At 45.0% G+C, this 57756-nt stretch overlaps 1 protein-coding gene across 2 annotated transcripts; it reads right to left on the bottom strand.

The window, feature by feature from the left end:
- Window positions 1–16915: 16915 nt before the first annotated feature.
- SORD (sorbitol dehydrogenase) lies at window positions 16916–43155 on the bottom strand. Of its 2 annotated transcripts, XM_083712845.1 has the most exons (10): window positions 42859–43153; window positions 37941–37974; window positions 35971–36103; window positions 35037–35201; window positions 32764–32923; window positions 31050–31168; window positions 29552–29617; window positions 27863–28038; window positions 21717–21838; window positions 16916–19023 (listed from the first exon to the last, which is right to left on the bottom strand). In XM_083712845.1, exons 4-10 carry the CDS (start codon window positions 35185–35187, stop codon window positions 18858–18860), a joined length of 960 nt encoding a protein of 319 aa, XP_083568971.1. In that variant the 5' UTR covers window positions 35188–35201; window positions 35971–36103; window positions 37941–37974; window positions 42859–43153; the 3' UTR covers window positions 16916–18857. The 2 variants fall into 2 exon arrangements, with proteins under 2 accessions (XP_083568971.1, XP_083568970.1); XM_083712844.1 differs by lacking the exon at window positions 35971–36103 and having other exon boundaries at window positions 42859–43155.
- Between the last annotated feature and the right edge of the window lie 14601 nt (window positions 43156–57756).

Genomic DNA, 57756 nt, shown 5'->3' with positions numbered 1-57756 from the left:
CAGGAACATCCTGCAGAAGCCACGCTTTGGTTTTTGAAAGTTTTGGAGGTCAAATGGACTTCTGGAACGGATTCTGTTTGACTGCCAAGGTATGACTATACTTGAGTTCACTAGGCTCCTTTGGGAGAAAAGATAGGATACAAATGTAATAAATAAATGTGAGGAAGACCATAATAATATATTCTCATAAGATAGAAAAAGAAATATAGCCTATTTATTATTCCAAGATTAAGATCCATTCATTTTGATGAGTCTACTCTCAGTAACAGTTAGCTGAATACAACCCCATACAGTCGAAGTATGACTCCTGAAGAATCCTTGGGACAGAAGTTTGTTAAGGCTGCTGAGAATTGTGGCTCTATGAAGGGCAAACTTTTTGGGTGGGTGGGTAAATACAGTGGTACCTCGGGTTACAGACGCTTCAGGTTACAGACGCTTCAGGTTACAGACTCCGCTAACCCAGAAATAGTACCTCGGGTTAAGAACTTTGCTTCAGGATGAGAACAGAAATCATGCTCTGGCGGAGCGGCAGCAGCAGGAGGCCCCATTAGCTGAAGTGGTGCTTCAGGTTAAAAACAGTTTCAGGTTAAGAATGGATCTCCAGAATGAATTAAGTTTTTAACCCGAAGTACCACTGTATGCTCTAACTATATGGTGTGTATGGAAACCCAGCCAGATGGGCGGGGGTATAAATAAAAAATTATTATTAATATTATTATTATTATTATTATTATTATTATTATTATAGCCGAGGGTTGGCGTAGAAGCTACCATATGAATATAGTTGGGCTTGTGTTCCTGACACACTCCACTTCCTCTGTCTTGCCAACACCTAGCTCTGATGACCCTGTACCACTTATAGCAGGGGTCAACAAAATTTTTTTTAGCAGCGAACCAGTCCACTGTCCCTCAGACCTTGTGGCAGGACAGAGAAGCGGCACCGGGGGGGGGCAGGAGCTGGAAAAAGAGGTGAGGGGGCAAGTAGTCCTCCTCTCCAGCCCCAGCCGCTGCGCTTACCTTCCCAGGGGCTGCCGCTGCCGCTGCCACCATCACCACTGCTGCTACTGCTTCTCATGGGTAGGCAGAGTGAGCTCGTCCGCTCTGCTCTCTGGCCCACAGGAGCACCAGGGCGGCGACAGCGATCGGAGGAAGAGGCTGCGCCGCAAAGCTGGAAGCCACCGCAAAGCCAAGACTCCCAGCGATGGCGATGGCAATGGGAGGAAGAGGCCAAACGGCGGCGGCTCTGCCAATCAAAAGCTGTGCCTGGTTTACCTCAGCGCAACGCGGGGGCATCTCTGCCAATCAAACGCCACTGAGGTAAACCAGGCGTTTGAGTAGCAGAGCCACCACCGCTTAGCCTCACCATCTCTGGGAGTCTCAGCTTCGTGGCGGGTTCCGGCTTTGCAATGTGACACGGGCCAGATTTACGAGCCTGGGGGGCCGCATTCGGTCCCTAGGCCTTAGTTTGCTGACCCTTGACTTATGGGGTTTGCTAGCAAATGTAAATGTGCCATCGAATCCAAGCACACCTTAATTTTCACAAAGTAATTTGGCCAAAAAAGAGGTGAGCATTAGATTCAAGTAAATACCGTATTTAGCAAATCAGTGCTAAATATAGAATCATGGCTGGGGAGAATTAATGAGCCCCACCAAGATCACAGATTTTACCCCATCTTACTCAATTCCACAAGGGGTGGAATTCCCCAGGCACATTTTATAGCCCTCTTCCCGCTTGATTGTGGACGGAAAGGAAACACAGAGGTCATTGCTTTACAAGAAATCATCTGTGTCTAAGACTGAAGCAGCGCTGAGTCTTGCATACATTGGGTGTGTCCCTTCCCAGGGTGAACGCTGTGCTGCGGTGCCCGCGGCAAGAGGAAAGGTTCCTGCGGGGCTAGATTTTGAAGGAGAAATGCCCTTGGAAGGGAGGCAGCAAAGCACTTTCAGCGAAAGAGACTGGCGTTTAACTCCTGCTCTTGTTTTCACCTGCAGAGCTCAGTCTGGGACCATGCAAGACTCAGCGCTGCTTCAGTCTTAGACACAGATGATTTCTTGTAAAGCAATGACCTCTGTGTTTCCTTTCCGTCCACAATCAAGCGGAAAGAGGGCTATAAAATGTGCCTGGGGAATTCCACCCCTTGTGGAATTGAGTAAGATGGGGTAAAATCTGTGATCTTGGTGGGGCTCATTAATTCTTCCCAGCCATGATTCCCAGTCTATATTTAGCACTGATTTGCTATATACGGTAATTACTTGAATCTAATGCTCACCTCTTTTTTGGCCAAATTACTTTGCGAAAATTAAGGTGCGCTTGGATTCGATGGCACATTTACATTTGCTAGCAAACCCCATAAGTCAAGGGTCAGCAAACTAAGGCCTAGGGACCGAATGCGGCCCCCCAGGCTCGTAAATCTGGCCCGTGTCACATTGCAAAGCCGGAACCCGCCACGAAGCTGAGACTCCCAGAGATGGTGACGGGAGGAAGAGGCTGAGCGGTGATGGCTCTGCTACTCAAACGCCTGGTTTACCTCAGTGGCGTTTGATTGGCAGAGATGCCCCCGCGTTGCGCTGAGGTAAACCAGGCACAGCTTTTGATTGGCAGAGCCGCCGCCGTTTGGCCTCTTCCTCCCATTGCCATCGCCATCGCTGGGAGTCTTGGCTTTGCGGTGGCTTCCAGCTTTGCGGCGCAGCCTCTTCCTCCCATCGCTGTCGCCGCCCTGGTGCTCCTGTGGGCCAGAGAGCAGAGCGGACGAGCTCACTCTGCCTACCCATGAGAAGCAGTAGCAGCAGTGGTGATGGTGGCAGCGGCAGCGGCAGCCCCTGGGAAGGTAAGCGCAGTGGCTGGGGCTGGAGAGGAGGACTACTTGCCCCCTCACCTCTTTTTCCAGCTCCTGCCCCCCCCCGGTGCCGCTTCTCTGTCCTGCCACAAGGTCTGAGGGACAGTGGACTGGTTCGCTGCTAAAAAATTTTGTTGACCCCTGCTATAAGTGGTACAGGGTCATCAGAGCTAGGTGTTGGCAAGACAGAGGAAGTGGAGTGTGTCAGGAACACAAGCCCAACTATACTCATATGGTAGCTTCTACGCCAACCCTCGGCAATAATAATAATAATAATAATAATAATAATAATAAATAATTTATTATTTATACCCCCGCCCATCTGGCTGGGTTTCCATACATACTGTCAGGGGTTCAGAAGGAGAGACACAGGAGGGGGAGCAAATGGAGAGTGAGGAGGAGGAGTACGAGGGGGGCGCAGGCAGTGACAGTGGCCAGAGTTATTCCACAAGCCTCTCTAGCGAATCGGAGGACTCACAGAAGGGAGCGCCGGTGGCCAGAGCAAGGGAGATTCCAAGGGAGAAACCTCAAGAGGGAGGGGCCAGCGGGGAGTCTCTGAACAGCAGCTGGAGATCAGGGCCAGCGTCTCCACCAGAGCGCAGTGGGGAGGGGGAGTCCCAGGAGTCGGGACCAGTGTCCTCACCACCAGAGAGAGGAGAGGAGTCAGGTTTGGCAACACCCACATCAGGAAGCGGGGAAACGGTCAGAAGGAAAGTCACCGGCTGGGCGCGTGCGCCAAGTTCAAATGTACAGGAGCGCGGCACAGCGGGGAGCCCGGGAAGGGAGCCAGGTCCTAAAGCCCGCCGGAGGGAGGGGCAAGACTCAGGAGGCTCCGCGTCAGAGGAGTCCAGGAAGGAGGGAACCCCAGAGGGCAGAAGGACCCAACGCAGGAAAGAGCAGCGCAAGAGGTGGAGCCAGGCTAGAATCTTAAACTGGTGTGGGTGGAGCAGTGAGTCAGAGGGGACTTAGCCGGTCTAGCGTTAAGACGTGGGCCTGCGCGCCCAGAGCTTGGAAATGGAAACTAAACTTCAATAAAGACTTTTGTATATAATATCCACTGGGCGTTGGTCCTCTGTGAGCTGGGACCTAGCGGCAGTCCTGACAGTAAGTCCCCTCACCATTTTCACCAATTTTGCAACCTCGTGGAGTGCGGGAAAGCAGCGAGGGGTGAAGATTGGTGCTTCGCGAGCTCACGAAAAACAGGGAAATGACTACCGAAGAGAGGATAGCGAGTTTGCAAAACGCAGTGACGCAGTTGACTGCAGAAATTGCGGCTTCCAGAAAGAAAGAACAGGAAGCAGCTGCTGCCTGCCAGGATCTGCGAACCAGGTTAGAAGTGCTAAGTACACAGAGGCTACCAGCCACCAGACCAGAAGGGATTGGGCTGGGAAACAGAGGAGGGAGCCTGGTATCTCACTTCAATGGGGACCTGCAGGAGTATCCTAACTTCAGAGCAGATGTGATTTATACATTGCAGCTGCTTGACAAAGACTTTAAAAATGAGGGAGAGAAAGTGGGATTTATTATTTCGCATTTGCGGGGGGAGGCAAAATCGTGGCTGCGCAATCTATGGAGAGACAAGGATCCAGCCCTCCAAAATGCGGCTGCCTTCATTAAAGTGATGGATGCGTGTTTTTTATCTGAGATTGATGTGGATATCGCTAGGAGGGAGATTCACGGACTAAGACAAGGTAAAGCCACTGTGAGACAATATCATGCACGTTTTTTCGGATTGGTGAATGTACTAGCCTGGGAGAAAGAATCGCCTGCCGTCAGAGACCTGTTCTGGGAGGGGTTGAGCGGAGCTGTGAAAGATGAGATCGCAAGGGGGGGAAGACCCCAAACCACCAAGGAAGTGGTGGAACGGGCACTCTCCATTGGGGTTCGGTTGGAAGGACGCCCTTGGGGCAGGGAGGAAGGGCATTTGGGACGCACGCCAGCGAAAGGACTGCCTCCCTTCCCCAAGGAGGCGGCGCGCGCTCGATCCATGCCTCCGCTGGGAGGGGGAGAGGAGCCGATGGAGATAGGTGGTGCTAAGGCTCACTCCACAGTCGGAGCCCTAACTCCGGGAGCAGTCAAGATGAAGCCTCCTAGAGGAACCAGGAAGTGCTACATCTGCGACAGTGCTCAGCATATGGCAAAAGAGTGTCCCCAGCGGTTTCACAAGCATACTGCAGCCGCAGCGACAGTAACAGACGCAATTCAGCAGAGGGAGTCGCAGCAGGAAAACTCCACTGTCTGGCTGGAGATGGCGTCTCTGGGGACCAGCCAGACAAGTCAGTGAAGCAATCCCCAGGGATCTTACAGCCCACCGACCCCCTCCCACCCAAACCAGTAGTGCAGCTCACCGCATCCCTTCAGCTCCCCAATGGGCTACTGGTGGAAATTCCCATCACCGTAGACTCGGGGAGCAATGCAGATTTTATAGACATGCAGTTCCTCCAGCAACATGGCATAGCCCTTCTGCCAGCGGCGGTACCTCTGAAAGTCGTCACAGTGGACGGCAGGGAGCTACTGGGAGGGCAAGTGCTACAGCAGACGCCGCCAATGGTGATGCGCATTGGAAACCACCGTGAGGTCATCAGCTTCAACGTCACCCGCCTGTCAGACACGCCCATAGTGTTGGGAATGAGTTGGCTGGATAGGCACAGCCCGGCATTAGCTTGGTACCAGCGGCAACTGACCTTCGGCTCCTCTTACTGCGCAGAACACTGCATCCTGGCGGACTTGGAAGATGAGGGGCACGAGGATGGACCACAGCTGAACTTGGGCATGTTGCAAGCGGTGCCTAACAAATACAAGGAGTTTTTGGAGGTCTTCTGCGAGAAAGAGGCGGATAAGCTGCCACCCCACAGACCCTACGACTGCAAGATCGACCTCCTGCCCGGGGCGACGCTCCCGACGGGGAAACTGTACTCCATGTCTGAGGATGAATTGCAAGAGCTCAGGGAGTTCATAGATCACAACCTGAAGCGGGGATTCATCCGGGAGTCCAAGGCGGCAGGAGGCAGTCCCGTGTTCTTTGTAAAGAAGCGGGACACGCCCCAAAAGAGGCTGGTCGTTGATTTCCGCTTCTTGAACCTCAAGACCAAGCCCTCAGCATTCCCTATGCCCAAGATCGATGACCTGCTGGCGACGGTGAGGAAGGGTCGCATCTTTACCAAGTTGGATCTGCGCGGGGCGTACAATCTCATTCGCGTACGGGAAGGCGACGAGTGGAAAACAACCATGTTTACGCCGCTGGGCACTTATGAATACAGAGTTATGCCTTTTGGATTAAAAAATGGTTCCCACTGCTTTCAAGCCTTCATGCATCATGTCTTGGCGGGTCTCCTCTACAAGAAGTGCGTCTGCTTCCTGGATGACATCCTAATCTTCTCGGAATCGCCGGAGGCTCACGAGAGAGATGTTAGGGAAGTTCTGCAGAGGCTGCGGGAGCACAGGCTGTACGCCAAGCTGGAGAAGTGCCAGTTCGACAAGACGGAGGTGGATTTCTTGGGCTACAAACTGTCCGACAAGGGACTGGCTATGGACGGTGCCAAGGTACGTGCAGTACTGGATTGGAAGAGCCCACGCAATAGGAAGGAAGTACAGAGGTTTGTCGGTTTTGCCAACTTTTATCGCAAGTTCATCAAGGGTTTCGCCATGCAGACAGCGGCCATCACCGACACCCTCAGTTCCAAGAAGAAGAGGTTCATCTGGATGGAGCAGGCAGAGCAGTCCTTTCAGAAGCTCAAGCAGCTCTTCGCTTCCGAAGAGAACCTACTGCACGTAAATCCCAGCAGGCCCATGAGAGTGGAGACGGACGCCTCAGACAGGGCCGTGGGAGCCGTTCTGTTGCAGCAAGACCACCAGGGGGACTGGAGGCCGTGCGCTTTCTACTCCAGAAAACTCAGCAAAGCGGAGCAGAACTACACCATTTGGGACAGGGAGTTGCTGGCCATACATGCAGCCTTCAAGGCGTGGCGGCACTTCCTCGTCGGAGCCAAGCACACGGTGCAGGTCCGCACAGACCATAAGAACTTGGAGTACTGGCGCACGGCGAGGTTCCTGAACCAGCGACACATCCGCTGGGCGGAGTTCTTTGCAGATTTCGACTTCAGAATTGAGTACATCCCAGGAAACAGCAACGTCTTGGCGGACGCGCTGTCCAGAAAACCGCAGTATCTGGAGGCAGAGGCACCGGCGGCGGCCAAGCACATTTTCACACCACAGGCGTGGGCATGCGCGTCAGCCACGGTGGACCTGGACGCGGTGCGCCGCGCGCTGCGAACAGACTCGTTCGCCCGAGCCAAGATGGAGGAGGTGTGCAGTGGCAAGGCGAGGGGCGACGAATTCCAAGTGCGAGACGGCCTGCTCCTACGCAAGGGAGTCCTCTACGTACCAGGAGACAGCCTCCGCGCGAAGGTCCTGCAACAGCTGCACGACGCGCCCAGCGCGGGGCACTTCGGCAAGGAGAAGACGGTGGACTTAGTAGCCAGAGACTTTTGGTGGCCTAAGATGCGGGGGGATGTCGCGGACTATGTCAATAGGTGCGACACCTGCCAAAGGGCTAAGCCTGTGCACCAGCCGCCGGCGGGCCTGTTGGAACCGCTACAGACACCGTTCGTACCGTGGGAGAGGGTAGCCCTGGACTTTGTCACAGATCTACCCAGCTCAAGGGGCAAGACGGCAGTGCTCGTGGTAGTGGACCTGTTCACCAAGATGGCCCACTTCATTCCGTGCGCGAAGGTGGCCACGGCCGAGCAGACCGCTAAGATGTTCATAGACCACGTGTTCAAGGTGCACGGCCTACCACGGTCTATTTTGTCCGACCGGGGGCGCCAGTTCATCTCCAACTTCTGGCAAAAGCTGATGGGATTCCTGAACGTCAAGGTCAGCCTGGCGTCGGCGAGACACCCGCAAACTAACGGGCAGGCGGAAAGGGTCAACGCCATCATGCAGCAGTACCTGAGATGCTACGCGAACCAGCAGCCATCGACCTGGGTGGACTATCTACCGTTGGCCGAGTTTGCCTACAACAACACGAAGCACGGGTCCACGGGGGTGACCCCATTTTTTGCCAACTACGGGAGGCATCCCAGAACCTTCCCGGGTCTGGACACAGTGCGGGAGGGGGAGCCACAGGGAGCAGAGGAAGTGGCAGCGGAGTTGCAGGAGATCCACGAGCAGCTCAGGAGGCAGTTAGAGTTGGCAAAACAGGCTTACAAAGTGCAGGCAGATCGACACAGGAGGGTTGGGGAGGACATCCAGGTGGGAGACTGGGTCTGGTTGGCAGCACAAGCAGTTCCAGCCAGATCGTTAGCCAAGAAGAAACTAGGGCACAAGCAGCTAGGGCCTTACCAAGTAGAGGCGCAGATCAACCCAGTGGCCTTCCGGTTGACACTCCCGGAGGGTTCCAGAATGCACCCGGTCTTTCATAGATCAGTGCTCACGCCCTACAGAGAGCCCCACAGGTTTCAAGCACCGGGGAAGGCGCCAGACCCGCTCAGAGAAGCGCCCAAAAAAGGGGGGTCGCCGAAAGGGGAGCCACTTAATGAAGCCACTGAGATTTTAGACTCAAGGTGGGGGGAGGACGGGATTGAATATCTTCTCGCCACGGAGGACACCCCGGCCAGCGCCAACAGGTGGGTGCCGGATTACGCAGTGGAAGAGCAGTTGCTCAAGGAAGAATTCCACACACTTTTCCCGCACAAGCCTATGCCGGCGGGCTTTTTCGAGGATTGTTTGTTCACACCCACACTCTCGGCCAGCACTTTCCGGGGTTTCTCGTCAGCTGAGGACTCGGCTCCGGGAGACAGCTCTCCGGAGGGATCACTTTCAGGTTTTGGCACGGGGGGATCTTATTGGTGGGAGGACCAACCCGAGGTGGGCTGGCGCAGAGACATGCCGAAGGGGCCCTGGGAGGTGGACCCCCATCAAACAACAGGGGGAGGAGGGCTCTTGGGTGATTTGGGGTCGAGCGCAGATTTCGAGCACACCGCGCAGGAGATGGAAGCGGAGGAGGTCGTCGTCGACGAGCCCATGGGGGACTTCCCGGACTTATCTCGATGGTTGCAAGCCTCAGGGGACGAGCTGTATCCTGGACTCACCCCTACAACAATGGAGCACCCGGAACCCGCACCGGAAGAGGGGGAGGGGGGAAGGGGGGGCTTCGAGGGGGGGATGGATGTCAGGGGTTCAGAAGGAGAGACACAGGAGGGGGAGCAAATGGAGAGTGAGGAGGAGGAGTACGAGGGGGGCGCAGGCAGTGACAGTGGCCAGAGTTATTCCACAAGCCTCTCTAGCGAATCGGAGGACTCACAGAAGGGAGCGCCGGTGGCCAGAGCAAGGGAGATTCCAAGGGAGAAACCTCAAGAGGGAGGGGCCAGCGGGGAGTCTCTGAACAGCAGCTGGAGATCAGGGCCAGCGTCTCCACCAGAGCGCAGTGGGGAGGGGGAGTCCCAGGAGTCGGGACCAGTGTCCTCACCACCAGAGGGAGGAGAGGAGTCAGGTTTGGCAACACCCACATCAGGAAGCGGGGAAACGGTCAGAAGGAAAGTCACCGGCTGGGCGCGCGCGCCAAGTTCAAATGTACAGGAGCGCGGCACAGCGGGGAGCCCGGGAAGGGAGCCAGGTCCTAAAGCCCGCCGGAGGGAGGGGCAAGACTCAGGAGGCTCCGCGTCAGAGGAGTCCAGGAAGGAGGGAACCCCAGAGGGCAGAAGGACCCAACGCAGGAAAGAGCAGCGCAAGAGGTGGAGCCGGGCTAGAATCTTAAACTGGTGTGGGTGGAGCAGTGAGTCAGAGGGGACTTAGCCGGTCTAGCGTTAAGACGTGGGCCTGCGCGCCCAGAGCTTGGAAATGGAAACTAAACTTCAATAAAGACTTTTGTATATAATATCCACTGGGCGTTGGTCCTCTGTGAGCTGGGACCTAGCGGCAGTCCTGACACATACCATATAGTTAGAGCATACAGTGGTACTTTGGGTTAAAAACTTAATTCATTCTGGAGATCCATTCTTAACCTGAAACTGTTTTTAACCTGAAGCACCACTTCAGCTAATGGGGCCTCCTGCTGCTGCCGCTCCGCCAGAGCATGATTTCTGTCTCCAGGAAATTCTATGAAAACTTCAACCTGCAAACCCAGTATTCATTTTCGTATACAGTCAACTTGTTCAATATCATTTTAAAGATAATTTCCCAAAGTTTCATTATCTGGCAACAGTTTTTCAAAATGGCAGAAGCGTGATATGCAAGATGATTTAGGATTTCTCTGCTTCCCCAAATTTCAGTTAAAGACCTCTCCAAGAAAATAGACAATAGGTTAATGACCCTTTGTTGTATTAATACTTTTGCTTTCTCATGTGGTGAACTGAGAATGAATCTCAGTAACAAACTCAGATGAGCTCAGGACAATAAAGCATACGTTCCTTGAGTGTGTTACGTTGGTCACAAAAACATATTTCTTCTTCCTCAGTCAGTGAACTCTGTGATTTAAAGCTGTTATAGAGGGGAGTCACTGAATATCACACTGTTCACAGTATTAGTTAAAAGATGTCCAGAAGATCTTCTTCCCGATTTTGCCTTTGAAAGTACAGTATAGAAAATATATTACCAGCAAATGCTGATAAAACGGAGGTCTCTTCCTCATTACATTCATAATTTGCATGAATAACAGTAAGGAAGATTTTTATTGTTTGCATAGGGTGAATCACTGGTGTCTAACCCAGGCAGTTTACTATAAATGTCAAAAGCAATGTGTGATCAGGACGGAACACATTTTCCCTCTATTCATCAGTCTTATTTAGTTAATAGCAAAATAAATATTAGGTTGCATTTCAGAGGCTCCCCATTCAAAGTGGACTCATTGAAATAAATTGACATAACTAATGTACATTAATTTCAATGAATCTAACTCTGAGCAAAACCTAGTTGGATACAGCCCATGATGACAGATTTATGCTCTGTAAATTGCTCATTGTGGTGTTACGTTGGTCACAAGAAATGTTGCATTTCAGGTAACGTGTCCTCATATTTCCTTAAAGCAGAGAGGCTTTTTCGTAATAAAAATGTTATATATAGCAAATATTTCTCTTCCTTTTACTTATTCATAATCAATATTTGGATGTGATTCTGCTACCTGCTTCTTCCCTTTGCCACTTTCCTGCTCTTTTATTCATAGCGCAAGCCATATAAATGAGTGGGATCTGCCACAAAAAAACGCTACTGTTCATTTTTGTCATCCAGCTGTGCTCTTTTTCAGGATATTCCATCTTCTCCAATATTCAATCAGCATCCTTTGCCAATTAAGCCTGTCAGGTCAACAGAGAACTGTTTCTTTTAACATTTTTGTATTCTGAGAAATTTGGGAGTTCCTCTAAGCTTGCTGACACACCCCACCCCCATCTATGGATGGTCAATTGGCCTTGCGGTTTTGCCTACCTCATAGCAATTGTCACAAACCTTTGGCGGTTTAGGATTGGGCAAGCCTTAGTATTGGTTTTCAGGGGAGGTTGTCACCTCTGCCTGCCCCTCCGAGTGAAAGGGTACCCTGTTAAAGGAATCCAGGGGAGCTGCTTCTGTCCAGACGCCCAGGCTAGGACTAGGGCTAGAGCCATAGCATTCCTCCAACAGCATTGCCTCAGGTGAGGTTCCTATTTGAGATAGGTCATAGGACTTTCCCACTTCTGAATTGACCCTGCAGGTGATAATTCTGGCAGGCATGCAGGCTGGAAGTCAATGATTGTACCCAATGCCTACGCCGAACCTCTTACATCTGGAATCAAGAAAGTTGTGGCCTTATTTGACCCAAATACATTGTCTTGCCTGGCTATTACTTGAGATATGGCTTGAGTTTTGCTCCTATGGTTCCAGTGGAATGGGGGGGGGGGAGGTGAAATGTGAGAACCTGAGGAGGGGGACCAGTGAGCTAGAAAGTGTGCAGCTTGTCAGAAGTCTTTTTTATTTAAGTGGTTAATTATTAATTAGGAAGATTAAGGTGTGTTTTTTTATGTACGTAAACTTGTATTTTCTTCTTCTCTTTTTTCTTAATTGTTTTTTCTTAAATTTTCTTTTTGTAGTATGAGATTGTAAATTCTTTGTATAAGTGCGTAATTTAAATTAATAAAGATTATTTAAAAAAAGGAAAGAAAGAAAGTGTGCATCTAGGGGAGCGATCTGGCAGGTTAATAGAAAAGTGTACATAAAACCAGCAATTTTAATACAAATACGCATCATAAGATGATGTTTTGTTGTCAGTAATGTTAAGTGGGCTGCATGGGATGTAACATAAGCAGTCAAGTATAGCACTTCCTGTTTGCCCAGACTGGACACGCAGAGGGTGTTACTCCACAGCCAGGAGGACTTCCTGTCACACCTGGTCTGGAGCTTCCTCCCCCTGCATGTGACCAGGTAGGTGGGTGTGACCCTGGGAGACCCTGTAAGAGGGGCTGGTCACGCAGCCGTCTTCCCTTCTTTCACCTCTTCTTACTCTTGATGCCATGCACTCCTGATACTGATGTATTTTGCCGTCTGCTCTCAGCCACCAGGACATGGGTTCATTCCCATATGGGATGAACTCAAACCCTCTTCTGTAACTCAAAGTTAAGCCTGCCTTCAGGGATCCAACTGTGAACTGAATGTGAGTAAACTTCTATTACTTTTAAAAGAAACTTCTTGTGTCTTTATTCTTTTGTGGAGGGATAAAAGGGGTCTTACCAGGAATATACTCCAATCTGAACAAAGCCAGATTAGAGAGTTTAAGGCTTTCTGGGAAATGATATATAATGAAATGAAAAGGGTATTTAAATATACCTTCCTGAAGAAACCAGAGGCCTTTCTCCTGGGCATGGTCGGCCAATTGGTGTCAAAGAAGGACAAAACTTTCTTTATGTATGCTACAACAGCAGCAAGAATACTCATTGCAAAGTACTGGAAGACACAGGATCTACCCACTCTGGAAGAATGGCAGATGAAAGTGATGGACTATATGGGACTGGCAGAAATGACCGGCAGAATCCGAGACCAGGGAGAAGAGTCGGCGGAAGAAGACTGGAAGAAATTTAAAGACTATTTACAGAAATATTGTAAAATTAATGAATGTTAGAACAATGTCGGATAGAAATTAAGTGGTTTCCAGCTGTAATGTTTTAAGAGAATATGGAGGGGGAAAAAAGGTTTAGAAGCAGGTTAAAACTTATTGATAAGGATTTGCTGAACTAACAATCTGAATTGGAATACAAAAAAGGGAGGTATGAGGAGGTCTGGGAAATAAGTTAATGGAAAATAAGTTATGGAAATTTTGTGTGTTTTTAATTATTTTTATTTTTGTATTTTTGTTATTTTTTATTTTTTATTTTTATTGTATTAATATTAAAAACTTTAATAAATATCTTTTTTTTAAAAAAAAAAAGATTAGATAGTTTAAGTAAATAATAATAATAATTTTTTATTATTTATACCCCGCCCTTCCCGGTTCATAAAACTGGGCTCAGGGCGGCTAACAACAAATTTAAAACACGTAATTGATGCTACAAAAAAAGCATAAAATACTGTATAAAACATGAATAACAATAAAATCAAAAATCAATTTAGGAGGAAAATCCATCCAGTAAACATTAGATGATCACCAGGGCTAGCTGGCTAAATTAGTCCTATTTGGGCCAGCAAGGAGACCAGGGGAGAATTAGCTGTGGGATCCCAGAGCAGGTAATCTTCATAAAAAGGGGAGGGGGAGGGAAGGAAGAGGAATAAAAGATCAGGCTAAGTTCAAGTTGAAAGCCAGGCGAAATAGTTCTGTCTTACAGGCCCTGCGGAAGGAAGTTAAATCCTGTAGGGCCCTGGTCTCATGGGACAGAGCATTCCACCAGGTTGGAGCCATCACTGAGAAGGCCCTGGCCCTGGTGGAGGATAATCTAACTTCTAAACTATTCATGGACCTTAAGGTCCTCTGTGGGGCATACCATGGAAAGAGATTCAAATGAATCTACCAACTAGCTTCCTGCTATATATTGGGGAATTCATTCTGCTGCTGACTCGCAAGTGTAAGTTAGGAAGCATAATATTAAATCAATATATCCTCTCCTAGTATCCACAACATTCCCACAGGAACTGTCTGCACAGTGCTCTTGCCAACCACTCATGTCTTCTTTCGGGATATTCGATTCTGTTCCCACTCACTCCACCCCCCCCAACTCCGGTTTCCATTCCTTCCATCCCAAGTGTCTATCACAGAACATTAGTATGTGGCGGGAGCAGCACAGTATTCTTGAGGCACTCCAGTACATAGCTAAGAACTATTACTTGTCGCAACTGCCTGAAAGAGCCAGGGCAAAATTTGGAATGATGCCACAAAAATAACACTTATCTTAATCCCACCTGGCTTCCGGCTTAGTTCCCACACTACATCCTTAAGATCATCAAAAGGAACACCTGCAATTACCTGAAAACGCTGTATTACTTACAGCGCTGCAAAACTGCTTGAAGTTGGTGGTGCTGGCAGGAACCATTGTGCAATAAAGTAAACCAACCAATAAACAAATCCATCAATGATCGCTACATAGGAATTGTTAGTGTTGGGTTGGATCCAAAGCTTCCCTTCCTCTGTTGGAAGGAACCTGGCAGAATTCTAGGACTGATGCCTTGCCCACCCTCCATCTGCCATGCCCACTGCCACCCTCTGCTAGTGGCACTGCTGCAACCCCTAGCCTACCCCTTGCGCTTGTGTGCTCATGGGGGCCCAGGAGTGTTGAGATGGGCTGTGAGATAGGGTATGATTCTAATAAACAAGGACAGTTATTCCCAATCACAGGCTGGTCCATGGAAGCTCCTGCTTTGGGCACGGGAAATGGGCTGGCATTCTCAGGTAGCTGCCAAGGCCCCAGTGTCCTTGAGAAGGCCCAGTAACCACCAGAACCCCCTGGTACAGCTCCTCACTGATGTAGCCACTTGTTCTCTTGCCCATCCATTTGCTTGCACACCTGTTTCCTTGCTCTAGGGAGAAATGAGGATTGGACCCAGGGCAGGTAAAAGAGGACAGAGACACTACCGAATCACCTTCTCACCAACACCTGCTTGCGTGCTCATGTACCTGGTAACTGATGGCAAATGTGGTGGCATGCAAGGAGGGAAGGGAGACCCACCCAAAGGGAGGATGTGCAATGGGGGGAGGGCATAATATTACCAAAGAGTTACTCTGGCATCGGCCCTGCATACACACTCCCCACCAGGCACACCCATACCCTACATTTAAAGCATACAACTTCCCCCAAAGAAGGCTGGGAACCGTAGTTAGTTAAGGATGCTGGGAATTGTGGTCCTGTGAGGGGTAAACTACAGTTCCCATAATTCTTTGAGTGGGAAGGAAGCCATGTGCTTCAAATGTCAGTGTGGTCCTATAGTTTCAGCTTTAGTCAGAAGTGAGGAAGAGTAATTGTAGCTGAAACTTGGGGTTTGCAAATACCAGTTTGCTTGTTGTAGGAAATGAGTCTACTTAACCCTCCTATTTAGGGACAGTGCTGACTTACTTATAGTGAACCAGTTTCACTCAGTTTTCGTGCCATGGCACAATTGCAACACCAAATGCCTACGCCTACATAACTCGATCATTGTATTTGTGCCGTATTTATTTAAAATGGTTCAAATAGTCAGTCATTCAGCAAGGTGGCATGGATGAGTACCAAAAGTAAAGAAAAAGGAATGACTCTCTTAAGCTGTGGTTACCCACTCAAATCACCATTCCTTTCTGCAATGAGTTTCACTAACTTAGCCGAAGGAATGGCACAGGACCAATTTGTCTGAAGTGGTAGAGGCCATAATGGATCAGTTAGATTTGGGCAACATATCCAGTGCATGGAAGTAATGGAGTCCATAAAGTGACTTCAACTTGATTCTTGTCACTTGGTGACTTCAAAAGCCATCACCTGGTAGTTCAGAATCCACGCAGAGTCAAAGGGTTTCTGGTTTCCATTAAAAGGAAAGCCAACCAGTGTTACATCCAGAAGCTACATAAGACAGTTCTACTTATTGCAATATAATAATTACTAATGAAAACTGATATGGACAGCTTGCAAATTCTGTGAGAAACATGACAAAGGGGACTGGCTGGAAAAATTGACAAAGATCAATGGAATAAAATATGAACACCTTTAAAATCACCTTGGTCCACATTCAGGAGGCAAAATTATTTTACAATGGCATTGGACCCCAGTAAGGCTATCCTGTATCACACAATCTGTGTCTGCACCCCAACCAGCTGCAGGAGAGCAGCAGTTAGCCGGCATAATTACAAAGCAGGTAAAACTTTTGCCATTGTCTTCCTGCTTTGCTTTGCTATTGCTCATCCCTGAAGGAAGAAGAGAGTCAGACCATCCCTGGGGAAACCTGGAGCTACCCACCACTGAACTGCTGGCCTTGACACCAGGTAGGAGGATAAATTCCCAGGCAAGCATGTCTGCGTTCTGCACCCCCACCAGGAGTTCCTCCAAGTTCTTTTTAACCCACTTCAAAGATGGTTTCCATTTCATTCTTATGTGGTTCTTCCTTCCTTTTATTTTTAAAGGAAAAACTCCATCTTGCGACATTTGCACAGAGACACTGCTGCACTAAAGCAGCCAGGCGAAAACATTGATTCAGCCCAAGTAGTCCGGCCCGACCCACCCATGAGGCAAGGTGAGGCGACTGCCTCAGGTGGCAGAATTCACAGGGGCAGCAATTCCCAATGTCAGTATTTACTCCCCTCTTTTTCCTGATCTAGATCTTCACTCACCCCTTCTTCCCTGGTGGGGAGCCATTTTGTGGTTTGCCTCGGGTGTCAAAATGTCTTGGGCCAGCTCTTCAAGTTGTGCTGCATACAGGTGCCCTTATTTGGAAACGAGGACATCTGTACCTCAGGAATCAGAGAAGATGAGGACATGTGGGGGAGGGAATTCAGGAAAAGGGGCAAGTAAATCCTATTAAAGTAGCCGAACATGTGAAAAAGGTTGGGCCCGATGCCTGTGAAAATGCCTCATGTAGAAAAATGCAGCTCATTGGAAAGATTACTAATATCTGCCAACTCCTGCTTTCCCAATTGTGGTAAAGACATTCAGTTGAAAAAGAAATTTGCTCAATATTTGCTTTATTTCCAAGTTACTCTCGAGTTTTAAAACAAAATAACATTTCCTAAAAATTCAAAGCAGTCAGAGTGGTTTCTCCAGTCCCTGCCAAAGACTCTGCCTATTTGCATTTCCTTTTCAAGGTACGTCTGTGAACAGAGCAGCCCAGTGGAAGACAGGCTCAGTATAACACGACCCCAGCGAATGAAATATATAATTAGTGGTTTCTGCCCTAGGCCCTTGCTGAAGGCACAGGATCTTGGGTTGTCACTTAAGTATGTGGCCACTTCACACTTCAGAATTACAGTCCAGCCTTTAATCTGGCTGCTTGCTGAAGCATGTCGACATGCCTTTCAAGCCTTTGATACAATGAGGAAGTGGCTCTCATTACAGCACTTGTGGAAAAGCAAGGGCTTAGGTAATCCCTGCAGGTTTCCAATGCAGAATATTTGAACACGAGAGATATGTTTGCACAGGGAATCTGTGGACAGGCAAAGCGCTGAACATCCCCTTTTGTTTCCCAGTGGCAATAAATGGTGGAAGTCCCTGAGATGCTCCTAGAAATTTGGTTATCTATCCAATTCACACTTCCCAAAATGGTGCATCTATCCTTCAAATTTCTGATATATGAATTTTGCAATGCAGTTTTCCCATCAAAAAAATGTGCACAAAATGCATATATCAGTGAAAACAACAGGTGTAAATAATATTAGGGTAAATTGCTTGCAAAAATGTGTATATTAAGAGAAATGTGCACTTAAGTGCTGACCAGTGTCCACAAGGACTTCCAGATATATCACAAAGTGATGTAGATATGTAGTGATCTGAACTTAAGGACTGGAAAAACTAGAAACTGAAACCAATAGATTTATCCATGCCTAGATACTCCAAGAGATATCCATCTAGGTTGGAACTGCAGAAGTTTTCAAGCATAGGGCACATACAATTGCCTAATGGAGAAGTACTTCCTCTGTTACTGAAATAGTCACATTCGGGGGTAGCCTTCGTCCAGAAATGAAATATCTGTGGAATGGAATGTAACTTTGCTAGTCAAACTTCCAAATGCCCCCAACGCTATCTCCTTCATTCATCACAGGCATTTCTCACAGAGAAAGCAGCTCAAAAGCCCACATCTAAGTCCTGTAGTAAAAGAAATATGCAAGGAAGCAACTGGTGTGTGTGTTGATGAATGGTACACAGGGTCTGAGGCTGCATGGCTCCAAATTCCAGTCTCTGGGGGACAATAGCAGGAGGTCCCTGTCTAGTGTCCTCAGTGACCAACCAACGTCCTACTGGGCTTCCTATAGGCATCTGACTGGTCATTATGGAAAATAAGATTCTGGACTAGGGCTCTTCTTAGGTTCTTAGGATCTACATATGTTTATCAAAAAGAAGTTCTGACTGCTTAGGAAATGAATATAAGTGGATGTGAAATCTGCATTAGTTGTGGGTGAGAGGGGGGAGATTAGGAGAGGAACAAGTCCATGGTGTTATCCGATACCAGAAACATATAATCAGAGCAGTGACGTGGTACAGTTCTTACTGGGCTGAACTATTTCAGACTACAGGTGGGTAATGCATAGTTGAGTGTTTTGCCACATGAAACAGCTCCCCAGACATACAAAGCTAGGTGGTTAGGCTAGAACCTTCCTCCTTGATATAACAGTTTTGTTTATCCAGGGAGTTTGTTATCTGGGGAACTCACACAGGCAGTACAAAACAGAACTGTGCAGCAAAAGCTGCACTCCATGCCTGTTCTGTGTGTTTCAGCTCTAACACCTACAATCAAATTCCTCCTACTGATTTCAGCATTTCATCAAATTGCGCTAACTTTTCTAGGTAAGAGAGCATAAGGTTTATAATTTCACTGAAATTTGTTTCCTTTAGAAGCGAACTACCCTCACTGGCAGGACAGTAGAGCAGGGTGTTGCATTCTGGTTGTTGTTTTTCAAGGATCCTGGTTGCTGGGATCGCACTTCAGCATAATTTTTATCCCAAGCCCCTTCTTGGTGGTCTCAAAAGCCTCCACAGCTTTTTCCAAAGGAAAGCGATGTGTCACCAGTGGTTGGACGTTCACTTTTTTTGATGCAAGCATAGCAATTGCCATAGGCCACCTGCAAGAAAAGAGAAGGAAGGTATTTGCAAAAGAACTAAGTTTCATGTAGACTCTTGCGAAAAAAATGGAGAGACAGGAGGACAGCAGCAGCAGCTGTCAAGCACCAGGACCAGCTAAACACGCCATGCCATTGAATTTCCTGCTACCTCAATGGTTTACTTGTTTTAATTTTATTCATTTTATGAAAACTTCTATAAGAAAGTTCTGCTCAGGAATTCTAAGAAACCAAAAAAGACAATGCAGTATTCAAAGGCTGAGCCAGCCATCTTGATTCAGAATGGTGTTCACTTGTATCCAATCAGAGATGAAAACCTCCTCCTTGATCTCAGGAACCATCATGCAGAATTTGGTGACTACATCTAAAGAGGCATTGAAATGCACAGCCAACGGACAACTTTGCAAAATGTAAAGTAGGAACATAGTTTGATTTCCATGGAGACATCTTAACGTCAGAGGGTCAAGTGATTAATTGTAAGAAGCAAAGGCATTCTCTAATAACAGTTCACATCATTTTTAAAGTCACTAGTTGGTCACTATTTTCTCTTCCTCCTTTTTAACTTTGTAAGCTCAGGCACTAGATTGAATGCCTTTATAGGTGTTACCATATTTTTTCACATTGAGCTTCATGCCACATTTGTATTAGCATTGTACAATGAATTATGTTTGGTTCCTATTCAAACTTATCTTCTCATTTGCTTCCTGCTCACACCACCATGATAGAAGAGCTACAGGAGGCATATTTCTTTAGTTATGAGATTTATTTGATGAACTAACTCCTCTCTGTTGTTCACAGTTATAAACTGAACAGACTCCTGTGGCTCTTGGAATGCCAATTTTTATAAAACTGCATCTATTACTTTCACTATTTGTCTCCTGAGTTTTCATTCATATTTGTTTTAAGGTTATGCGCCGCAGGGGTCAGCAAACTTTTTCAGGAGGGGAACGGTCCACTAATCCCTTAGACCTTGTGGGGGACCGGACTATATTTTTTGGGGGGAATGAATGAATTCCTATGCCCCACAAATAACCCAGAGATGCATTTTAAATAATAGCACACATTCTACTCATGTAAAAACACGCTGATTCCCGGACCGTCCATGGGCCGGATTTAGAAGGTGATTGGGCCAGATCCTGCCCCCGGGCCTTAGTTTGCCTACCCATACTCTAGCGTGACTATGGTTCCCCAATACAGCATTAGTTACAAATGCTGCATTGCCCCATCCATTATTTGTCTGCAAACCCCCAGCCACAAAATGTTTTATATATGTATGGTAGCAAGCGATGTTGCATGTAAGAATAGATAGAAGAATGAACTATAAATTAGGAGGAAATGACAATGAAAACATGGTGAGCTAGCTATTGACACAAACAAACTTTGCACCTCATTTCTGAGCGCTATGAAAAAAACTTTCATCAGCCTTTCCTGCTCTTCAAAAGTGCATGTTTTATCACTATGAGGACCCACCACAAAAGGAACTGGAAAACCACACTTACAGATTGTACCCTAACTGCTTCCATGACTAAACCCCCCCTCCAAACAAAAACCTAATGTGTAGGAATGCCCTTAAAGAAACAGTTTCAAATAATGAAAATAAAACACGTAGCAATTTCTTCTTCTCTAAGCTTCTCTAGATCATTTTTTAAAAAATTACAGTTTTCCAACTATAAAGACATTCCAATAGAATGCACGCTCCTCACAGATTTGTGACAGGATGATGGAAGCTGTAGTTGAACAAGTTCTGGGAGGCCACAGACTCCAAGCCCATCTGCAAACTATAAAGTTGCACCCAGTTTTAACTCTGTGCTGCGGATAAGATCCTCATTTTCTTCTCTCCCGGCACTCTGGGCCAAATGCTTAGTGGGACACTGGAGATATGCAAGCCTATCTCATGTGTAGCTGTTAAATAACTTACAAATGGGGAAACAGCACAGAGGGAAATGGTTAAAAATCTCATTCCCTTGCATGCACTCCTGATCAAAATTCAAGCACTTTCCCCAGCGGCTGTTTAAATAACAACAACAACCAGGAGACTCTTCTACAAATGTCCAACGCCTTGGCCCTCTGTTGCTCACTGGAGGGATAAGGGTGGCTCTAAATCTCGTATACAGATTTCACTGGCTAGCCCTATCCGAACTTGCACTGGCACTGCTTAAATATTCTGCAAAGCAGTTTATGTGCTACATATTCATCCTTATGTGAGGCTCTGCGTCAAAATCTATCTTTTAAAAACGAGGCAAATTTTAAAAAAGGAATGGAAATGTTTTGAAGATTATATGTTAAAATATTGTTCTAAGAAAGATATGTTAATATGCCTAGAATAAAAATGTAAAAGTATAGCTATGATTTGGAAAAGAGAAGAAATAAAGGAAATACAAAGAATGATACATTTGGAGAATGCAAAGATAAAGGTGGAAATAGAGATTCAAAGAAGTCGAATTGTGGCGGAGGAAAGCTGTGGGTGGGTGGGTGGGTGGGTGGGTGGACTTTCATATAATAAATATGTAATACTTGCTTTCAGTGTTTTTGGATTGTTTTCAATCTTTTTTTCTTTCTTTGTTATTGTTGTTTTGCTGTACCACTTACTTAACCAAAATAAATAAATAAAATTGGGGGGGGGGAATGAGGCATTCCCTTTTTCCTCCTTGCATCAGTTAAAAAAAACACCATCTGTATCTCTAGAAAATACTCACGTATTGCAGTATCGAAATACCCCTCGGATGTCCACCTCCCGCACAGCAGCATTCACAATGGGCAACGTGACCATCTCAGGTCCTAGCCCCACCAGAACCAGAGTCCCTCCAGAACGTGTTGCCTGAAGACAAAAGGAGAGACCCAAAATAAATGCGCATCTCCAATCAAGGATGACATGAGAGGACTCTTTCCGTCTACTTGGGGAGAACTCTTCTCTAGCCTTGCAAACTGGGACAAAGTCTGAGGTGAGTATCTTAGGGCAGCTTCGTCGATGCAAACTAGCTTGTAAGAGAAACAGCAGCAGACGATGAATGCAAAAATCTCACCTAACCTCAGGAGGTTGGGATCCCCTGGAGAAGGGCCCTTTTTGAAGTTCTTAAATGACAGTGCTGTAAACAAAAAATTGCCCTTTTCCCTTATGGGGTATCCAAGAGCCCATATAGAGTCCTTACATAGGTTCCCTATTGGTAGGAGAGAATAACAGAGGCCAACCAGAGAATATTGAGAAGCAAAGCAGCTAGTAAGCTTGATCTTTATTGATCTGTTGCAACAGGGTGCTCCCCTCACACGCAGGAGAGAGGAGGAACCCAGAAAAATGGCACGCAAGGCCTTATAAAGACTTTTGAAATTGCCACCCTGTAGATCAAGACCACCCCGAGAAACATCATACATACATCACAGAAGGGGTGTAACCTAAGACCACCCCTCAGATACGTCATACCTATATTACAGAAAAGGTGGTCTAAACAGAAATTTGAATGTTGTTTTTCTCCTGTCCTTGTTTATCTCTTGTCTGGCAGGGTACTTGACTGGATTGCCTGGGGAGCCTGGCCATTCTTTTGTAATGATAAATACTTAGTTCCTGGGCCAGGTCACAGGCTCACACCCTATTCAAACACAGACATACCCTTAAGACAGGATTTGTGAAGGAAAAGACAATGGGGAGGCTTTCCCACTTTGACCTCGCAGAGAAAACATTTGCTCAGTTTAGGAATCAAAATGGCTTCAGGATGGTCTTCCTGTGATGATCTATGTATGTGCGGTTATGAACATTACCATATATCTAAGACCTTGAAATTCCTATCACAACAAAAAAAAATACTTTAGATAAAAAACTGGAGGGAGTGGTGGGTGAACTGACAGGAAAAGTTAAGGATCTCTCGGTGAGAGCCAAGGTTTTGGAGGATTCAATGAAAAGGGTGCAAAAAGATACGAAAGACAGTAAGAGAGAGGTGGACAGGATTAGAGTAGAGGTTAAAGAGATAGGGAAGATACAGGAAGAGTTGTTGGATAACATGGCTATGACATAAATGAGACAAAATCAATCTAATCTGAAACTCAGAGGAATACCAGAGAATTTGAATGAAAATATTAGAGCTAAAGTGGTGAAAGAGCTGGCAATTTGGTTAGACAGAAAGGAAGAAGAGATTAATCACTGTCTAGCAAATATTTTTCGAATAAGACCAAAATCGGCTAAAGCCAAAGGGAAAAAACTGCCAGGAGATGTAATAGCCATGTTCAACTCGTTGGAGATAAGAAATGAAATACTGAAACAGAACTATGTTAAAAGGTTATATATTGAAGGAAACTCAATTATTATCTTTAGAGAGATTCCTTCAAGATTTCTTCGAAGGAGAGACCCATATAAAAAACTAACAAATCTTTTGAAGAAAAATGGGATCTTGTATAGATGGGAGTTTCCGGAAGGTATTTCATTCTATTTCAAAGAAAAAAGGTTCAAGCTGTCTACCATCTCAGAACTTCAAAAATTTGCGAGGAGATATGAGAAGGATCTGGGGGAAATGATGGGGGGGGGGAGGAGGTGGGGCAGCAGCAGGGGGAGGAAGGTGAGAGCGAGGGGAGTGAAGAAGAACAAAAAGAGGAGAGCCCGAAAGGAGAAAGGGAAGAAGTAGAGAAAGAAGATAAAGAACAGTAGATCGTATTTAGATTTGATAAACTAATTAACACTATACAATAGATGGCGTTAAAAACACTAAGTTGGAATGTGAATGGGTTGAACAATAAAAATAAAAGGAATCAAATTGTACATATACTATTGAAAAAGAACTGTGACCTAATCTGCCTACAAGAGACTCATGTAATAAACAAACATAAGAGGGTATTGAGTAACAAGAGACTAGGACTGGACTTCGTGACATCAGACAAGGTTAAGAAAAGAGGGGTGGTACTATATATAAAGGAAAAATATGATCCTCAACTATTGTACAAAGATGATCAAGGGAGAATGGTTGTAGTTCAGATGGTGTTTCAGGGAGAAAAAATAATTGTGGTTGGAATATACGCACCAAATGATAAAAAATCAGTTTTTTTCTCTGAATTAAGTGACAAATTGATGGAATGGATGGACCAAAAAATGATATTGATGGGTGATTTTAACGGGGTGGTGTCTCCAAACTTAGATAAGTTAACAAAAAAACAAGGGACAAAAGAAGGCAAATTACCCCGATCTTTCTTTGATATGGTAAATAATTTGGGATTAATCGATGCATGGAGACTGAAAAACCCCACTCTAAAACAATATACGTTTTTCTCAAACCCAAACCAGAGTTGGGGGAGAATAGATAGTATTTGGATATTGAGGGAACTGACAAAGAATTTAATTAAATCTGAAATTCTTCCACGAACCATTTCTGACCATAATGCGGTGTCTATTGAGTTAAAAGGCAAGGATGGTAAACCAGGTAGATGGAGAATGAATGAATTTTTATTTAATGACCAAAAGACTGTAAATAAAGCCATAGAAACAATCGAAGATTACTTTAAATGGAATATAAATGGGGAAACTGATATAGAGACGGTGTGGGACGCAGGAAAGGCAGTCATGAGGGGTTTTTTGATACAGAAAAATAGCCAATTAAGAAAAGAAAAAGAGACAAAGAAAGAACAGATTTTAATACAGATCTTGGAAAATGAAAGATTAACTATCAACCCTAGTGAGGAGACTGCAAAATAGAATATAAAGATATTACAAGCCAAATTTTCCACAATAATTAATCAAGAGATAGAATGGAAAATTAAAATGATGAATCAGAAGAGTTTTGAATCTGCAAACAAAATAGGGAAATTTTTGGCGTGGCAAATAAGAGAAAGGAGGAAACAAAACACGATCTGTAAGATAAGGGAAGGAGAAAGGATTGTGGAAGAACCAAAGGAAATAAAAAGGATATTCCAAAAATACTATAAGGATTTATATAAAAGAGGACAGGAATCAGAACAAGGAATAGATCATTTTCTGCAAAAACACCACCTGAAGCATATTCCAAAAGAAGAAAGAGAGATATTAGATCAGGCAATTACACAAGAGGAGATAAAGAAGGCTATAAGAAAGATGAAAATTGGGAAAGCGCCGGGGCCGGATGGCCTCCCGGCCAAATACTACAAAGCATTAAGTAATCAAATAACCCCAATGCTAGGAGAAGTGATGAATAATATACTAAAAGAAGGAAAGATCCCGAATACCTGGAAGCATTTATTACATTAATTCCTAAAAAAGACGTAGATATTTTGGAAGTAAAGAATTATAGGCCAATCTCATTATTAAATAATGATTATAAGTTATTTGCAGACATAATGGCAGAAAGATTAAAAAAGGTTTTGAATAACAAAATACATAAAGATCAATCAGGCTTCCTTCCAGGGAGACAATTAAGGGATAACGTAAGGAACTTGATAGACATTATTGAATATTTGGATATAAATATAGATAAACAGGCGGCTCTGGTGTTCATAGATGCCGAAAAGGCATTTGATAATATCTCCTGGGACTTTTTAAAGAAAAGTTTGGAAATGATGGGAATGGGAGAAAACTTCAGAAGAGGCATAGAAACAATATATAAGGAACAGAAGGCAAAACTGGTAATAAATAATACCACAACAGAATACTTTAATATATATAAAGGAACTAGACAAGGTTGCCCCTTGTCTCCTTTACTATTCATAACAGTTTTAGAAATACTTAATGAGAGACTGAGGGGGACAACAGAGATCAAAGGAGTGAAGGTAGGAAAGAGGGAGTATAAAATTAAAGCCTTTGCGGATGACATCGTACTAACTTTAGAAGACCCAAAATGTAGTGTAAAAGAAGCTCTACAAAAAATTGAAGAATTTGGAGTTGTGGCAGGATTCAAGGAAAACAAAAATAAAACTAAAATGCTGGTCAAAAATCTATCTAAGGAAGAAAGGTAGATTTAGAACGAAGGGCGGAAATTACAGTAGTTAAAAAAGTGAAATACCTCGGAATATGGGTTACGGCAAAAAATCTAAACTTATATAAGGATAATTACGAGGTCACTTGGAAGAATATAAAGAAAGATTTGGAAACCTGGGGGAGGATGAAACTGTCCTTTCTGGGGAGAATAGCAGTTGTCAAAATGAACATTCTGCCCCGAATGTTGTTTCTATTTCAAACTATCCCCATACTCAAAGGCTTAAAACAATGTAAAGAGTGGCAGAGTACCCTGGCAAAATACATCTGGCAGGGGAAAAGACCATGGATAAAAATGAAAATCTTGATAGATAAGAAGGAAAGAGGGGGCTTCTCCCTCCCGGACTTGAGCTTGTACTACGAAGCGGCGTGTCTACTTTGGCTGAAAGACTGGATAAAATTGGAGAGGGGAGATATACTAGACTTGGAAGGCTTTAATAACAGGTACGGGTGGCACTCGTACCTCTGGTATGAGAAGGTAAAGGTCCACAGGAGCTTCCTAAATCGTATTTTTAGGGGACCAATATATCAGGTATGGGAGAGGAATAAGAATCTCCTTGAAAGGAAGACCCCCTGGTGGATCTCACCAATAGAGGCTCTAACGATTAAGAAAATCAATATGGAGGAAAAGACCGCCACATATGAAGAACTTTTAAGAAAAACAGAACAAGGGCCCAAACTAAGACCGTATGATGAGATAAAAAATTTTTTCACTGGTTGGTTGCAATACCACCAGTTGAATGATTTACTAAAAGAGGATAAAAAGAATTTAGGTTTTGAAGATAAAAAATCAAAATTTAATGTGGAGATAGTAGAAGATAAGGACAAAACATTGTCTAGAATATATGACATGCTGCTAGAATGGCATACAAAAGATGAGGTCAAGGAGACAATGATAAAGTGGGCAATTGACTTTGGCTATAATATTGATTTCGAAAGGTGGTTGGAGCTGTGGAACAGTAATATAAAGTTTACGGCTTGTATGGCACTGAGAGAGAATGTTTGGAAGATGCTATACAGATGGTACCATACGCTGGTGAAATTGGCCAAAATGTATAGATCAAAGAATAAGAAATGCTGGAAATGTGCAGAGGCGGAGGGAGATCTTTACCATATGTGGTGGCTATGTAAGAAGGTGAAAGGCTTTTGGGAACTAATATATAATGAGCTTAAAAAAATATTGAAATATACCTTTCCCAAAAGACCTGAAGCCTTCTTGCTGGGAATGACAGGTAAAGAAATTAAAAAAGAAGACAAGACGATATTTCTCTACGCCACCACGGCCGCAAGAATTATGCTGGCACAACATTGGAAATTGGAAACCATGCCCAGCATAAATGATTGGCAGGTTAAAATGGTAAATTACGCTGAGCTTGATAGATTAACAGCTAGAATACGAGATCTAGATGAACAGAAATTTCAGCAAAATTGGAGTAAATATTGGAAATATATTGGACAAAACTTATAAAGTGAACTGGCGGGGATAGAACAACTCTATCAGCGACGCATTATAAGATCAAAAATCAAATACGTAAGGGAGGAAAATATTCGATACTTACCAAAAGGGTGGAGGGGAGTCCAGGGCCCAGTAGAGCCCAACAGAATATGATTTTTTTATTATGGTTTTTTACGTTGTATAATTTAAGGAAGAGAACACTGTTGTATATATATTTTTTGTTGTATTTGTTTGTTTTTACCTGTCTTTATATAACTTGAATAAAAATGTATTTTTTTAAAAAAAAGAAATTCCTATCACAACAGGCAGCTTCATCACAGACAATACATTTGTCAGATGCTGTTATAAAGATCTCTCAGCATAAAAGGGATAATTTCCATGCGTGTTTTCTCTCATTTCCTCCAACAGCAATAATCTCCACCTTGCAAGGAAAAATTAATGCGGGTGAGCTAAGAGTGACTCACATATATCCCCGTCTGGATAGCAGCCTGGGCCCCTGTGCATTCCACCGTGATGTCAGGCATGCAACCAAGCGCTTGTTCCACCAGGTGGGCCACCTCCTCTGGGCTCTCACTCTTTATCTGAACTGTGAAATCAGCCCCAATTTCCTTAGCCTTTTCAAGGCGGGGAGCTGATAAATCTACAGGGGCGTTGGGAAGACAAATAACAAAAACAGTGGCAAGGATAGCATCAGAGCAGCATGCAGGTAACTGTGGATGAGCACACCCCATACATTTAAACCACATAGGTAAAGGTAAAGGGACCCCTGACCATTAAATCCTGTCGCAAATGACTCTGGGGATGCAGAACTCGTCTCGCTTTACAGGCCGAGAGAGCCGGCATTTGTCCACTTCCACAGACAGTTTTTCCGGGTCATGTGGCCAGCATGACTAAGCTGCTTCTGGCAAAACCAGAGCAGCGCACGGAAACAGCGTTTACCTTCCCGCTGGATGGGTACCTATTTATCTACTTGCACTTTAGCGTGCTTTTGAACTGCTAGGTTGGCAGGAGCAGGGACCGAACAATGGGAGCTCACCCCGTCACGGGGATTCAAACCGCCGACCTTTTGATCGGCAAGCCCAAGCGGCACAGTGGTTTAACCCACAGCGCCACCCGCGTCCCTTTAAAGCACATGCCTTCCCCCAAAGGAACTGGGAACTATAATTTGTTAAGGGTGCTGGCAGTTGTAGCTCTGTATTCTGGGTTGCTGAAACAGACTTTGGTTTTTGAAGCTGGGTGAATCTTTGAAGTGGGTGAAGCGAGAGAGAGGACTGCATATGTAATTTGGACGTATGCAATGTGAAATGTGGCTGCAGCTTCTTATTCCCCCTGTTCCTTATCCTTTGGGTTGAGCAATTATTAACAAAACCCACAGCATAGAATCAAATCTGCTGATAAATTGTTCTTATCTTGTGTATATTTGAGCTTTGTACTGAAACATCATCTCACCTTTTGCTTTACAAGGTATTTTGACCCTAGCTGCATTTTCATTAAACATGGGTTAATATATTTGCCAGCTTTGGATAATATTCAATGCATCTGACAAAGATGATAAGAACAACCCTCCTCAGTCAGGGAATAGGCCCACCTAATCCAGAACCCTTTTCCCACCAATGGTCGACCTTTTTTAAAGAACCACAAGACTTCTTGTAGTTGAGGCTTCAACCAAGACTTCAAATCAGTGAACTTCCATTTCATTGTTCTGCATGGGACAATGACAATAAAGATTTCGTATCGTATTTCTGAGCTTCCTGGTCTCTCCTCATGAAACCAAGAACACCAAGGAATTCTGCAAGAATAATCTGCAGGAATCATGAAAAATGCTAATTGCTGCTAACTGGTCATAGTTTGTAAATTATTATTCTGGGAGTTTGACTCTTCATGTGTAGATGAGACTGGCCACTGACTTGCCTGATTCTGGTGATATGCACGAGTAGAAAATATTGAGATATCACCAAAGTTTTAATCAAACACTTTTGCTTTTTCCACAGTCTCTGAGAACTGGGCCTAACTGCCAAGGGGCAGTTAAGCACATTACACTTCATCTTTTTCTTGCCTTGACAACCCTAGTACTTAACGCCATGTAAACCCAGGGGACCAAAGTGAGTGTCATTACGGCACAAGGTGTCAAAGAGTTGGAAAATCTAACTTACCTGTTATCACCACTTGTGCAGCCCCCATTGCCTTAGCAATAAGTAAAGTCACAAGTCCAATAGGTCCTGGAAGATGAGCAAAAGAAAAAATCAGGAAGTGTTCTACTACCCTTTGACATTTGTTTCCAGGTTGGTTTACAAGATGAAGAGCTTTCCTAATACATATTTTCCTAAGGATGTTGTCACGCTTCAGTTTGTGAGACTGCCAACAGGAGGCGCTGCAAACTGCACCCTGACAACAAACTGGGCCATTGCAACAGCACTGGGGGATGAAGAGAAGGGACTCAGGTGGGCGGGTAGCCCTGGCCAGCAAACGGAGGTTTGCTGAGGTCCATGGTGTGATTTGGGTGTGGAGTATGGGGAGAGGTGGCTTTGGTGAGGAGCAAACGTGGGTGGCTTGGGCAAGGGGGGTTGCGGTAGTTGGGGTTAGCAAGCAAAGAAATCATGAGCGCAGCCATTAGCAAAACAAGAAAAATGGAATATAATTTTAAAGCACAATCCAAGGGTAGGGCCTTTTCTGTTGTGGAATGCCTTGCCATGTGAATCTATGAGGCCTCATCTCTATATTGCTTCAGATAGTTGGTGAAGACCTGGCTCTTTTAAAATTCCTTCACTTAAGGCTGTCACTAGTTCAGTTCTTTGTTTACCTCGTGCTGCTGGAATTGTTCAAACTGCTGGATATGGTTATGTTATTTTTTTTGATTGTGGGAAGGGATCTTTGAGGATGGTATTTGGTTTTACTGCTTTTAATACTATCTTATGTTAAGAATGGGACGCGAGTGGTGCTGTGGGTTAAACCACAGAGCCTAGGACATGCCGATCAGAAGGTCAGCGGTTCGAATCCCCGTGACAGGATGAGCTCCCGTTGTTCGGTCCCAGCTCCTGCCCACCTAGCAGTTCGAAAGCACGTCAAAGTGCAAGTAGATAAATAGGTACCGCTCCGGTGGGAAGGTAAACGGTGTTTCCGTGCGCTGCTCTGGTTTGCCAGAAGCGGCTTAGTCATGCTGGCCACATGACCCGGAAGCTGTACGCCAGCTCCCTCAGCCAGTAAAGTGAGATGAACACTGCAACCCCAGAGTCGGTCATGACTGGACCAAATGGTCAGGTGTCCCTTTACCTTTACCTTTACCCTTGGGCTGGTCCAGAGAATCCAGCTGGTGATTATTATAAAGGTAAAGGGACCCCTGACAGTTAAGTCCAGTCGCAAACAACTCTGGGATTGCTTTCAATCTGCTAGGTTGGCACGAGGAGAGACCGAGCAGCGGGAGCTCACCCCGTCGCGGGGATTCGAACCACCAGCCTTCTGATCAGCAAGTCCTAGGCTTTGTGGTTTAACATAAAGCACATTGCAATAGTTGAGTCTTCATGACTTGTTATGAAAAAGCTGTTTCCTGATTTGCAGCATATCCCCATGTGAGCCTCAAGCACTGCCCACTAGACTCGGAGATGGCTACTTAGCTTGGATAAACAAAGAACAGCAAAACAGGGTATTCCATACCAGCACCACAAATTAAGACCTTGCTTCCCAGAGTCACTCCGGCTCTTCGGCAGGCATGGATTCCCACAGAAAGAGGTTCAATGAGGGCACCTTCCTCATAGGTCACATTGTCTGGTAGTCTGCAGCAAGACAAGACAAGAAACATGTCACATACAAAAATCAGAATGGTCATGGAAGAAAGTTATGATCTACCGCAGTGGTTCGCAATTGGTTGTCCATGGACCCCAGGGGGTCTGCATAACCCACCCAGGGGGTCGGCAGCACCCCTGTAAAGTGTCTTAAGCATCCCATGGCAGGGAAGGGCAGGAGCCTGGTGTCGGGATTGTGGCCCCTGGATCTGGGGGAAGGGCTGCTCAGCTCAGTCACCTTTGGTAGATGGGGGCTGCTGTCTCTCCTGCCATGGCTGCAGCCCCTCCTGCAGTGGCCTTGGGGCCGCCTGGGAAAAGTGAGTGGGTGGGTCACTCCCAGAAGGGACCTTTCATACTGGCACACAGCTTGGCTTTTCAAAAACAGGCCGTCAGCGGTACTTGGCTAACTGGGAACCACTGATCTACTGAATCAGAAACACCAGTAGAGGCAGATTCCAGAATAACAAATATCCTCCCAAGTCCATTTAGACCCGGTCAAAGTTCCCACCTCTGCTTTGAAATGTCATCCTACACTAACTCGGATTGGGACTATTAACCTTAGAACTGCTGAAGCATAGCTGTTAAAGTGTCTAAAGAAAGAGCAGAATTCCTTACTGCAATTTTTGACAAACACATTGCTTGTAACCTCCCAAGTTGACCAGTGGGCCTTGAAATTCACAAGTTAGTCTATTCATCTAAGGAGGGGAGAGTTGTTGGGGGTTTTTTGGTCCCTTCAACACTGGCTAAAGCTCTGTTTTTCTGAGGAAGGATGTGAAAAGCCATTGGGCAAAGATCCATTCATTACCAGCTGTTAGAGGCTCTGGGAACTGCCACTCTGAGAGGGGCACAGGGGTCTCCTAATGGTTTTCAGCACCCTTAAGAAACTTCTTTGGGGGAAGCCATGACTGTTTAAAGTAGCAGGATACTGCTTTAAATGTATAGTACAGATGGGGCCTGAGTAAGATTAGCATAGTACCATATTTTGGGATTCCTTTACTCTAGAACCCATGATAAATATTTAGAAGACATAACTGAACTAATACAAAAATGTGTATCTATGATTGAAGACCCTTGGCAAAGAAAGGGGAACAGAAAGCCGCCACCCCCCAAAAAAGTCTATTCGTGAGAACACTGTATTTTCAGCATTTATATAAATGGGATTCTCTGCATAACCCTAAAACACACAATGCCCACCATAATTAGTAATGGCGTACAATGGTCTTGTTGAGTTGCTTCAAGTCTACTGTGCAACATTTAAAAGAATGATCTGTCAGATATCAATGAGAGGGGCCGTAAAAGCTGATAGGAATTCTTAAATATCACCTGAATTAGAACTAAAAACAAGAAACCACCTGCAAAAATCACACTCAATTTTCCCTATTCACTTGTTCGTTAAGATACGGTTTCCCATTTTATTTGTCACCCCAGTCATGGTATTGTATAGTCTAGATATGCAAGATCAAGACTTCCAGACCAGAAGACTTCTGGACTTCAAGATCAACAATAAAAATTTGCACAAAACCACACTCAGTGGAGAAAATCCCTTTGGCTAGCATGTGTTCTCATTACAGGTATTTGCAACTAACTTGTAGCAAAAGTTTGCATCGTGCTTGTAATAGCGGCACAGGTTCCCATCATCAGGAGGAGTTGCACAGAAGAAGATGCTTGGAGACAGGTTGTATCGGCCAGTTTTGCAGAATTCATCTGTTTCTCGGGGAACTCCAGGCTCAATAGCCACTCGGTCACCTGGAACACATCAAGGATGCAACAAGATAAGAGACTGGACTAATTGTCATGTAAAGAGGTGACCTGTGTCTTGGGATCAGAGATCAGACTGCAACGGCCTTGGTCCAGTATATCTGAAGGAGCATCTCCACCCCCATCGTTCTACCCGGACACTGAGGTCCAGCGCCAAGGGCCTTCTGGCAGTTCCCTCACTGCGGGAAGCCAAGTTACAGGGAGCCAGGCAGAGAGCCTTCTCGGTAGTGGTGCCCTCCCTGTGGAATGCCCTCCCACCAGATGTCAAAGAGAACAACAACTACCAGACTTTTAGAAGACATCTGAAGGCAGCCCTGTTTAGGGAAGCTTTTAATGTTTGATGTTTTAGAGTATTTTAATATTTTTTTGGAAGCCACCCAGAGTGGCTGGGGAAGCCCAGGGGGCGGGGTATAACTAATAAATAATTATTATTAATTATTATTATTATTATTATTATTATTATTATTATAGCACAAAATATATCAAAACATACTAGGAAATCACATTTTCAAACAATGCAGCTTAACATCCTAGCATCCGTAGGTGAACTCCAAGCCATTTTCACAGATATTATCTCAGTAAAACTTCCAATAGCCCCTGTGCCAGGACCATTACAGTGGTACCTCTGGTTATGAATTTAATTCATTCCAGAGGTCCGTTCTTAAGCTGAAACAGTTCTTATCCTAAGGCCTACTTTAGCTAATGGGGCCTCCCGCTGCGAGCACACCTCTGACGCATGATTTCCGTTCACATCCTGGGGCAAAGTTCACAACCAGGAGCAGCTACTTCCAGGTTAGTGGAGCTCGTAACCTGAAGCATTCGTAACCAGAAGTGTTCGAAACCAGAGGTACCACTGTACCTTTATATTTCAGGTGATGTGGCTTAGATAATAATCGAATGCTTAAGGTCACCTAGTGAGTACATGGTACAAGTCAGTGAGATTTTAAGTGAGCACAGGGATGGGGAACCGATCACCCTCCAGATGTTGTTGGACTCCAACTTGCATTGGTGAACGTGGCCAATGGTCAAGGTAGATGAGAGTTGTAGTTCATCAACATCTGGAGGGCTATATGTTCTTCGTTGTAATATTAAAACCTTCAAATCAGGTTTCCATTAGTTCCAAACTCAGGAGGCGGATGTCTGACAATGAGTTTCCTTTGAGGATTTCTGACATTTCATCCAAACACAAAAGTTTAGGATCAGAACTTTCCTTCTCCTAAATGGGCTACCTTCCCAGGTTGACAAGCCTCACCTGCCCCTTAATTCCCTCTACAGCATGTGCAGAAACCGCCTTCTTGACCGTTGGACCCACTATTGGCCTTGTCTGCTCAATCTGACAGAGCCTGTTTTCGCATGCAGGGGAAGCCCCTAACTCGCTGAAGGTCTGAGACCCGTCAACTACCCTCACCTGGTTCAACTGGCCAATCAAAGCCGTTTCCTGGGTGTGGCCGCTGTTGCATGCTGACAGTTTCCAGGAGAGAGCTGAGTACAGGGTGGGGACCAAAGGTGGACAAACGACCCCAGGAGGAGTATGGGTCCCCCACCAGAGGTCCTACCTCTCCCCAACACCACATACACCCCACTAAGGACATTAATATATCCTAGAGATCTCACCAGCCATCAAAATGAGGTATGTAATCACCATGGTCACTTTGATCTGTGGATGAAGGCCTGTTTATGGTGCCATAAGCACCACATTGCATGCTGGGATTTGGTCATGTGCTTGTAGTGCTGTGGCACCATTTCTCTGGAATTCTTTTCCATTAGAAGTGAAGGCCCAACATAGTCATGCTTTCAACGTTCCATTTCCCCCCCTCTCTCTGGTCTCCCTAAATTGGCCGGTTTTATTTCTGAAGTTTTAAATGCTTGTTGCTTTTTATGTCTTAATACTGTTTTTTATTTTATGGAATATGTTTTATATTCTGTTCTCCACCTTTTATGCTTTTTAATTGTTTGGCTGTACTGTACTTTGTATTCTTGTACAACACGGTCTGGTGGAGTTGCTTTTTACATGAGATTATAAGGTGCTTTGTGGAAGAAGTGGGGCATACAGGTTTAAATAAAATAAAAATGAATGAATAAATGAAGGCCCCCTGCTCACCTTTTTTTAATTTGGTCACTGCGGACCCCACTTTGACAACTGTTCCTGAAGCCTCATGGCCCAGCACTATGGGGTTCTTCACAACAAAATCCCCAATTCGTCCATGTGTCCAATAATGGACATCAGAGCCGCAAATCCCTACAGAATGCATCTTCAAAAGCACCTCTGGGAGAGAAGAGACAAATCAGGGAGTGAAATCTCCTAAGGGAAAATCTCTTATCAGCAATGCAAATACACCAATATCAAGAAAACAGTGGATGGCTTGGAAAGCACTTGGCTTTTCAATATTTATGTTTCTAGTTATTTTCTAAGTGGAAATGCCTGAAATATTGACATTTCTTTTCTGGTTTCTTGCCAGAAGGCTCCTAGAATGTTTCAAAGATGTAATATCTAGTGCGGGCAGGTTTGAGTCAGGGCCAGTTGAGTTTGACAGCCATTGCCTGGATTACCTGTTTTCCATCTCACATTACCTGCGATTCATGTATGCCCATCAATCTACCTGCTTGCTATTTTGTATCTGTTACGAGTGGTTAAGGGTTACCATTTTCTGGAGGAATGACTTATTTCTTCAGAAGTGCTGAGTTGTCCAATGGGCAGAATGCAAAATTCACCAGGCACATTTTAAGTGGCTATTGGTCACTTGTGACCAAATGAAGGTGACTGGACACCAGGATGGTGCTCGACATCTCCATGTCTGCTGAATGCCTGGGGATCCTTGGATTTTGCCTATTTTCAAACAGTAACAACACATCCTTTGGAATTCTATCAGTTATATTTTACCTGCACAATCAGAACGAATTTCAGGAACCAAAAAGTCTCTGGTTTATCTGCAAATCTCACTGCATTTCAGAGATGTACATGTTTTGCTGAATTACTTGTACAGTGAACAGAAATTTCAGAATCAAATTTACTTGAGAAGTTAATTGGAATTCACCTCTGGGCCATTATTTTGGTCTTGTGTGCACCTACGGTGAGCCAAATGCACTGGGCTTCAACGCTGGGAGGAGAAGTCCTTAATTTCCATACAACAATGGGTTACTGATTTGTACTCCCTACCTTGAGTTGAGCTGGCGGTGACTCAACATAAGCACAAAGGAGAGAAATATGAGAACATTTCACTAGCTTTTCTTGAGACTTTCGCATGCAGTCATAGGAAGCAACCCAGTGTATCTGTATTACCAACTCAAAACACATGAATCCACATCTCTCCTTTCTATGCTGACTTTCTGGCTTTTCATTTGCCTGATACTTTGGCTGCATTGTTTGAGAATTGTAAGAAAACAGCTTCTGTTAAATGCAGTAGCACTGCTGAGCAGAGGTGTGAGGAAGGGTAACAAAAGAGAGCAGAGGCTAAGAGCAAAGTCCATCTGCTGCAAAAGCTGCACTTGCTCATAATCGCCTAATGCTTACACCGCACAGACCTCATTGGTTCACACCTGCGTAAGCCACTAGAGGCCTCTGTGCTGATGCATTTGGAGGGTTTAGACTGGGGTCTCCCTTTCATCATCCTGCATCTTAAAAATTAGGACCCACTTCACTCTAGACAGATGTCAATCCTATTTGTAGTCTGGCTACTTCCATCAACCATCCTGCTCCATTTGTTAGAATGTGGTGCTGATGGTGCCAAGGTTGCAGGTTCGATCCCCATATGGGACAGCTGCAGTGCAGGGGGTTGGACTAGATGATTCTCAGGGTCTTTTCCAACTCTACAATTCTATGCATCTATGAATCTAATTTTCTGCCACTGACACTGCTCTTCTTGCCTTCCGCTGCCTGCTATGTCTTGCCTGTTTCTGCTTGGCTCTCAGCCAAATGATCCTTCACTCTTGAACCTCATATTAGTGAATAACCAAAAACAAGGCTTTCTCCGTTAACTCAAATCATTCTGAATAGGACCTTTGGCCTTTCATAAAACATTCCCTTGATTTGTGCGCTAAACACATGGTCAGCCATAGCAAACATATATAAACATATATATAACTCAGGCCACTCATTCCATCCCCCCCCCATGAGACAGTACAGAAATGGCAGCAACTAACTAACCCCTGCAGGGACGTGGGTGGCACTGTGGGTTAAACCACAGAGCCTGGGACTTGCTGATCAAAAGGTCGGCGGTTCGAATCCCCGCAACGGGGTGAGCTCCCATTGCTCGGTCCCTGCTCCTGCCAACCTAGCAGTTCGAAAGCACATCAAAGTGCAAGTAGATAAATAGGTACCACTCCGGCGGGAAGGTAAATGGCGTTTCTGTGCGCTGCTCTGGTTCACCAGAAGCGGCTTAGTCATGCTGGCCACATGACCCAGAAGCTGTACGCTGGCTCCCTCGGCCAATAAAGCGAGATGAGCGCCGCAACCCCAGAGTCGGCCACGACTGGACCTAATGGTCAGGGGTCCCTTTACCTTTACTTTAACTAACCCCTGCGGCAGGTGAACCTTTATTCCAATGCACAAGCAGCAGAATATCTGAAATGGAGACATGTGAAAGACACAACAGCTGGTTCTTTGGCTGCAGAAATCGCAAGGTGCTTTCTACGCCTAGCCAGAGGTGTCTACTGCAAGCTTCTGAGAGCTCCATCTTTCATGTGTCAATTTAGAGAAAGAAGAACTTACAAAATTGGCACTGGGGCGGGGGAGGGGACACATTTCCCCTGAATATTATGACTGTTTATGCCTTGAAGAGTTAATTAAGAACTGAAATGGTCACCATTACGCCTTTCACTGAACCAACTGTATTGCTAAGGCAATAAATTAGCCGTCAGTGGAGGTTGAAGATTTAATCTGAATACTCAAGGAACCTGACTTTATTTTGCACCAACATAGTGATGATTCATCTGACAAGAGGTATAAAATACGTTTTGTTAAAAAAAAAATCACAAGCTGAATGACAGCTAGCCTAAACAGACCTACCGTTGGGACCTGGTTCAGGTACTGGCCGGTTTTCCTGCAAGGAAACAAAGCAGACAACATTCAGCTTTCTTGAAAACTTTCTGTTGCTTCCTCTAGGTCTAGGATTATATTGAAGGCTGGTTCAGGTGGCCTACTATAGCAAATTTCTCACCATCCTAAAGGCCAACAGTGGTTGGCTTATCCTGGAAGAACACTATTCAGAGGTAGAAAACTGGGAATAAAGCAAATAGAGGTTGTTAAGTTGTGGGTGATCATATCAGACGACACAGCGATTCTTCGAACAGCTCTTGTTTATTCAGAGGCCAGAACAGAACTGAACTGAAGAGCTCAGTCAGCCTGCTTATATAGAGCTCCAGTACAACGTTACTGTAGCAACTTTCTAAAACTATCCAATCACTGAATGTCACTTTCGATCCTTCATTTGCATACAAACTATCCAATCACTGAACGTCACTTTTGATCCTTCATTTGCATACAAACTATCCAATCACTGAACGTCACTTTTGATCCTTCATTTGCATACAAACTATCCAATCACTGAACGTCACTTTCAATCCTTCATTTGCATACAAACTATCCAATCACTGAACGTCACTTTCGATCCTTCATTTGCATAACTATCTACAGTATCCCCCTGCTGGCCCAGGGTGAGAACTTCAGTACATAACAGAGGTATTTGAGCCACTTGTGGGTCGAAATATGAGCAACTTCTTCCAATTGCTGTGAAGCTGAGTCTACAAGGACTGTGCTTGCCTGCAACTTAGATGAATTGACTGGGTAGTGCTAATGAATCCAAAGGGGATGAACTTATTACATTGCTGGACATACGAGCACCAGCCTGAATCTAATCAGAATTAAATCCTACCAAGTTCAACTGATTTTTTTTAAAAAAACTATTAAGTTAGGATTAATGGGTTAATTTGGATTGCAACCTTAATCTTCCTAGCCTGATCTAAGATTTTGTCTAGTTGCTTCCCAATAATTTTTACACAGGGAAATAATTTATGTCAATATATCAGAACGAAACCTATAAAAAGTCCTCTTTCCACTAGGCAAAAAATGGTAAGGTTCTTAACATGAGCAGAAAGGTTGTGGGTTTCCTTCCAAGTCAATTCTGATTCTGCACCACTTTAATTCTGAGAAGAAATGTTCAACAATTTAGCACTTAAAATGAAGACTCAAGCAGGATTGCCTTCTGCCCTCATTGCAACAAGCTTTTTGAACACTCTACATGCAATGTTCAAATTGAAAAGCTTCAGAGAAAGTACACTCACGGGCCAATCCTATGCATGTCAATTCAGAATTAAGCCCCAGTGAGTTCCATAGGACGAGATGGTTGGACAGTGTTCTCGAAGCTACAAACATGAGTTTGACTAAACTGCGGGAGGCAGTGGAACACAGGAGTGCCCGGCGTGCTCTGGTCCATGGGGTCACGAAGAGTTGGACATGACTAAACGACTAAACAAGAGTTCCATAGAACTGCAAACTCAGTCTTCACCATTTAAAAAAAAGTGAGTAATAATTAAAAGGAAAGTGTGATGAAATACCTAAAACTGCTGTAGGGATGGAGTGGAGCATGCAAGTAAGTCTTTAATGTTTAGCCAGTGAACAAACATAATATTGGTTGTGGGTGAGGGATCCATGTCCAAGAAGACAAAATCTCAACTGGTGGCTTCCAACTTAACAATTCTGCTGGCACAAGGACTTTTAGCTACATGATGGAATCTCCCTGCCTGCTCATCTCCCTTGTGCACCCTGTAAATCAGCTCGGGGGGGGGGGGTTTAAATGAACCTTTAGAACAGAATGAGGGGTCACATCGGGAGGGGAGAGGGGGAGGAAGTTCCACTGTACAGTGGTACCTCTAGATACGAATGGGTTCAACTCAAAGCATATATACCACCTAAAATAGCTACCACCCAAATAGCTAATCATCTGATTTTAGCCTGCTCTTAAAAAAATGTGATCCTAGCATTAAGAAACCAGAAACATTTGCCCACACCAAGATGGCGCCCTTACTGCAAATAGGTCACATCCAACCATAGTTGTTATGCACATGGCTTCACCCAAAGAATCCTGAGGGGTAAACTAAAGTTCCAAGGATGCTTTGGGGGAACAAAATATGCTTTAAATGGATGGTGCATAAACTCATCATTACCTATTTGTTGTGAGGAAAGCAATATTCCATAACTACAGTGGTGCCCCGCAAGACGAATGCCTCGCAAGACGAAAAACCCGCTAGATGAAAGAGTTTTCCGTTTTCGAGGCGCTTTGCAAGACGAATTTCCCTATGCGCTTGCTTCGCAAGACGAAAACGTCTTGCGAGTCTTGCGATTTTTTTCCGCTCCCCCCCTTTTTCTAAGCCGCTAATAGCCGCTTTGCCGCTAATAGCGCTAAGCCACTAAGCCGCTAATAGGGTTGCTTCGCAAGACGAAAAAACCGCTAGACGAAGAGACTCGCGGAACAGATTCTTTTCGTCTTGCAAGGCACCACTGTACGGAGAAAATGCTAATAGTGCACTATCAGCCTTGTGACTAAACTCCAGTGGTAAATCTTCCTTTCTTATCAGAATTCAAGACATCAGAGAGGTTAAGGTTGATTAAAATTCCACAGTAGCAGCCAAAGTTCTTGCAAGGAAAGCAGCACACAGGAAATGAGAAAAGAACAGTACAACAGTTTAGAATACTTCACAGCAGTGGCTTAAAACACAGCAAGGTCATTCCCCACCTGCTACATTTCAAGCCACATTTCCACAGATCTGAACACATCAGAGAGGGGTCAGGGATGTATTTACCCAAAGCGCATGACCTTTTTGGTTTCCCTGCCCCAGCAACCCACCCACTCTCGGATTGCCCATTCATAACGCTGTCATATGTGCATGCATGCTCATTTGCGCATGTGCAATGACTTGTCTCAAATGTGCACACCATTATTAAACACAAAGTGAATGCAGCTTAAGTTTTCTAGTTGGACTGTAGGTGGTTTAAGAAGAAAAAAACCACATAAAACAAAAATATTTGTCAAGAAACTACAGGATTGCTATGAATTGTGACTAATGCATGTACGTAGCTTCAAGATTGAGCCGTGAGAATGCATTGGATGTGGACATACCCTTAGAGCAATAGTGGTTGGTGGCAACTGCCTTCATTCCCTGTTCATGGCTTCCCAGAGTCATCTAGTCAACTTCTATGGGGTGAAGGATTCTGGACCAAATTGACCTTCATTTTGATCCAGCTAGGTGCTCATGTTCCATCCCAAGTTGATCACCAGCACAAGATTTATTTATCTGCATGCATTTATATACCACCTTGTTCCCAACATGGAACCCAAGGCGACATCCATGTGATTCCCAGGCACTCACCGGACCCAGACCTGCTTAGCTTCAGCAAGATGGTGGCCTCATGTGTCACACACTGGAGCTATTAAGGTTTGGGTCATACTACGTAACTAATGAGCACATGCTGTGTACCCATAAAGAGAGAAAAAGATCAGTGTTCACAAGCTGGGTAAAGGCAGAGTGTCTATGGAGTGTGCCCATTAATCTGCCATGCATTAAGGAACTCCCTTGCCCTGAACTGCAAAGGAGTTTTTGCAGCTATATTATCCTAGGCACACTTACCGTATTTTTCGCTCTATAAGATGCACTTTTTCCCTTCTGAAAAGTAAGGGGAAATGTGTGTGCGTCTTATGGAGTGAATGCAGGCTGCGCGGCTAAGCCCAAAGCGAAAACAGGGAGACGGAGCGCTCCGCAGCGCTCCGCCTCACTGTTCTAGCTTGGGGTTAGCTGCGCAAAGCCTCCACAGGGCAGCGGGGTGCCTTCACCCCACTGCTCTGCGGAGGCTTCAAAGGCCGTCCCCGGAGCCAGAACAGCAAGAGGCTATCCCAGAAGCCAGATCCCTCTTGCTGTTCTGGCTTCTGGGGTTCAGAATTTTTTTCTTCTTGCTTCCTCCCCCCAAAACTAGGTGCGCCTTATCATCCGGTGCGTCCTATAGAGCGAAAAATACGGGTACCTGGGATCAAATGCCACTAAACAGCACAGGACTCACTTATGAGTAAATGCTCCATTTTTGCAAGTGGCATGGAATTCCCAATTCTATGCACATTTATTCAGAAGTAAGACCCACAGCATTAGATTGTGTTATTCTCTAGGAGAAGCTGTCACTCAGCACTACAAGCACATGTTTTGAATGGAAATAGTCCCTGGTAAAACCTCAAGGAAGAAGTGGGAAAGACCCCCTTCTGAAGACATGGACAGCTGCTGCGTCAATGGAGACAATACAAACAGACCAATAATCCTACATTTGATTATTTTTTTAAAGCCCTATCCTACTCATGCTGACTCAGAAATAAAACGTTCTGCTGAATTCAAGGGGCCTCCCAAGGACAGGATTGCTTCCCTATCGCTGCAAATATACACCTGTTTACTCGAATGTCAGCCTCCCTGTGTTCAACGGGGCTTACTCCCGGGTAAGTGCGCACAGTCCTTTCTCAAAGCATTCTGGGTATTGTAGTTCGTGAAGCCTCGCAAAGCAATTGCAAGTCCGGGAGAGGCAAACTACGCTACCCAGAGTCCCTTGAGGGGAAAGCGGCGTTTAAATAAGGCCACGGCTGCACCGCTCTCGCTTCAAGGGCGAGTTGGGGGCAAGTTTGCAAGCGGGCGACCCCGGGGCCACACACGCCGGCACGGCTCGAAAGGAAAAACCTAGCAAAGCCGAAAGGCCCGGCCTTTTTGCAAGGCGCTTTTGCAACGTGCATGCATGAAGGCGGCTGAGGCTGCAGCCCTGGGCAAAAATAAACCGCGGCCAGCCGCCCCCCTCCCCGAATTGGAGGCCGCCATGCAACGCCCGCGCGCCCCCGCCCCGCTCGAGGCCGCTTCTCCCTGAGGGAAAACGGCACGTTAAAAGTCCAGCGGGGCCGTACCAGGCGCAAGTCGCCGGCTTTGTGCACCACCACCGACAGGTTCGCGCCGTCGGGAGCCGCCATCGCTGCGCGCTGAGGTGACGCGCCTCCAAATGCCGCCGCTGCAGCCGCTTCGCCGCCTCAGCAGCCGGCCGCCTCTCGCCGCCCTCTGTTTGGTCGGGGAACTTTGTCCTCGGCGGCCGGCGAGGAGCGGGAGAGCTCGGACTTCGCCCCCCGCGGCCGGGACCCGGCTCAGTAGAGCGGGGAGCCACGGCGCAACGCCGCCTTGCCCCTCTCTCTACCTGCGAGGCCTGCATGCGCTATCCTCGTGGTGCTTATCTAGGGCACGTTGACTGTTGTGTGTTGGGCGTGTTATTTGCTTACGCAAAAAAGGGGGTCCTCACACAAAACCCCACACAGACTTAGAAGAAGAGAAGAATATTCCCTTCTTAGAAGAATAGACGCATAACCCCACCCCACTCACCATTCCTCTTTCCCCTTCTTTTCTTCCTAACCTAATACTGCATGCAACACCTAATGACTCACAACAAAAGAAACTGATCTGTAGCAAACACAACTTGAAAAAGAGACAATGCATTAAATTTTGTAAACGATGAAATCTTTATATATATATATGGACGCGGGTGGCGCTGTGGGTAAAACCTCAGTGCCTAGGACTTGCCGATTGCATGGTCGGCAGTACGAATCCCCGCGGCGGGGTGAGCTCCCGTCGTTCAGTCCCAGCTCCTGCCCATCTAGCAGTTCGAAAGCACCCTTAAGTGCAAGTAGATAAATAGGTACTGCTCCGGTGGGAAGGTAAACGGCATTCTGTGTGCTGCTCTGGTGCCGGTTCGCCAGAGCAGCTTGTCACGCTGGCCACGTGACCCCAAAGTGTCTCCGGACAGCGCTGGCTCCCGGCCTCTAGAGTGAGATGAGCGCACAACCCTAGAGTCTGTCGGGCAGGGGTACCTTTACATATATATATATATATATATATATATATATATATATATATATATATAAATATGGGAGGCTGGGAGAAGACATTGCTCCTCTGCGCAGCTCCAAGCATCCCTCTTGCATTGTTTTCACCAGGTGTCTGCAGCATTCAGTCAGTAATTCCCTGGCTACTGAACAAGCCCAGTCTTCTCTTTTGGGAGGGTGGGGGGGTGGGATTTACCCCACCACCTTAGGGATTTTGTATGTGTGCTTTTGCAGATCTGAGGCTCCCAACCCTACGTGTATCTTCCTCTTATGGGTCGATTTTGTATAAGGGAGTCCTTGGAGCAACCCCACAATTGCCTAACCTTTGCTCCCATAGGTTCAGGTTAGGGGTCACAAGCAAGAGAATTCAGCCAGGAGATAGAAGCAATACAGCGGCCAGTGGGCCTGATCTTTATTGTTGCAACAAGACTTCAAACTACCACATAGAAGAAGCAGAGAGAAGCCCCGAACAATGGTTGCATCAGTATTTTAAAGTTTCCCAAAGTTTCCCAGAATACATTTCCGGAAGCATCATCAAGACATCACAGATATGTCACAGAAAAATTTGTGGTCTCAGGTAGAACCTGAGATCCAGGCATGGCCCTGTCACTCAAATATACTCCATCACAGCACAAAGGAAAGCATTTATAGTTCCCTGGTCCCTGAGTCAAGTCAAATATCCCCCTTTGTCTTGTTTGGGCTTTGTCCCACTATGGGGTAGGTTGGCATTGTGATTGAGATGGTTATTTGTTTGACACTTGGGGCAGAATATCACCCCTGGACTTGACTGTACATCTCAGAGATTATGGTGGCCTCACTCACCTCTCCCCTTACACCTCACTTTCCTGGGTCCTAAATGCCATTGGAACTGAGAAGATTGATACCAAAATGTGATTTCTTATGAATTTCTAAAGTTTTTCCATCGAGCCTTTCCATAGATAGGTTTATCAGTGAATTGCTATATTTGGTAATATGATCTTTGCCTCATAGCATGGAGAGGCAAGGCTGGGGGGGGGGGCGGGGAGGGCGGCGGAAGGTCTCTCGGCCCGCCTTCCAATTTCCCAGTAACAATTTAGAAGAATTATATTGGGTATCTTACAGCATTTCATAAAGTTTCTGCTGCACTATAACTGAATGAATTAAGGGTGGTATACAATTTTAATAAATAATAATAATATCTAAAATCTATACAACATATCAGATAATCTTATAAAAGTATAGACTATCATATACTGTACTATCATCATTTATACTAAGGGTGATTTCAATTATCCAAGGGTCTGTCCTTTTGAAGCCAATATAGCATTGTCCTATTGAGAGAAACTGCAAGCTTTACAGAAGTACAAAACATATGTGGGGGATGGGTGTCTGTGGAAATCCTAAGGGGGCCCCTCCCTCAAAACCCACTAAGAACTGCACATTTTATATATGTAATAACCTCTAATACATTTGTAGCACACCCTCTCTCCCAAATAATCCCGGGATCTGCAGCTGACCTAAAATGTGTAGCTGACCTAGTTATAGTGCAACAGAGACTTTATAAAATACCTGATATAATTTGTTTTTGTAGATATCTGATATAATTTTTATACAAAATAGATATGAGATAGAGATATAGATGGATTCACAGTGGTCATGAAATACCAATGGGAAGGGGGAGGAGGCAGTGGAAGGGAGCCCTTTTGGGGGGACGGGGAATGGCTGTAACTGAAGAAAAGAACACATTTCATCATTTAATCACAAGTCACACTTGTCTATACAGTAGTACCTTGGGTTAAGTACTTAAGTCGTTCTGGAGGTCCGTACTTAACCTGAAGCACCACTTTAGCTAATGTGGCCTCCTGCTGCTGCCACGCCGTTGGACAATTTCTGTTCTCAGCCTGAAGTAAAGTTCTTAACCTGAAGCACTATTTCTGGGTTAGCGGAGTCTGTAACCTGAAGCGGATGTAACCTGAAGTGTATGTAACCTGAGGTACCACTGTACAGTTAACTGATCTCACGTATTTGGGTGCTCACACTTAAAGTAAGCTAAAACACATGCACATTGGTGGGGCAAACAGCAGATTCAAGGTAACTCCAATGTTTGCAAAAGCACAATGAATCTTTGGGAACTTAAGGTGGGTGGAATGCTGACTGTTCAGAGGGGGGGGGGGGACTGAAAACAAGCAGGGAGTATTAATAGAGCAGCTGGAATCCTAAACTGGGAGTGCTCTACACCACAAATTAGAACCTCCTGTCTCTGATACTTTATTTTTCAAGCACAGGCTCAGGTAACACATGCACATTAGGGGTACACTGCAACATTTTGTTGGAGGGGCCCTCTTGTAGACTACCTGCTGTAGAATATCAATTGGGGAGTGTGTGCGTGTTATGAGTAATATTTTATGATCCGTTTTATAGCCTTTGTACCGTATGCTATAATTTTCCAGAATATCCATTTTGTACGCTATATTAATCTCTCATGATCTGTCTGTTTCTCTAGTGGTTGCACTTCACGACCATTCAAGTACCTTCTTGTTTTATGGGTGCAGGATTGCCTGTCTCTACAAAGAGCCATAGAGCACCTGCTCTGCAATCCAAAAAAGTTCAGAGTCAGTCGCTGATATAACGGTTCTGCTGGATCAGGCCAAAGGCCCACCTAATCCAACATCCTATGTGCTACAACAAGATGCCTATGGGATAACAGTGGTGCCTCGCAAGACGAAAAGAATCCGTTTCGCGATTCTCTTCGTCTAGCGGTTTTTTCGTCTTGCGAAGCAACCCTATTAGCGGCTTAGCGGATTAGAAAAAGGGAGAAAAAAGCGAAAAAAATCGCAAGGCATTTTCGTCTTGCGAAGCAAGCCCATAGGGAAATTCGTCTAGCGGGTTTTTCGTCTTGCGAGGCATTCGTCTTGCGGGGCACCACTGAACATCAAACATGACCCAAATGCACTCTCCCTGCTTGGAACTCATCAAATGCACACGTATCTAAATATATAAACCATGTGTCTGAAATAGTACAGGAGAGCCATCCTAAAGCCATTTTGACTCTCCCAGTGACCTCAGATATTCCTCTGCAGTAAGGGAGGCAAATGGGGACAGCCTTCCCATTGTCTTCTCGCTTACAAATCCTGTCTTAAGGGTGCATTTGTGTATGAATAGGGTGAGCCTGTGAAATATACTCAGAGTCAAGTGTGGATTTCATGCTCTTTATTCAGCTCATAGTAGCGAGGAATGGAAGTTCCCCCGAAATGTCTGCTTTATATACATTATTTACACAATGGGCCCCACATGATTGGCTACTTTTGGGATTCTCCTGTAGCCCAATCAGGTTGCAGATTCACTTCCACCTGGAGTTGGATTGGGTGGCTCCTGCGGACCAATCAGACTGCTACATTCTTAATCCTATTGTTCTAGGACCAATCAGACTGCTGCATTTTGGATCATATTCAACTCAGTACATAACAGCCTGTGACCTGAATTCAGGAACTAAAGAATTCAACCATGACAAAAGAATGGCCAAACTGCCAAGGCAATGCAATCAGCGCCCATTATCAGGTATGCTGGCAGACAGGACTTCTGCTGTAGACTGCCTCCTATGATGTATGTATGATGATTTTGGGGTGGTCTTTGGCTAAAGGGGTTGGGCAATGTCAAAAGTCTTTAGAGGTTCCTGCACACTTTTGTTCAGGGTCTCTCCCTCTTGGGAAGGAGGGAAGGGAACCCTGTTGCAACAGAAAAATAAATATCTGCCTTGCTTTCCACTGGCTCCTGCCTCCATCCATTCTTTTCTGACCAATCATGGACTTAGGGGACTCAGAGTCCCATGGGGAGTTGGGCAGCAAAGCCAAACCCCAATTTTTACATCAATTTGGCAGTGGAGATAGAACATAACCATTGATTGCCTTATCCACCATGAATTTGCCTAATCTTCTCTTAAAGCAATCCAAGTTGGTGGCCATTGCCACTTGTGGGAACAAATTCCATAGTTCGACTGCGCTGTGTGAGGAAGTACCGTACTTTCTGTGTGAAGAAGTACTGTTCTTTTTTTTGTCCTTTTTCCAATATTCAACTTCATTATATGTCTCTGGGTTCTAATATAACAATGGACCATCAACATTTTCTTAAGGAAATCCAGTAATGAAAAAGGTGTGGTTTTTTAAAGGGCTGCTGGAATACCAGAACTGATGGGGCCAAATGACACTGAACGGAAAGAGAGTTCCATATCTGTGGGGTCACCACCGAGAAGGCCATGTGCTCACCAGCCTGACTGATTTCACTGGCAGGCACACAAGTTCTGGTAGTTCGTCATTTGTGGCCCTAGCAAACCTTTGTTTCCTTTCCTAGGACTTTCATTGCAAAGGTCTTGGGTGGAAGGCAAGCTTTGACTTTTTCTGCTGCCTTACTTTCACTAAGGACTCAGACCTATCTGGGTTGCAGTTTTGCCTGTGTGCCTCAAGGGCACTGTCTAATCTGCAACGCCAAAGGCCAGTTCTTCAACACACACTTGTCAGCTAACAAGATGGAGCAATATGGTTGTAAACTTGAGCTTTCATTCTGAGCACAGTCCAATGCTGTCCTAGGATTTGGGGTCTGCCTCCTTTCAGTTACTGTTTTCTGGCCCTTTCAACTTCAGGTCCTGATTATACAACTTGGCCTCCTGCATCTATTTAGGGATGGTCAGATCTGTCCATTTTGGTTTCTCGCCATTTCTTATTTTTCCAATCTTAAATTCAATTTTCCACTTTTTTAAACAAGTTCTTGTGAAAATTCACCTGCATTTTACAGCATATTTCTCCTAATATACCTGTTTCTGTATGCAATTTTGCCTAATGTAAACATTTTTAAAAAACAGTTCTCTAATATAATTCATATTTGCACGTCATTTTTAGAAATATTCACTCACATCACTTGGCTGGAGAACTGCATTGCAAAATCTGGAAAAGTGTGCATTTTCAGGGATGTCTTATGTTTTTCTTCACATATTGTTTCAAGAAGTGTAAATTGGGTCAGTTTGCCTTTACATGAGAACTGAATCAAACTTCATCCCCACCACTCCCTGTGTGGCATCATCCATCTCTAATCTTGGAATTCCTGGCCTTGTACAGTGGTACCTCGGGTTAAGAACTTAATTCGTTCCGGAGGTCTGTTCTCAACCTGAAACTGGTCTTAACCTGAGGTACCACTTTAGCTAATGGGGCCTCACACTGCCGCTGCTCAATTTCTGTTCTCACCCTGAAGCAAAGTTCTTAACCTGAGGTACTATTTCTGGGTTAACGGAATCTGTAACCTGAAGCGTCTGTAACCCGAGGTACCACTGTACTTCTCACTTGGGGCCCCGTGGAACTGAAAAATGGATGCTCACAAGGCCCTTAAACTTGTCCTGTGGGCCCAGCCCCTGTTGGCTTGTAAAGGTAAAGGGACCCCTGACTATTAGGTCCAGTCATGACCGACTCTGGGGTTGTGGTGCTCATCTCGCTTTATTGGCCAAGGGAACTGGCGTACAGCTTTTGGGTCATGTGGCCAGCATGACTAAGCCGCTTCTTGCAAACCAGAGCAGTGCACAAAAACGCCGTTTACCTTCCCGCCGGAGTGGTACCTATTTATCTACTTGCACTTTGATGTGCTTTCAAATTGCTAGGTTGGCAGGAGCAGGAACCAAGCAACAGGAGCTCACCCCGTCGTGGGGATTAGAACCACCGACCTTCTGATCGGCAATTCCTAGGCTCTGTGGCTTAACCCACAGCACCACCCGAGTCCGCTCTGTTGGCTTGTAGCAATGTTTAAATTGCAGTGTGAGATAATTTGTAAATGGAAGTGTTCCTGTCAGCAAACTAAGCAGCAAAAGATACAGGATGCAGTACTAATGTACAAGTTTACTCAACAGGTACAGTTGTCCGGGTGCTCCACCCAGAAAAAGTATGCCACAGTGCTTTGCTTGCTTTTAAAAAGATTGCACATCAGGTCTTTACTAAGTGATCGTTGACCAAATAGACATATATTTAAACTAAGTTGGCTAGTATTGTCTGCCGTGTTCCCTATTCAGTGTTTGTCATTGAATAATCACCCCTCAAAGGAAGCATATCTAGATATGATGTAGGAGCCAATGATGGCGTAATATGTTTCACTGTCCAGAAACCCCACCAAATTAAAAAAAAATGCCATTGTGGTTTGGCATTTCATATGGTACAGTGAGTCCTTGCCAACTGATCAGTGAGCCCCAACCAAATATAAATGTGTACCATGGAACTTGCACTCAACAAGCGCCACACCGTGTCCACTATGCATTTGAAATGAGACATTCCTTTAGAGTGGCTGCACCTGTACTGTGGAACTCCCTGCCTATAGATATTAAGCTTTAGAGGTCTGCTGAAAATGTTTCTGTTTTGACAGGCTTATCCAGATACATGACTTGGTGGCATCTGTTCTCAAATTTGCTTTAGGTTTGTTATTGCTTTTAGATGTTTCTGACATTTCTTAAATGTTTTCTGTCAGGGAACTGCCATCGGAGCCAGAGGCGGAGGGAAGGCTCCAGAGGGATGCCGGAGAGGGTCCCAGTAGGGAGAGAGGCAGCCCATCTGCTGGGGAAGGAAATCAGCGTAGCACCAGTGGAGAAGGGGGGGGCAGATGGGGGAATCGGCGAGGGGGCTCCAGGACTCCTTGCCGGAGACCAGCGGGGAGAGCACGGGTCCTCCGCTGCCCACACCCTCCCTGCGCAGAAGACTTCCGCCCAGGGAGAGTAGGAGGAGACTTGGCGTCAAAGAACTTCTTTGCTGGAAGAAGTTCAAGAAACGCCCACTGACTGATTCTGCCAGCGATTGAGACAGCCACGGATGGGTGGCTGTCCGGACAGAAAGGGTTCACCCAGGTAACCCAGCCAGGTGTGGCGACAACTTACGCACGAGCAACCCCTAGGAACCATTACATTTTCAATACTTTTTAAATTTCTAATTGTGTTTTTATTGCAGATGTGTTTGGAGCCTTGAGTGCCTTTGGGAGGAAGAATGGGATTTAAATGTAATAAACCAAACAAGCAATCATAATCAACAGACAATTTTAGCTTTCCACGTTCATCGTATTAGTATTTCTCATATACACACATCAGTACATTTGCATCCTGTTTCCACTGCCCCCAGTGGGTGTTTTCCTCCCTTTGCAAATAGCAGGCATAGAGTGGGGGATTCCGACTGCAACAGAGAGAGAAGGCTTTAAAGATTTCCTTCCCTTGTGCCATGGTCCTGATGTGGATTATCCTGTCCCTACCTTGCTCTGCTCAAGCAATTTCTTTAACGAAAAAGGAACGTCGTCATGGCAAAGTACACAGCAGATGTCATGCCTCATTTTGCCCAGAGACATATTTTAAATTCAGTAAGAAGTCACAGCTAGAAATTGGATTTGCAGTCACAGTCACCCCTGAAAAAGCATAAGAACATAAGAAGAGCTTGCTGAATCACACCAATGGCCCATCTAGCGCTCCATCTTGTTTTCACAATGGCCAGCCAGATGCCTATGGGAAGCCTGCAAACAGACCTGAACAGCATTCTTCCAACTTGTGATTCCCAGCAACTGTTATGCAAAGCCCTGCTGCCTCTGACAGTGGAGACACACCATAGCCCTTGTGGCTAGTAGACATTGATAGCCTTATCCTTCTTGAAACACATTGGCTTCATTCACAAACCATGGCAAGCCAGACTTTATGGTTTACTACGAATGTTTTGGGATGTGGGTGGCGTTGTGGTCTAAACCACAGAGCCTAAGACTTGCCAATTGGAAGGTTGGCGGTTCAAATCCCAGCGACAGGGTGAGCTCCTATTGCTCGGTTCCAGCTCCTGCCAACCTAGCAGTTCGAAAGCATGTCAAAGTGCAAGTAGATAAATAGGTACCACTCCAGCGGGAAGGTAAATGGCATTTCCGTGCGCTGCTCTGGTTCGCCAGAAGCGGCTTAGTCATGCTGGCCACATGACCCAGAAGCTGTGCGCCGGCTCCCTCGGCCAATAAAGCGAGATGAGCGCCGCAACCCCAGAGTTGGCCATGACTGGACCTAATGGTCAGGGGTCGCTTTACCTTTATCTTTACTTACTTACGCTGGGGGAAAAGAAAAGAACCCACCCAATTTCTGGCGTAGTGTTAGATACGAATGCAAGAGTGTGCCATGCGTTGTTCCTCGAAAAGCATGATCTATATATAGCCAAGGTTTGTTCTTGCACAATGACCAACTCCTTTCACACATCACCATATTTGAAGAAGGCAAAGTTGAAAGATGACATTTCATTCCTGCAGGCATTCAAACCTAGCAAATGGTTTCCTTTTGGGGTCTGAAATTATAGTGGCTTTTACAATAAACCACGGTTGAGTGAAGCAACCGGTGCTCACTAAGAATCAAAGCAACTTGTAACCCTGGACCTTCCAGAATGCCAACAAGCCTTGGTGCAGGTTTTAATTATTCTTGAGATATAGTTTTCAACGGTGCATAAACTCTACAATAAACCAATATCAATGCCCAGGAATAAAACAGATTGGATCCAGTGCTAGTGAAAAGATGTCCTCAGTCAACAACTTCTGGTTTGGCTCGCCATGGCAGGGACTGATTATAACATCGGAGCTGCTTCGCATGGAATGTTTTGAGGATGAGATGGGAGTAATCATCCTCGCCCACCCAGGGCCGGGAGGGGCAGCTTCAGCCGCAGATCGCCCAACACCAGCCCCCAATCTGGAAAGGAATGAGAGAGCTGGGGTTGCTGGGTGGAAAGCGCCATGCGTCTCTTTGGCAAATCTCTGAAGTCACCGCCATGAGCGAAGAAATGCCCGTTTTTTAAGATAATAATTTGGATTTAATTAACGGGCATACTCTGAGTGAGGGGGGATAAACTACTCTGCTAATTGATTCAGCCACTGAGGAGCTAAAAGATTCGAGTTGAAGAGGGATTATCATCACATCGGAGCTGGTATGTCAGATTGGAAGGGGGGTGAGCCTTCTTTGCTTCTTTTGATATATTCTGTATTTGCTATTATATTTGGCAAAAAAACTTTCTAGCAAAAGTATGGGCTTATCTGTTTTGGACAGACTTAAAATGAAGAGATTTGGACTTACACCTGGTACCATTGGCAGAAAGCCAGATTTTCTCAATTTTGGGACATGTCGCAGCTGATAATTCTAGTTATGAAGAAACGAAAGTGAAAGACATGGAAGATAAACACCCACACAGGAACATATTGTTTGATTAACTCACTTGCTGGATGAACTCGGAGGCTGTGAAAAATGAATGAAGGATTAACATTGAATTGATTTATGGGAACCACCTGGGCTAACTTTGAAGCAGAACAAATTTGAGATGATCGCCACCTCCTGACCTCAAAGCATGGGAAGCAAAACAAAGATTTATAATTTGGCTGGCATATTATTCGGACTGTTTGATTATTTTATAATTTGGAATGTTTTTAATGTGGCTTTTATTGGATTGTTAAATTGGAAAACTTAATAAATGTTATTTTAAAAAGAAAAAGAAAACATGTCCTCAGTTAATGTACTCTGTTTGCAGCTGATATTTCATGCTTTGATGTTTATATTATATCATTTGAATTCTGTTTGAAAAGCTTAATAAAAATGTATTTTCCTTTTTTAAAAGAGCTAAGTGGAAGGAGAAAGGCAAATGTTAAAAATAGCAGCTGCTCACAAGCATAATGTTCATTTAAGTCTGACGATTTACACAGCTAGTTATTAATTAGTCAGTTATGCCACTCAAACTGTGACTACGTGACTCGCTGAACCTCTCAAGTTAATCATCATTGTATCCAACTTGCCACAAATCCAATCTATCCACACAATTTAACAATTAGTCACACATTACCCATTAAGAGAGGAGGAGGAAGAGGAAAGGGAAACTGTTAAGTTGTGGGTGAACATATCAGACAACACAGCGATTCTTCAAACAGCTCTTGTTTATTCACAGGCCAGAACAGAACTGAACTGAAGGGTTCAGTCAGCCTGCTTATATAGAGTTCCACTAGAACGCAACAGTAACCATTTTCTGTAACTAGCCAATCACTGAACGTCACTTTCAATCCCTTATTTGCATATGTGGACCTGAACTATCTACAGTATCCCCCAGCTGGCCCAGGGTGAGAACTTCAGTACATAACAGAAACCCACACAGGAAATCTAATAATTAAACAAACTCATTTAAAAAATAAAGACTAAGAAAACAATGCAGAAAATAAATTGAAACATATTTTGTTACAAACAGAAATGATGTAAAAAAATATTTTGGGGTGGTCGCACTGCTTCATTTCCAGTCAGTGCATGTCCTGTAACTTCCTGCTGAAATCTCCCAACTTTTTATTCCACAAATGTTCTGGTTTATTTTTGTCCCGCTTTTGTTGTGCAATAGCCCCTCCAGACAGCAATAAGGTGGCAGCCCTGGGGGAGAAAGCAGAATAAATCTACCACTAATGCACTGGGCAAAAGGTAAAGGGGACCCCCGACCATTAGGTCCAGTCGTGACCGACTCTGGGGTTGCGGCACTCATCTTGCTTTACTGGCCGAGGGAGCTGGCGTACAGCTTCCGGGTCATGTGGCCAGCATGACTAAGCCGCTTCTGGCGAACCAGAGCAGCGCACGGAAACGCCATTTACCTTCCCGTTGGAGCAGTACCTATTTATCTACTTGCACTTTGACATGCTTTTGAACTGCTAGGTTGGCAGGAGCTGGGACTGAGCAATGGGAGCTCATCCCGTCGCGGGGATTCTAACCACCGACCTTCTGATCAGCAAGCCCTAGGATCTGTGGTTTAACCCACAGTGCCACCCACATCCCTAATGCACTATTTTGTCCCTAATGCACTATTTTGTGTCAAATGCATGCTGCAGAATACATCCTCAATACAACACCTCTCTGGAGGAGCCCATAGTCTAAAACAGGGGTCAGCAAACTTTTTCAGCAGGGGGCTGGCCCACTGTCCCTCAGATCTTGGGGGGGGGCGGACTATATTTTGAAAATAAAAATAAAAATGAATGAATTCCTGTGCCTCACAAATAACCTAGAGATGCATTTTAAATAAAAGCACACATTCTACTGATGTAAAAACAGCAGGCAGGCCCCACAAATAACCCAGAGATGCATTTTAAATAAAAGGACAACATAAAAACATGCTGATTCCTGGACCATCCACGGGCTGGATTTAGAAGGTCATTGGGCTGGATCTGGCCCCCAGGCCTTAGCTTGCCTACCTATGGCCTAAAAAATATGGAGGGGGCCAGGGGAATCAAGACCAATGATAAAATAGCTGTAGCCGACAGCGATGGATTTCTTTTTTTTAAGTCAGGGTCTTCATCAACATGGAAATTCTTAAATTGGCTAAACCTGTCAGCTTAACCGGTTGACAACCCTTGTTACAGCTGATATTTTCATTAGTGGCGGTGGAGAAGGGATATGATGAAATTTGCTATTGAAATTGAGAGGCATTGCAAATAAAGATAGGCATCAGGAACCTACCTGTGAGGAACAAGGTGAACTCATGCAATAAAATAACAAATAGAATGGAATTCAATATTACAAAATGAGAAGTCAGTAGGTCATGCACCTAGGGATGAAATAATGAACATGATTGCTGTGTTCTGCAATTCATCAGATAGAAATGCAAGAGGAAGAATTACATTGTGCCCTAATTTGCGGAGGGCAGTTCTCTGTTTGAAGGGCTATTCAGTCCAAGTCCAGTTTGAAGAGAAAGAACCCTAAGAAAGCAGAGCAGAAGAGGTTGTTTTTTTTTAAAAAAAGTTTTTATTTATACTTTTCAAGTTTATACATTTTGTTAGTTTTACATTTCAAAATTTGACTTCCTTCCCCCTCTTTCTGTGGTTTCTCAAGATATATTTTTTTAATCTTCTGCATATCCAACTTCATTTAATTTGCTCATTTAATTATCTACTTTAAATATATACTCTTATAAAACTGCAGGTAATTACAATAATCCTGCTAATGTTCTTATCTGTTTGCAATTTATCTGTAAATATTCAATAAACCATTTCCATTCTTTTATAAAAAGTTTGTTACCTTGATTTCTTATTCTTCCGGTAAGTTTTGTCATTTCTGCAAAATTCCACAAGTTTTTATATGCATTCTTCCTTTACTGGGACCTTTGCTTCTTTCCACTTTGGGGCAAGTAGCATTCTTGCTGCTGTAGTTGCATACATAAATAAATTTCTGTACAATTTAGGTTGTTCTGTCCCTATAATTCCCAAAGGAAAAGCTTCTGGTTTTTAAAATAAAAGTTATTTTGAACATCCTTTTCAATTCATTGTATATCATTTCCCAGCAGGATAGGCTTTGAAGTTGCCCATCAACAGTTTGCACTTAGACAGCAGGGCAGGCAAACAGGTCGCCCAATTCCACAGTCTTTCCCACTACATTGGGATGCATTGTGTTTCTATTTAAATGATAGTAATTCTTTCTAAAGCTACATCTATGCAGAAATAATACTGTAGATGTGGGAAAGTGTGGAGGTAACACTCTGCTTTGCAAAGGCAAACCTCGCACCAGACATGCAACAGTATGTCCAAGAGCGTTACGCCTTCTTTCCCTGACCTTCTTGGCTAGAAAACAGGGTCGTTCCCCCCCCCCAACCTTTTGTCTTCTCATAATTTGTTTGACATATCGCTTGGCTGGAGCATGACAGGGGACGCAGGCGTAATCAAGTACAGTGGTACCTCGCAAGACGAATGCCTTGTAAGACGGAAAACGCGCAAGACGAAAGAGTTTTCGTTTTTTGAGTTGCTTCGCAAGACGAATTTCCCTATGGGCTTGCTTTGCAAGACGAAAATGTCTTGCAAGTTTGTTTCCTTTTTCGTAAAACCGTTAATACCCAGGGAATCCGTGCTTCGCAAGACGAAAAATTCGCAAGACGAAAAAACTCGCAGAACAAATTAATTTCATCTTGCGAGGCACCACTGTATTGGGGAAACATTTAAGGGAAACACCTGCTGACACGTGTATTTGCTAACGCTGGAAATGTGCTTAGATGGAAATACCTCATGTTCAGGTTGGTTTCACTACAGTTTCCAATTGTTGACTTCTGCTAATAAAAGGAGCCTCGGCAGAGCTAGCCGGCAGCTTGCTTGGAGCATGCTTGCCAGCGTGCTTCTGCACAGCTCACCTGCATCCAATCTCCTGTCGTCTCCATTATTCCTACAGAAAAGGGCAGCCAAAATGAACAAGGGGGTGGAAGTGGCTCCCCTCAGAGGGAAGGTTGCAGCATTTGGGATGTTTCAGGTGAGTAAGAGCTGACATGATAGAAGTTTATAAAATACCGTAATGCATGTCAAAGAGAATGTGGATACAGAGAAGTTTCTCTCTCCCATCGTGTTGGAGCTGAATATCGGAAGATCTTTTTTAAAAAAGAAAATGTTCCCACTGTTCCCACTGTTTTGTCGGAAGAAGAGGTAGGAATCGTGCAACCACTGACGGAAGATATGGCTGCAGGAGCATCTGGTTCAATATTAGAGAAAATCTTGGAAAATTTGGAAATTTTGGAGAAGAAAGCAGATGAACAAACTGCCAAGATTGAACAAAACACAGCCAGTGTAAATAAATTAATGGAACAAGTTGCATCGAATACTCAATCAATTGGAAGTTTATCTGAGACCACTGCAGAAAACCACAAACTGGTTGAAGAAGCCAGCCAAAAATTAGAACAAGAGGTAAGACCACTGCACACATTGGTTGGTGAACAGCAGGCTTATCTGTCTATGATTGAATTGCGGAATCGGGAGAACAATTTGAGATTAAGGTCAGTGCCAGAATTGGAACAAGGGAATTTAACTGAGTTCCTGACAAAAGAATTTTCCAAGTTTTGGCCTTTGGAGGAGGAAAGGGACTTTAAAATCGTGACTGCTTTTAGACTTGGAAAATCTGCAAGGAAAGATAGGCCCAGAGACTGTTTGATTATACTGAGATCCAAGGAG

The sequence above is a fragment of the Podarcis gaigeae genome (assembly GCF_964106915.1).
Source record: "Podarcis gaigeae genome assembly, chromosome: 14".
Classification (NCBI taxonomy): domain Eukaryota; kingdom Metazoa; phylum Chordata; class Lepidosauria; order Squamata; family Lacertidae; genus Podarcis; species Podarcis gaigeae.
This window is presented reverse-complemented; position numbering and strand designations above follow the sequence as displayed.

Bases quoted from the DNA above. Each gene is read 5' to 3' on its own strand.
- SORD (XM_083712844.1), bottom strand. From the start codon at position 42,921: ATGGCGGCTCCCGACGGCGCGAACCTGTCGGTGGTGGTGCACAAAGCC. The intron at 29,618-31,049 runs GTATGGAATACC...CTCATCTTCCAG, and splicing joins GGTCTTAATTTGTGGTGCTG to GACCTATTGGACTTGTGACT. The intron at 19,024-21,716 runs GTGAGTATTTTC...CTTTTCTTGCAG, and splicing joins GTATTTCGATACTGCAATAC to GTGGCCTATGGCAATTGCTA.